This window comes from Oryzias melastigma, linkage group LG3 (genome assembly GCF_002922805.2).
Source record: "Oryzias melastigma strain HK-1 linkage group LG3, ASM292280v2, whole genome shotgun sequence".
Taxonomy (NCBI): domain Eukaryota; kingdom Metazoa; phylum Chordata; class Actinopteri; order Beloniformes; family Adrianichthyidae; genus Oryzias; species Oryzias melastigma.
In genome coordinates, this window is record NC_050514.1 from 27606189 (window position 1) to 27660844 (window position 54656).

At 37.9% G+C, this 54656-nt stretch overlaps 2 protein-coding genes across 3 annotated transcripts; both read right to left on the reverse strand.

Annotated features, from left to right (window-relative positions):
* Positions 1–9326: 9326 nt before the first annotated feature.
* On the reverse strand, positions 9327–31360 carry cylda (cylindromatosis (turban tumor syndrome), a). 2 transcript variants are annotated; one of them, XM_024296250.2, is made up of 17 exons: positions 31007–31360; positions 28514–29057; positions 26250–26561; positions 24249–24354; positions 23548–23649; positions 21538–21654; positions 16562–16953; positions 14736–14901; positions 14518–14659; positions 14317–14439; positions 14093–14184; positions 13953–14019; positions 12280–12412; positions 12048–12156; positions 11826–11944; positions 11316–11532; positions 9327–11198 (listed from the first exon to the last, which is right to left on the reverse strand). In XM_024296250.2, exons 2-17 carry the CDS (start codon positions 29003–29005, stop codon positions 11014–11016), a joined length of 2874 nt encoding a protein of 957 aa, XP_024152018.1. In that variant the 5' UTR covers positions 29006–29057; positions 31007–31360; the 3' UTR covers positions 9327–11013. The 2 variants fall into 2 exon arrangements, with proteins under 2 accessions (XP_024152018.1, XP_024152019.1); XM_024296251.2 differs by lacking the exon at positions 21538–21654.
* A 2636-nt stretch (positions 31361–33996) lies between these two features.
* Positions 33997–43277, reverse strand: nod2 (nucleotide-binding oligomerization domain containing 2). The gene is made up of 11 exons (XM_036211309.1): positions 43002–43277; positions 42258–42812; positions 39488–39614; positions 36856–38617; positions 35410–35493; positions 35249–35332; positions 35096–35179; positions 34927–35010; positions 34735–34818; positions 34587–34670; positions 33997–34455 (listed from the first exon to the last, which is right to left on the reverse strand). Exons 2-11 carry the CDS (start codon positions 42732–42734, stop codon positions 34383–34385), a joined length of 2943 nt encoding a protein of 980 aa, XP_036067202.1. The 5' UTR covers positions 42735–42812; positions 43002–43277; the 3' UTR covers positions 33997–34382.
* Positions 43278–54656: the final 11379 nt, after the last annotated feature.

Consider the following 54656-nt stretch of genomic DNA (forward strand, 5'->3'; position numbering starts at 1 on the left):
CAAATCAATACACACACTCAACGGGAGCTGACAGAGGCAGACACAACATATAATAAATGACAATTCACCATCACAATGGCAAGAGCATATCTGACAACTGCTGCTCATGGCAGTCATTTTCATGTGATGCCAAGCTGTTATGTTCAAAGTGGGATTCATTTGCCAGGACTGTCGCGCACAGATGCTGATATTACAAGGCTGACTTGTAAGCACCTCATCCCCCAGTCATGCGTTCCTGTCCCAGACAAGTGCTGACAGAGGCAGCGGTATTACAGTTGTACCTTTTTATTGTTGTTGTCTTTCAAAGGGAGCTTATATTGAAAGCAATTTTCCTCTTAAGGGAGCAAATTGTTCACAGAAAATTGTAACTGCCATTGCTTGAAGATGATTGGCTGCATATCTTTTGTTTTGCTGGCCGGGAATGGAAGGATTTCATATGCAGGTGGTGGGGGTGTGGAGGGAGGGGGGTTTAAAAAAAAGGAGCAGCGCATATTATAAAGGGTGTGTTGTGAAAAATGAGTGTGAAAATTCACACGCTCCAGATGATGAAAAGACGGCTGTTTTTTGGCAGGTGGAGGGGAAATAGAAATCTGATGTGTGTGTTTGTTGTGCAGGGGGGGGGCAGCTTCTGTGTCTGCAATGCCGTTTTTTTGGAAAGTATAGTTTATATTACCCACTAAAAATTTATTTCGTAAATAGATGCTTAAAGTGAATCTCTACTAAATGACAGGAATGAGTCATATTTTTAACTTTAACATAACACTCCTTTTCCTACATCCGTCAGTTTTCTCACCGCTTTTATCTTATGAACGAAGTGCAAAAAACTATCAACAAATGATAAAAGGTTGTAGAGTTAAAGGGGAGTCAGAACAAAGCATTTTTTCTATCTTCTAAACTATTTTCTTTTTTTTCCACCTTATATTTTACATTTTAAGCATATTTACAGAGATGGAAAATTTGACATCAAAACTACAAATCATACATTTAAACATAAAATCATCAGGATTTTAACTTAGTACCTTAAAGGGAATTCTTTAAGTTAAAAAAAAGTGTTTTGGGTGTTTTTAACGTGTTATTGTGGCATATTTCTGAAAATTTATTAGAAAATTTGAGCCCCAAAAATGGAATTTCTCTGGATTTGCTTTGTCAAATTTTTAAGAAATGCTGTTTCAAAAAGATTGTATTTGTGATCTTCTCTGCTCTGCAATGGGGAGGGGAAAAGGGGCGGGGTTGCTCCGTACCAAAAGCCACACCCACAAGTCAAATGAATTTCTAATAAACTACTCCAGAAATAGTTGAAACAGTTTTTTTAATATTATTATTATTTTGGCTAGAAACTGCATAATTGTAACTAAAAAAATGATCAGAGTAGGGCTGTAAAACACTTAAAAATTCAAATTTTTAAGGCTTAAATACTTACTTTAGGAAACGTTTTTTCTGGATTTTGGGGGTTTTGTAGATTGATTTAGATATTTAAGCCCTGGACTAGTTTGTTGTAAATCTCAGAGCACTAAAATATCATGGGGTGAGTTCAGATTGGACACATTTGGTTCACTTAAAGTAAACCAGAATGAATTTCCCCTGATGAGCGGGAACAAATTTTAAGTCCGAATACACCCGGGACCAGCAACCACCCTCTGACTCGTTTTTTGAGGTGGTCTCGGTTCATTTCCAATTGGACTGAGTTCTAGTTCGATCATGGTTTTTCTCAGTCTGAATACATCCCGTACTTCGATCGGAACAGTTTCCTATTTTTCTTAACCCAAATAAAAGTTGGATCTCCAGTTTTCTCATTTTTCTTCCTTTCTCACAGTAAGTATAAGGTGTTGAGGTGAATCTTATCTTCTTCTTTTGTCAGTCCATCTGGTTTAACCCCCCAGGTTTCTTTAAGATTTTCCATTTTCTCGTTTTCTGTGTACTTGTATTTTACTCCCCGTCTGTTAAACCCCTCTGATTTCTTCCTTCAACAGAACTCCTGACGCTCTTTTTGATCTCAACTTGAACATGCAAACACTTCAGCCAAATTAAACAGCGTTTGATGGATGTTTTCACATCTGAAACCATCAAAAATGTCTTTTTCTCGACCTATAAAACCAGAAAACTTTGGAAATCGTAGGATTTACTGGTACTTTCATCATGTTTCTGTAGCTGTGGTGTAAGCAGGCTTTGTAGTCGAGGAGTGAGGAAAAGTCATTTAAATGAATATTTTTGCTTTTAATCTATTTTCTTTAGAAATCTGTTAAGTTGGGTTCTGATAGCAGAAGAGAAATCAGTTCCCCGTCATCTGCTCATCAGTCAGCCGTTCCTGCAGCGAGATCAACAGGTCCTCACAGCTGTGGCTAATTGCCCAGAATACTGACATTTCTGCAGCTATGGACATAATGAATTATGAAAGGGGCAGACGCACACACACATGCATGCACACCTTCCAATAATCCTGTTTGTTTTGTACCAGCTTGCCTCATCCATTAGGGGTTATTGTTTTCTCTAACATGACATTGATTCAATTTACCACCAATCAATTTCAAAGGGTTCTGACATTCAGATATGACCTTAAAGCCGGGCAGACCAAGAACTATGATTAGGATTAAACTTTTGTTAATGAGGTGATTTCTCTTCACGCGGGTCTGTGTGACACGGCGGAACAGGAGTGGTCAGTAAAAATTAGATCAATGATTGCGAAGCAAACCGCTTTAACGTGATTACCCTTGCTCTGGCTAATTTGTGTAATTAATAACCTGCTCTCAGCTGCAGAGCAGTTTATTCATAACAATCTATATCTGTACTTCTTAATGAAATGCAGGTAATGTCATAATCAATGGAGCCCAAAACACGTGTTAATTAGGCTAGTTATTAATTGTTACAGTTGGATTTGAATGCTACATGCTGTCAACTCCTTTGTCCTACTATGTATGGCAATCAGTGGATTGAAAATGGCAAATCTAATTAGCCATTCAGCGAGCAGGCTGGGAATCCAAATGAGACGGTATCAGCCCTGACAGCTGGCAGCCGAGGCGCCGTTCACAGTGGGCCCCGAACAAAACCTGCATTATCCACTGCCCCGGGAACAACAGGAAAAGACATGTATCGCAAACTAATAAATACATTCACAGCAGCCGCCTGCCATATCGCACAATGGTCTAATGAAATGCCTGCTTGATGCCTTTGTTTGGGTACAAGGAGTGTTTATGCATATCCATCTTTACAGGGAGCACCGCGTCCATCCAGCAGCCAGCAAGAAGTCATTTGTAGGCGACACGCATATTCTGTGACGAAAACAATAAAATGATGAAATGCAAATTTTGGGAGATTTTTGTGATGAATGATGGCAAAAAAATCATCTTTTTAAAAATAGAAATGTGACTAATAACTGAATGCCCTATGAACATATTTATCTGTGTTTAGTTAGTTAGCGGAAACAAAGGTTTTCTTTTTTTTAAAGGTCATTGATAAGGACAGGACGATACTTTGTCTAGCATAACCTTTTATCATTATTTTTAATGAGATAAGAGTACATAGTTCACAAAAGACTGTAGTGCTTGACATCTGTGCAGGAATCAACTATTTATGTTTGTTGTAATGGTAAAAAAGGACATTTTTGGAGTGAAAGAAGCTGAGAAAGTCCTGCTTGAATATTTCCGCACGCTGAGAACTTATCCTAACAGATAGCACGGAAACACTTTAACTGTGCAAAGCACTTCACCTGTTCTTTGCTTCTGATAAACAGCAGATAAAGTCACAGCATGCAGCTGTGGGGATGACACAAGAATTCCAGCAATTTTTTAACAAAAACACAGTTTAATGTGAATTTCTCGTGCAATAACATCCTCAGAAAACACAAATTTGCACCTAAGTCAAATTTGATTTGATGGCCACCTGCTCGCGATCAATCCTGCTGGATAGGGAAGCCACAGGCTAACCCAGGGGTTGGAAACCTTCAACAGTAAAAGAGCCATTTAGGTTCGTTTTCTATTGATCAAAATCTTAAAGGAGCCGCATGGTCTTACTCTAGCCTTTAAGAAAATTGGCATTCATGACATTCTCAGTGTTTTTTTTATTTTTCAGTAAATGTGAATTATGTGAAGTATTATGCGAACAAGAGCAAAATTATAAAAGAAACTATCACATCTATGAATGGGATTTTTTGTTTTTACCTTTTAGAGGCCAAATTAGCTAAAAAAAAAATAGCTTTTTGCTTAATTACTAGCTGAACTTCAAGTTAGCAAAAAAAATCCTCAGTAAATAAAATCAGCCAAAAATGTTAGCATGTTGCTAAGATAAAAGCTAAACTCTAAATTAGTGTAAAAACACCAGTAAATAACAAATTAGTAAAAAGTGTTAGCCTATTGCCAAAATATTGGCTAAACTCCAAATTCGCATAAAAAAACTCAGAGGCCAAATTAGCCAAAAGAAATGCTAGCTTGTTGCTCAATTACCAGCTTAACTCCAAAATAGCCACATTTAGTTTACTAAGGAATTTTAGGCTATTTTGGAGTAAAGCTAGTAATTGAGCAACGAGCTAGCATCTTTTTGGGGGGCTAATTTGGCCTCTGAGTTTTTTTATGCGAATTTGAAGTTTAGCAAATATTTTAGCAAAATGCTAACATTTTTGAGTAATTTAGTTTACTGAGGAATTTTAGTCAAAAATGTTAGCATGTTGCTAAAATAGAAGCTACATTTTAAATTATGACCAAAACACTTGAGTAGATAAAAAATTAGCTGAAAACATCAGCATTTTGCTAAACTCCAAATTAGCATAATCACTAAACTAAATTAGTCAAAAACATTAGCATGTTGCTAAAACAGAAGCTAAACTCTAAATTAGCCTAAAACCCCCAGTAGAGAACAAGATAGCAAAAAACGCTACCATGTTGCAAAAACAGAAGCTAAACTCTACATTTTTTGAAAAATACTATTTTATTTTTCTTTAGCCGGAGAGCCACCATGAAGAGGTAAAAGAGTCACATGTGGCTCTGGAGCCGCACGTTGCAGACCCCTGGGCTAACCAAACTTAGCTAACCATTAGCATTGTGTTGCTCCTTTACAAGCTACACTATTAACACGCAGACAGCAGCTCGTCTTCATCCGGAGAGTCCTTGTAAATAATGCAGTGTTAAAGGTGGCAGACAAAAAAAAAAAAAAAAAAAGGAAGGTGAACAGGTGGAAAGAAAGCCCCACCCTTTCACCCATCCAACCGCACAATGCCAAGTCTCACGATCTGTATTCCTAACACCACAGGTGCTGAGCTCCAGATTTGCAGGCCTGCGGGGGGCTGCCGGCCTCTCCTCCCACCACACTCAAAGCAGTGATGGGCAATAAAAACACTTCACACCTTAAGTGAAAGATACGACTTTAAATATTTTACACACATTCTGCATTTGCAATTTATCCACACCTGGCTCTTAGGAGCAACAACATCTGGTGGCTGTTGCTTTAGGGGCAATTAATTCTTCATCCAGGTCTTGGCGGAGAATGTGGGAGAGTGACTTATGTCGCACTTAGATGGGCAGAAACAGAAGTATGAAGGGTTTTTTTATTATTTGTTACAGAAAGTGAACTCTACATGAATTTTCTCCACATTTTAAGATGTTAAGGGAAATATTTTTAACAGTAGCCAAAGTTTGTACACTTTTTGTACAAAATGTTACCAAATATTTCCCAGTTGCAAATAAAAATAACACCAAATGTGGGAAAAAATTGAAAGTAATGTTCAAAACGTACATTTTTCTGTTACGAATGACAAAATAAAAAAAAACAATTCTATACCAGTAGAGTAGAACTTAAAATGATGTAATCATACATTTTTTGCCTTTTTTTTTACTTAAAAGTTGCTTTTATCAAAATAAAAGTTTTGTTTTTTTAAATGAACAGATACAACTGTCCACTTTCTCTTTCTTTTAAGAATGTCAAAGAGTTAAACTTTGGAAATTCAATTTATTTTTTTTTCTCCAACATTTTCTGGATTAAGACAAATTTGTTTAGTTAATCTTTGCAGGTCAAGGATTACAGTGGTGCTGAATTTCCTGCAGTTACACACAATCTGCCCGAGCGTGGATCGGTGAAGTCTAAACACTTTGATTTATTTGTAAGTCCTTCCAGCTGAACGTCCAGCTGAAGTTCTTTGGGACGCTTCCACAAACATGACCAGAAAATCAAAATCAAACCTGTTTTTATCCTATAATCCAAAAAATTATGTACAAAAATACTGAATTCCAACTATATATTTTTTATTTTAAAGATTACTTGATAATCTGAGGAGCATTTTTCAAAAGAATAAATCACAGATGAGATATTTGGATAAATAAATGAGTATAATATTTTTTCTTTTGAAAATAAAAAAATCTAATGACTGGAAAAAAAAAATCAATGCTTGAAGTGACTGCAGAGTTAATACTTTCGGCAATAAACATTTCGGTTGATTACACTACTTTGACTTAATCAGAAGGTGACCTTTGAAGACACTAAATAAAACCGCTTACCATGATGGAGTTTAAACAACACTGAAGTAGTATATTGAGTTTGAGCTGATTGGTTTAGAGCCGTTCACGCGGCGCTCTTTTTTCCTTGTCGGCGCCGGAAATCACTGCTTTCCTGTTGTCTGAGTGGCCTTAAACATTTACCTTCCTCGCGCGCTGATAGAATTCCTTTGTTTATCGCTGTCTTTTCCCATGGGAATGAAAGCAGATTTGGAGTTCAATGCTAAGTGTGAACCGGCCTGCATTCCCATGTACCATATAACAACAGGGGGACAGCAGATTGCCGCGGGACGTGGTGTTTGCTGTGACCATACTGCCACCAAGGCCTGCGTCCGATGGCAGGGAAGTGAGAACCCCAGCCGCGAAATCTCGGCAAGGTTAAAAAAGAACAAAACAGTCCTTCGCCAGTGAGAAAGCAAAGCCAATCCAGACATTTTTACCAGTTTCTGTTTTGAGAGAATTTTACATCTTAAGGTCAAGAATGATTTGTTGTGGATAAAAGGCATAACTGCATGGATTCGCAGAACGTACTTCCTTCCTCCATTTGTTTGGGTTTGCCTCTTGTTTGGGTGAACAGGTGAGGTCAAACTGCAGTTAGGCGGGTGAGGTTAAGGTGTTGGGTGGACACTGGTTGTACAGGCTGTTTATCATAAACACAGCCTAGCCCAGAGAGCTCCATCTGCTTTGATTTTATTTAGTGACTCCCCCCAGGGACCCTAAGCTGGAGTGAGAATAACAATACTCCAGCCCATCTGTTCTCGCAGAAACCAGCTCCGGCTAAATTACCGCACACTACGAGCGGCTGGCATATGCTGTGGCATAAAGCTACAAGAGGGCATTGTGTGCCAGCTGTTCTGTTGACAAATACTTATCTGGCACTTCTGAAGTCAGCTTGCTGAGCTGGTTTGAAGTTTGACTACAAACTAAACAGGGAAAGGTGTGAAACGGGGGTTCCTGTGAGGGAGGAGGGTGAGCAATACTCCAGATTTGACTCTGGCAGAGCAAAAACTCAATTGCTGGATCTAAATTTGAACGACTAAAGCTGGCCGAATGATTAAAACCAGGAGTTTGCAACCTGAAGTTCTGGAGCGACACGCAGCTCTTTCATCCCTCCATTGTGGCTCTTTAGCTTTATGCTAAAATGCTAAGGAAGTAAATAAATAATAGCTTTATTAGTTCGGTTTTGTTATTTGCATTTATATTTCTTAACTTTCTAAACTTGCATTAGTTAATCCTTTAACACCGGAGCTCTAATGTTTTTGTTCTTTGATTTAATGCAATTTTTTAATTGTCAAGGCAGTCAACAAATTCTAGTAGATTCTGAAGGAGAAAAGCGGCATTCATGTAGAGTTGGGAGATTTTTTGTTTTTCTAACTCAAGAACTTAACTTTTTCCTTGAGGAACATCAACCCATCAGGCAGTAAAACGAGATCAAAAGCCACCGTTTTAAAATGAAAACTGCAAAATGTTCTTTTAATTGCAGCGTGTTTTCATCCCATATTATAGATTTTTCTGATGAGGTGGATTGGCAAAAATACTAACCATATTTGCACCTGATCTGGAACTTCTATCAAATTTCAAACATTTGTGGCCCACAAGTGAAAAGGTTTGCCATCCCCAGTCTAGTTACTTCCTTGGAGGATCTCATTTGGCATGGAATGTATTTTATTTTGAAAGGAACTCTTGTGTTTTTCTATCTAAAGTCATATTTTTAGAAAAAGATGATTTACTTTTTGATAATTCTAAACTTTTATAAGCAATAATTTATAAATAAAATTAAATATTTCTAACGGTGAGTTGAGACTTTAAGGTTCTGTCTGGGTTTTGGTCTGTAAGAAGCCAGACTAAATGGCTCTTTTAGCGTTAAAGGTTGCAGACCTCTGGCTTAAACATATCATCCTGTCGGTGTATCAACCTGTAATCATGGTGTTTTATTTCAACCTCATCAGAAGGCCTACATTGGGTTTAAAAAAAATAAAAATAAAGAACAAATTCTCGGTATAAATAGAAAGATATGACAAAAAATAAAGATTTTATTAAGATTGTAGCCTAACAGGGTGACCCCATGACCCCGTGAGGAATGGTTAGGAAAATGGATGGATGGGTTTAATCATCTGGATGAGAAAACAAGCGGATGAAATGCTTAGACTACAACCTGGATGAGGGGAAGATGGATGGAGAATCCCATAACAATGAAATGAATGCTTCTTCTTTTGTGCACAAACGTAACTTATTCAAGCATTTGAAACTTTGAGAACAGAAATCTGCAGAAGTGAATCGTTTCTTTCAGAGACATCTGCCTTAACAAGGATGGCAAGATGGCGCCAATGTTCATGGCGTACCGTCAGTCGCCAAACTCTTCATTGGTTTTATGCTTTTTATATTTTACTATTGCACGCTGTTCTATGTTTATTTTTCTTGCGTACACCACTTTGGCCTCCTTGACTGGTCGTGGAAGGTGCTTTAATGAATTCATTACAAATGAAAAGTAAAAAAAAAAAAAATTATTAAATCTGTGATTTTAAGCACACTACAAACTCAATTTAGGAAGCATCTTAAGAAAAGAAAAACCTTTTTATTTATTATGTAACAAAAGGTTTCTTGTTCGTCTTTTACGGCTAGAATACCGCCAAAAATAGAAATCTGTAAGTTATCGAACGCTTTATTTAGTGGTTATGATGCTTACTAGAATCAAAAATGTGTTTTTGCTGTTTCTGCGGCACAATTCTCTTCAGAATCACTCATTTTTTTATACCATTACTGCTGTCTTTCTATGATATTTCCATGTTTTCCAGATAAGTCATCGACAACTCCTCACATGAAAGGACTCATAAACGTCCATGCAAAACATAAAGTGCACCCTTCAAAACAAACTTTATTTTGTTAACATTTACAAGAACATCACTGACATTAATGTTCCATTCGTTACATATACATCTACACTGTACAGATGCAACAGAAAAAACATAAACCAAGTCTCTTCTGCGTTGGGGGACTCGTGCTCCGGTCAGCGGCACTGGAAAAGTTCTGCAGCTGTGGAGCCGAGCGGCCCAAACCCTTCAGTCGTTTAGAAATCGCCTTCACCGCTCTGCTCAAGTCTTCAAGTGTTTGCGTATATAAATACAATTTCGTCCGATCAATTTCTTACTGTGGCAAACTGGAATCAAAATTTCCGTTTTTTTCTATAAAACCTCTTTAAATACACATGTATTTGTAAATATATATTTGATGCCCAAAGGTCTCCCCCCTTGTGCCTCTTCATTGTGTCTCCAGGAACATTCAGTAGTTGTTGTAGGACAACATAAAGTTTAATACTCACTTAAATATACAGTGAAGGACAAGATATACCCAAACGTAGCAGTATCACTGACCCTGTTTTTGTCACTATTATTGAACTGGTATAATCGGTGACATGATGAGAGCGTAATAAATAATATTTGATCTGTTTTGCTGTCGGACGCCAAGCTGTAAAAACTGTCACGCTTTGATAAAAGGCAGCGGAGGGTCGATACTTGCTTCTGTTGGAAATCAGTCCTGCCAGGACAGGCAGAAAGAAAAAAAAAAGAAAAAAAAAACGGCTTTGTAAACAGAAAAACATAATTTAGATTTTCTCATTAACAGAATGAGCACGACACTGCATTTCCTCACACTCTTTAAAGAAACACGGCTTTTGCAGTTTTTCACCTCATTGACCCTATGAATGCACGGAGCGCTCCAGCGTTGACTGCAGAAGCCATTGTACAAGTCTCTCGTCATGCTTTTTTATCTAGCCGTCCAGGAGGGGAGGGGCAGACATGACTGAGATGGACACTTACAGGTGAGGGAGTAAAAACGCTGATGTGAGACTTTTACAATGGCCACACCTCGTTCTGCAAAACACACACTGTAAGGACGTTTACGCAGCGTGATGAAGACGTAGAAGAAATGCGACTGCACAGCTAGTTGACATCTACATTGTTGATGTTACGGTCCGGAGATATCTATGCTACTTAAAGAGAATTTTACAGATTAACAGCACAAACACGTGGAGGTTTGCACACGATGTCGCTTCCTTAATGTGAAACTCCCGTCGATGAAGAGTGATTAAGAATAACAGGTCTCCCTTTTTCTCTTAAGGTAAATGAGGTGAGCGAGGTCCTCCCATGATGCACGTCTCCTGCCTCCCCACACAGGGAGTGAATCCTCATAATGCCGATCCCCCTTTTGTTTTGTTAACACCCGGCGATGCTCAGCTTCCACCAGAAAGCTACATAGGACTACATGAAGAGAAACAACACTTCAACTAATGCACAGTGCAAATAGGCGTCTCCCGCTCTTTTCCATCTTCCCAGCCTTCAAAAACGAGAAGGCATGGAGGAGAGGTGAGGTTAGGAGGGTTTTTTTTCGTGGACCGTGGCCCCCACCCCGATAGCAGGCGGCTCTTCTTCTATTAGTTTTCGCTCTTTTTTTGGTCTCTCTGAATCTCCTGGCCTGGGGGAGGAGATGGAGGCTGAGTGGCGAGGGGGATGATGGGTAAAAAGGTGGAGGGAGCAGAGTGTTACTTGTACAGGCTCATGGTTGGACTCTGGTACATGCACATGTAGGCGTCGCAGAGCAGGCGGCGCGCCTGCCCCTGGATGCTCTTGGGGTCGAGAGTGTGCAGTTCTTCCGGAGTCATTTTCAGGTACGTCTCCACCTCGGGGCAGGGAGACACCTGCGGGATGTTGAAACCATTCTGCCCCCCTGGAAAGACACAGGAAATAGAGTTGACTATAAATGCATTTAAAGTGACTTTAAAAGCAGTGAAACTACATAAAATAAATTCAAAAGTGGAAGAAACTTCATTTCTTTGAAACCCACCGTCACGGTCGGCCATACTGTCGAAGAAGAGCCAGGCGGAGTCTGCGTTGCCGTACTTGACGAAGGCCACGTAGTGACTGGTCTCGATGCATAGCACAGCGAACAGCTCCATCCTCTGGCGGGGAAAGCCGCCCTGACGCCCCATGCCCTCTTGCAGCTCCTTGGGGACGGACAGTTTGCCGTGTCGATGGGCTTTCCTCTTTGGGTGGAGGTGAACCTAGACCAGCAGGATCAGATAAACGTGTGATTACACGTGTAATGTGCTGCTGTGGTCAGGTAAGGGGGAAACGACGAAAGCATCTCGACGGGTTTTTATGGAACACGCTGTTGGGAAATCACAACTCTAATGCAATCACTGACTGTGAGACGTGTGTAACAGTGCAGGGAAAAGCCATTTCCCTAAAACTACTCATCACTGAGGCTGCTATTTCTTTGGATTTGGCACCACCACATGGAGGAACGTTGACTTGACCACTTCTGCTGCTGTAAGAGCGCCCTCTTACTGTTTACCTGTGTATTACACTTTTCACAGAACTGCTTAATCTTGCCAGCAGTGATGTCCCCATCTTCATAACAGTCTCTGCACTCGTAGAACGCCAGGCCTCCACAGATACGACATTCCCTGGGAGCTGTACAACAAAACAAACCATCGTTGATCGCCTTCAAAACCCAGAAGGAGCAGAAATGACCTCATCCGTCAGCCCTTGTACATCAAACCGTAAAAGAACTCACTGTCTTCAAGGAGATCCGTGATGTCCAACTCTAAGGAAGGAAAAATCTTGTTGAACATTTTGAAGTCCTTGCCAAAGCGGGGCATCTGGATGATAAGGCAGGAGGGAGCCTTGGCGAGATGGAAAAAGACAAAAGCATCAGTTCATGAAGTCCTTACCACAACAGCACTCACATGTTCACAAAGGAGACGAGGATGTGACAGAATAAACGGGTTCTCTTTAAGGCTCATCACCTCTGCAAACTTGAGATCGCTGTTGATGAAGGACCATTCTAGAAGCTGCTGGATGGTTGGAACTCCAACCTTGTCCTTCTTGTCCATGAAGATCTGGTAAAAGTAACAGTCCTGGACCTTCTGGCCTGCTGATCTAGAAATATCATCAGACCAATCCATTATTATCATACTGTCTCCCACACTTTCACAACTGTGACCCCAGATCAGATATTTAAATTCAAAAATGACAGTTACAAAATCAAAATAATTTCATTCAACTACTTCAAGTTTTCTCCTTTCCTTTTAATGTTCCCTGGTAAAACATTTTTCCCTCTCCTCATTTTAGAATTAGACCCACACCAGCAAAAATTGTGTTTTAACATGTTCTTGCAGCATTTTTGGAGAACATATACAAAAGAATAAAAGATTAAAACTGTCTAAGTATATATTTATTTAAAATGTGATAAAGCCTGGGTTTGTGATGCAGCAACTGCCATGGACGGGTCAAAGTCTCCCTTCTCCTCTAAAAATCGATGTATCCTCTTGCAGTCAAATAGATCCATTAACATCTTCATTTTCCTCATCTGTGTCCATTTTAGCTCAAACCTGTACAGCTGGATAGCTGATATTGCTCACCTAATGAGCTCCTGCTGCTCTACAGAAAATATGACTTAAAAAAAAGGACGAAGGCTTTTTGGTTTTAGCTAAAAACTGCGTAATCGTAATTAAAAGACCACTTGGTATGATTTTTAAATAGAAAAAAATGTAGTAGGACTGGAACTTTTTACTACAGCTCCTTTGAAACATTGAATAGTATTTCTAAAAGGGTTTGAAATTGTCATGTTTTTCCACAATTAATTATTTACAAACTAATTAGCATGTTATACTTTCTTAGTCACCTTCATTTCATTTTTTTTTTGTATTTTTATTGAGCCTTTAAAACAGATACAGAATACTCCTTGGTAATGTAAAAGAAAAAGTGTGGAGGTCTTTTATAATAAAAGTCATTTTCTAATTGTATTTTGATTTATTGCTGCGCAACAATGTCACAAATTTAAATGAAAATAGCAATTAAGGTAGATTAAATAGATTAATTAATTACAGGTCATGATTAATTAATTGCACAAAATAAATAATCAAATGACAACATTAATTTCTATGTTTTTCTTTCTTCATTTTAGTTACATTTGTAGTTGTGGTTATTGAAAGAACTGATAAAATAAGAATAAAGTACTAAAAATGGATTGACTATTTATTTCTTTTGTAAGGTAAAGTGGGATAATGCCAGACGAAGCGTGCATTATCAGAAATTAAAGCACACTGTGGAAGCCTGAATCGGCAGAAGACGGCTGTTTCATCAAATGTGATTAATTAGCTTTAATAAATATGAACATGTTAATTTTTTTTAAATGAATCGCATGCGTTAAAGTGTTAACATAGACAACCCTAGTAAAAACACAAATGTTTGAGTCTACTTAAATATCCTTTTTAAATACAGACATTAATGAACTAAACATATTTAGTATGACTAAACAGCTAAAGGGAAGTTCAAAAAGTCTAAATTAAAAATAACTGAAGTCTCTTCTCAAGGTTTTACCACAAGCAGACATCTGCTTCTTTAGCAGCAGAGTTCTTCGGTGTGAAAAGTGTCCAACACTTCCTTGTGTTTTTTTGTTAAACACACTCATCTTTACCTTAGCTTAAGCAGTGGATCCACTCTTAATATGTGGTGGAAAAGAATGTTAAGGAACTCTTCAGGATCTGTAAGACATAATAAGGTTAAATTACATTTATGTTCATTTGCAATGCAGAAACTGGGGTTCAAAGCGAGCACCTTTTTCTTCAGAGGTAAATCCAGAAGCTGCCTCCACTTTTTCTAGAATCCTCCTCAGCTTCATCACTTTTGTGGCACAAACATAACCGTGTCTGGGAACGAGAAAAGAACAAGTTCTGAAAAATGATTTAGGAAAGCTTTTATAAAAACACTTTTTCCTTTGTCCTATCAAAGTAGTGGTTTAGCCTGAGCTGCTTCAGAGAGCAGAATGTACCATGTCTTACATGCGTAGGGGGTTCACTATCTCAGTGCGTAGCAGCTCCTGGGTCTCCCTGTAATACTCCACATCAGTCTTTGATTGTGGCCTCAGTAGAACCGTGTCCAAAACCGAACTGAAGGAGAAGAGACTGCAGACGCAAAAGCACCGCCGTCAAAATCCCAACACTGACAAACGAGGATCTTTCCAACAAATCCACCGCACTGACCAGAAGAGGGTCGAATCTAGGTAGCAGGAGTTGTAATGACCCTGGATGCCCTTCTTTTTCCCCACCATTACATCCAGGCCATCGTTTTCTGTGCGTGGAGGCGTGTTCTCGTGAACGACCTCGCTCAGGTAACCTCCAAATGCTGCGAAGACGCACAGTGAAAATATAAACACAAAGACGAGTCATTCCTTGTGCCCACGGAGGCTGGTCCCACTCACCGATTGAGTTGCATCGCTCTATGGGGTTGGGGGAGTGGTGCAGGGACGGGAAGCGGGAGTCGGGCCGACAGCACTTGAGCTTGACAAACAGAGCTTTCTTAGGGGGGCAGGTGAAATACCGGGTACCTTTGAAGGTGCCGTCAGTGCAGCCGGGGCACTCTTCTTCCTGAAAGAAAGTTTCAGATCGTGTGACAGCATGACTGCAGGGTTCCTCTAGCTAAACCTGCTTTAAAACCACAAACAGAAAGATGTGATTTGAGTGCAGCAAAAACAGGAAAAGTCGAGCTTTATGGGGAAATTCGTCTAAGCACCTATGTCCTACTTATGCTATCTGCATAGCGTTGCCAGGCAACCAGCAGGGTATGAAGGAAGCCTCTGAACTAAAACAAAAGCCCCTGCAAACCACAGGTTCCATTTTTTCTCTATACAAAGATAAAAAAAACATGAGTTTGGGGTTTTTACAAAACCACAGACTTTGAAACAGCAACACTAACTTCCCCTAAAGCTCAAAAGCTACAAATATTCATTCTACAACAGGAATTTCATAAATGTGAGACTTTTTTTTAAAATAAAGTCAATTATATTGGCAATGCTTAGAGGGTAACCAAACACTAAATCAACTTTTTTTGGCTGCTGACCTCTATAATGGGGCTTTAAAAGTGCTGTCTGTTGGTCCTTGCCAGATTTTTGACCATTTAAAATTAACTGAAATTATAATCTAAAACCGTATATGAATAAAAACAGACAGGAAAAAGTTACACTTGTAAACAACTCAAAAGATTTTGATCTACATTAAATATAACCTGTTAAAATTATTCAAATGTGAACAGGCCGGAGCACAAAACAAACAAGACCTGGAAATAAAAATAACATGTATGCTTTTTAGCAAAAACAAATCAAATCATACTGTTTTCTTTGCTAAGTGTTTTGTTGCCTGGCTGTTTTACTCTGTTTCTCCTTCAGTTATTTAAATTATTGATTTTTGAGATACTGCAACTTCTCTTTCTGTTTTTTTTTTCCTACCGTCTTTAATGTGCATGTGATGCAAACAAAAAAATAATGCCATGCTTTAAATGCCATATGAATAGGAAATATCTAGATTTTAGCGCTTTTGGTTAAAAAAATCTGACTGTATCTTATCACCAAAAAGCTAGTTGAATCCTTTATCGATTTGTCGACAGCGTATCGAGATGTGTATCAAATTGTGAGAGGAAAAGATACACAATCCTAATTAAAAATGATCTGGCGGGTAGATCACCTGCCATCTATGATTCTGTAACCGTCAGTCATTATCGTGTTAGCTTTAGCAGGCAGTTATCAAAAATCTACTGGCTTATACAACTTTCAAGCGGACTTGGATGTTAGGCAACAATGGTTGAGTGCAATTGGCATTGAATTCACTCTGGATTCTTTGCTTAATATGTTAGCCTTTATTAGCTTAAGATGCTATCAATGAGACACGGGTCCCTTTGAGCGCCTGTTTCGGTAGAAGGTGGAGGACAAAAATCCTCAACTTCCACAGAAAGTTATATGGAGATACTAACATCCCTTTGCTCGGTCCATATTGAAGATACAGAGTGTCTATGCTTATTATCTCAAGCTAAACTCACTTTACATACTATAACTTGTGAACAGTTAACGCGATGGGTGTGGTTCCAGCAGATTCTAAAGGAGAAAAGCGGCGGAGTCCGCCACTTTTCTCCTTTAGAATCTGCTGGAACCACACCCATCGCATTAATGGTTCACAAGTTACTGTAAATCAAAGAACATCAACATAAAACATATCAAAGTGTAATTTCTTAGTTTAAAGCTCTGAGATATTTTACCAGTTCCAGCCCCGCCAAGGGCTCCAGCAGACCAGGGGGCAGACCCACCCAGCGGATCACGCCACACAGAGGGGGGTTCTCCTTCACCTCCACCAGAGAGCCCACCTCCAGACCGGGCTGTCCTCGAGGAGGCGTTGAAGGCCGTGGAGAAGGCGGGGCGGCCGGAGCTGTCGGGGGTTCGGGCTGCTCTCCCATCACTGACTGGACAGAGAGGGAGAGCGGACCGGGGCTTATGCTGTCGGCGGGCCCCGGCTTGCGGTTCAGGCTGAAGGGCAGCGAGTGGAACTTGTTATCGGTGGAGAGTGAAGAGGAAAGTGGGGCTCTGGGGGGCGGGGAGGACTGGTTGAAGTCAGGGGGGGTCTCGGTGAGTGACTTGGCAGGGTCCTCTCCAACTGCAAGAGTGTCATGACAAATACAGATAGTTTGAGGCTGTCTATACCAAACCGGTCCTGTATTGAGCTGTTTTGGGGCCATAAATATTTGAAACCCAAATAAAACAAATTGAAGAAAATATTGGTGTTTGGCCAAAAAAATGTAAAATTTACCAAACTTTGTATTATTTTAAAATAAATTAAATTATTTTCAACTTCAAATGTTCAATTTTTAAGATTTTAAAACTCAAAATTTCAATTACAATTTTTTTTTTTCTTTTTCAACCCTTTTTAATTTTTTGAATCGTAAAATTTCAGTTTTAAAACTTTTGGCCCCATTGTGGCGCGTTTGGGCGGGGCTAACATGAAGAACCAATCAAAATCGATGAGGATGGTAACTTTAGTCCCGATGCATTCACTGACTCTGAGAACAGTGGTAATTACGGTCAGAAAATGGCTGTATTGTCTGTACTGTCATAGTCTGAAGTTGTCCTAAGACGGGTGTAAAAAGCAGAGTTTTAACAGGTACAAACCGTGTGTCCAAAATTCTGTTTGCTTTGAAACTGAAATTTTTAGATTTGAAGAGTTGAAAGTGGAAAAAAAAGATCTGAAACTGAAAAACGTTTTGAACTTCAAAGTTTGAGTTTTGAAACCTAAAAAAACAGAACATTTGAAGCTGAAAACAATTATGTTTATTGTAGGATTGCAAAAAGTTTTCAACATTTTACATTTTTTTTGTCCAAACACAAATATCTTTCTCATTTTTTCATTTGGGTTTCAAATATTTAATATGCCCCAGATTTGGCTCCATAGTTCTGCTACAGGCTGGCGACCTGTCCAGGGTGAACCCCACCTTCAACCAGCAACAACTAGGACAGGCTCCAGCAACCCAGTGACCCCAAAAGGGATTCAGCGGGTTCAGAGGACGGATGGATGGATGGATGGATGGATGGACCAACCTGAATGTTTATGATGTGAACTGAAAATGTTGAGATGGCAAATGCAATATGAGAACGTGCATCCACGCCGTCAGCTGAACTTCAGGTCTAAAACCCTTTAGTCAACCCCCCCCAATCGACGGGTCAAACTCAAGATCATGCAGACAATCCTTTTAAACCTCTCTCCTCATTTAGTTAATGTTTTGTAAGGGTAGTATTTTCTGAGAAGTCTTCACGATCCAGCAACAACATCTTTATAAATCTTACATTTTTCCAATAGAGAAAGTCATTTTTCATTTGCCACAATATGGCTGAAAGTATAAAAGCAGTATTTTTTTTTTCATTGCAGAACAAAATTTTTAACCGAAACTGTTCAGACTTAAACAATGCATCTATACATTTCTGTTCCTTCCTAAATAGACTATTTTTACTCAAAGTGAGAGCTCTGAGTCTTTTAGTTTCCTTCCTCAAACTTAAAAACGTCTTCATTCAGTTCCTTAAAAGTCTGAAGACATGCCACTAAGAACAAACATGAAAAAAAATTCAAAATAATTCAGTAGAAAGATAAGAGAATCTGTTTTTGTTGATTTATTTTGTATTTAGTATTTTTTAATGCAGTTTTCAGTATTTTCTGAAGTATAAGTTTGCAGGAGACAAAAAATATATTTAAAAAAGAAGAAAAAAACATATATAAGTTGTTCTAAAGTATAAGTGACACCCCTGGAAAACTATGCAAAAAACTGTGACTTATTCTTCGAAAAATACTGTATTTTTAATGTGCGTAATAAATCAAATGATCCAGCACATCTTCTTGTGCCAAAATATGTTTCTTTTTGGTATTGCATGCTTCTAACTAGATAAAATTAAAGGGAAATCTTACCTTTGTTTTTTCCTTGAAGACTCAGTTTCAAATCATGACATTTAATAGTTTCAGAATTACAGTTTGGATGAAGAGTTTAATCTATGTTTAGATCACAGTAGGATGATTGAGAAGCATGCAACTATTTTAAGGTCCAGCCACAATATTTCACTTTGATTTCATGTCTGGATTTGAAAAGGACAATTGTAACACCTGTATTTTTAAGCCATGCAGACTTTAATTATTGGGTTGATTGTTGTCATTTGTCCCCAATGTCAACCAGACTTTCACTGCTAAAGTCATAGTTTTTACAGCTTCCACAGTCCCTTACTAGACAAGAAAAAACAATGACCCATCATTTTCAGCTGACTTCATAACAGAACTAAAAATAGCCCCAAATGTGAAAAGAGACTGTGAAAATGATGAAAATGAGAGCACATTCACAGGATGAGTAAGCAGTTGGTAAAACACCCCGTCAGCAATTATGGCTGACCCTGTAATGTCTCCAATCCACAGAGAAAAAGAACAAAATGATGCTTTCAGTGTTTTGTTCTGGAAAAATGGAAACCCATAACCCAGCAGTCATTAAGTCCATGTATGTCTGCAGCTATTGCAGGTCAAATCTGTTGATTTTGAAGCAACATCATCACAAAAAATACAAAGACTGACAACGACACAAACACATTATACTGAAAAAAGAATAAATCCACCATGTGCTCACCCCAGTGTTAACACAGAGTGAATGAAACTTAATTGTGACACCAAAATCTGAAGCTTTTACCAATGCTCTGCTCAGATTCAAACTGAAGTCCACATCTGCTGATCCTGCTGAAGGCAGTTTAGGAAACACAAAGCTGGTTTTTGAAGAGTTGAGCATTTTTAAAAGCTTATACCCGTTATACCATGCCTTAGGAAAAAAAAACAACAAAAAAATACTACAATGGTGATGAAGGGTGGAAAGTTGTTTTTTTTAGCAAGCTACTGTAACAAACTACAACCAGGGAATCCTGTAACCATGTCTAAGGCCCACACGGGATGATGCTACTGAAACCTGTCAATAACCAAAGGGCTCTATAAGGACCAAGTATGAGTTTCTACGGTCTCTTGAAATATTAAACCTTTTCCTGCTTTGCTTTTCCAAATTCTCTGCAGCTCTTCTATAATTCTAAACATTTTTTGTTCAACGTTTTAGGTCGGTTGTATTCCTAAATTATCCATTATGGTTTAAATAAATAAATTAATAAAATCACAACAAACACTATATTGCCAAAAGTAATCCATGATCCATTCCAAATAACTAAATTCATGTGTTTATATCACTTCCATGGTCACAGATGTTTTTTAAAATAATCACCTCAACCTACAGAACTACTAAAAAACTATATAGAGCACACAAAAAAATGTCGAAACACAATGAAATGTGGTCTATATTTGCCAATCTAGTGATCATCGACGCACACTTCTTTTTTGCAGAGACTTGTGGGAAATTTCTACGGCATTGGATATTGGAATTGTAGATTCAGACATCCTACATATAACACATGAAAAGCACTATATTGTGCACAAAGTAGTGAAGGAATCCAGACACAACCTACTTCTACCTCATTTGTAAAAGAATTCTAGACTATGTCCAAATTCCTTCACTACTCACTATATCGACCATTTGCCATTTGTAGTCCTGTCTCAATCTACTTATTCTAAAATCGAGAGCCCTAGAAGTCTCCCAGAAGTCTTTGCGAAAAACTAGCATGTATTGATGCTCACTACATTAGTGAATATAGACCACAATGTATTGCGGTCCAACATTTTTTGCGAAATAAAAATGTGTTTAAATATCTTTTTTTTAATAAACCAGTCACATTTTCATCATCAGAACACAGTGGAGTCACAAACAGACGTCGTAAAATGTTCTTATTGATTCGATTTTCACTTTGTGAAATCGGTGACATCATATCCAGGGTTCAGAAAAAATGAAAGAAAATAGAGAGCATGGTGTCCGAATTGCTTTTAAATTCCAGGGCATTTTATAGTCCAGCACTATATAGTTTTTTTTTAGTAGTTAGGGATTAGGGTGGGAATTCAGACGAAGATGTTTTACTGTGCAAAGACAGATCTAAACCATGGTAAATATTCCACTGCCAATAACTGGTGGCAACATAACAAAGTGGGACTAATTTGGATTTTCATCCAATTCCTGCAGAATCAAACACTGCGGAGCATAAAACTTCCTGTGGCCTTCACATTATCTCAAGAACGAACTCCAGAGAAGTGGAGACACGTTCTCTAAAGTGATGAAGCCCTTTTCTAGATCCGGGTTATCTGATGCATGAGTCTGGGTTTAACGGCTGCCAAAGAAAAAAGCAGTTCTCTGTGGAAATTGGTGGAAGGAGGATGATGGTGTGGGATTGATTTTGGATAACTCCCTGCCCCAAAACCACCAGTAGACATAGATGAGCCAGTCTGGTGTGGGAAAACTTGACCAGCTTCTATGGTCACTTAAGCTCATCAGCATATATGAACCCAGATAAGTAATACTTTTGGCAATATAGTGTATAATAGTCTTTTTTTAAGGTTATAATTTTCTTTGAAGTCATTTGTTGTCTGTAAACATGATCAAATAAATCAAATTGCTTCTTAAACGTTCCTCAATGTTCACTAACTACACTAGGTTACACTATATTTCTTTTTGTTAATGAAGGACAAAAGGACCACACCTAACACAGCGTGCCTTAATGGAAGAGTTTGATCTGTAGCTTGTTGTGAACAGGAGCTTGCCTTTAAGATGGTTGACATCCCATGAGGTTTTACCTTCATCAATGTACCATGTGCTTTTGGATTTGGACTGGGATGGCGGGTCAAGAGAGCTGCCATTTAAAGTATAGTAAAATTCAGACTTGCTTCTACTTCCAGTTTGATGACTTAATCCTGCAAGTAACAAACGTAAACAAGAAACATACAACAAAACATGATTTGAGTGTTTAGTGCAGGCGCACAAGTTACTGGAAGTTTGAAATGGATGATTGTGTCAGCATAAAATATTTTGTGATCAGTACCACTAAATGCTAAAACAAATGGGATTTAATAGGGAAAAAACAGTAGTTTGTTCCATTTTAAATATTAAAAAAATAATAAAAAAATGTAGAAAAACTAAAATGCTTTAAGGTGACTGATGCTGACTAAAGTATTAAAGACCCACTCCGATTAAAATTGTGTTTTTGAGATGTTCTTGTAGCATTTTTCTGATGATGGAGGACATATAAGAAGAAAATAAAACTTAAAACTGCATTATTTCTTTAATCAAATAACTGAATAAGGAATAGATGAAAAAGTACCCTTTGAAAAAGAGCATATTTTTGACAGAAAATAGTCTCCTACATACTACATATAGTCTACTTATTCCAATGCATCTACTTGCAGACAAATAGATCCAGGTACGTCTTTGTTTTCCTTGTTTGAGCTGGCTCAAAAATGTTGGGTCGCACAGCTCCGATATTGCTCGCCATTTTTGCTGCACCACTAATGGTTTGTTAAGGTTGTGAGGGGCTGTAAGCTAGCGGGAGGACAGGTAGCTCTCAGTTATGGGTAACTGGGCAGGCGGGTTTGCTTTGTTCAACGGTCCTGCCCACAATTCAGAGGTGAATTTCTAAGGACCTCCTGCTGCTGTGCAGAAACTATGTCCTATAAAACGACTAGTGGTGTAACGGATCACGGATAATCCGTACGGACCAGTAGCCCCGGTTCGGCCCACACGTGTACTGCGGATCACCCCCCTCCTCCTGCAGCTCCATGCCTCGCGCATTATTGAAATGAATTGTCTGTCCACACCGAATGCAATTTGCGTCAAATTCATGTACGGTACACCGGCTATGTTTTAACATCATCAAAAGTCGAAAAGTCTGTTAAATTGAAGGGGGAGGAGCTTCCATCAAAAACTTTTCTTAAACTCGTCGTGAAGGACACAGATACTGAAATATCAGGTTTATTTACTTTGAAGAACTGAATAAATCATCCTCACACGTACCATGGATAATGATAATTATTTGAAATATTTAAATGTTTCCACAGTTAGTTTCAATACTGCAATTAATACCAAAAAATAAAAAAGTTTAATTTTAACTTTTTCATTAAAGTTTTAATTTGGACATTGAGGGGTGGCGGTTAGGGGCAAAGGAAAAATTGCATATTAAGCATTCTTTTCTCTCAGTTTTTGTAGATTTGGTCTCCAGACATGTAAATGTAATCAGAAACAACATGTTTTTACATTTTGTTTGTCAAAGTTCAAGCATGTGAGTGTGTATTTAAGCTTTGAAGTACTTTAAAGCTTTTCAAAGAAGCAATTTTATGCTTTTATCTTGTTTTTTTCCTGTATTTTTATTTTTCTTTACTTTTTACTGGTCAAAAAATTGATTCGAACCGTGACACGATTTGAACCGTAAGTTTTGTGATCCATTACACCCCTAAAAATGACACAGGTTTTTACTTTGGCTAAAAATGAAAATCATCATTAATTATCATCAAAATAGCTAAAAACATTATTGGAGTGGGTCTTTACATCACTGTAACATACTGAAGTTTTCATATAAATTTCACATAAAGTCAAGCTGTAGTACAACTACTGGAGTCTTTGATTATCTTGTGCCTTTATAGTCCATGTAGCATCTGAAGTCTTTGTTAGCTGAAGAGCGGAGAGGTTGTGTTTGATAAATTGCATGTCAAGTTATGTTCACAATAAACCGGATGCAGCTCCATCATCATTAATGTGAATTAACCCACGGATGAGGCAATAACCTTTAGATGCTTTACACTGCAGTGCAGTACCTTTTTTATTTGGTTTGTTGGGGCCAGAGGATGACTTGTCACTGTTGGTGCCTCCGAGGGCAAAACTGTGCCTCGGCAGCCTTTGGTCCTGCATGGAATATTCTGCACACAAACACAACCACATTCCAGCAGGTTAAGCTTCAGCATTATTCATATGAAGCCATGTTCATTTCAATGTTTTATTCTGAGAAGATTGTAAACACATGTCTTCTTTTCCCAATTATTATCATAAAAAAAAAATCACACAAAACAAAATAAAAAGATGATTTTACTTGATTTAAAGCAAATTAATAGCCTCTCCCTAAAAAAAACTAAATGTAATTTAAGTAAATCAAATAGCAGCAATACTGAATAGCTAAGAAAGACTTGAAAGAGGCTTATGTCCACAAGTGTGTTCTTTTTAGAAGCAGGCCTTGTGCAAATCCTCTAACAAACAATATATTTACAAAATAATTGTATGCATATCTTAGAGGTCAGCAGAACACAAACACACCAGTGTCACAGTGGGAAAACAAAGGGCCAGAGTATCTCACTTGACTTTCAAAACAAGTGAGCCATCACTACAAAAGGCTCTCTGTCCCGGCTGCAAGCAAAACACAAACTCGGACTGCTCCAAAAGAGCTCCGAGCTGCTTCCAAACAGGAAGGTTTTTACAAAATTAAATTTAAAAAAAAAAGTAGCAGAGATTTCTGGTGACTCACCTGGCATTACGTCACAGATGGGGACAAGTCGAGTGTGTTCCAAACTGGCAAAGTTACACAACAGCTTCCCGTGAAACATACCATCCCAGTCCCCGATAGGATTATCCTGGAAGTGTTGGGGACATAACAAACTTACTGAAGAAGAGCCACAGGTGTCACTTTCCCTTGCATTTTCAGATGCTTACTCCTATTATTATGATCCAATGCTATGATAATCTCCAACCTAAAGAAACGATGCTTCCTCCAAAGCTCCACCTTTTCCTTAAGAACTCTTCCTCCTCAGCTTGGATTCCAGTACTTTTCTCCAGAAGAACCATTCAAGATGAGCTTGAGACGAGCACCACAAGGGCGAGACTGGGAGGCGAGTGCGGAAGAGCAGTGGGCTCTCCTCAGCTGCTGCCGCTGGCCTTTTGCCATGCAGTTGGGTCATACAGCACTAAGTCTTTACCTCACTCCCCGCGTGACTGACTTGCTTTTGTGTGGGAGGCTCAGATGCACTGAGTGGGCTCCTGCAGCTGCTGCTGGTGCTGCTAACAATCAGCAGTCAAATGCCTCAGTTATGTGTTTCAATCTCACTATGACTAGAATACCCACTGCCTCCTGACAACAGTAGCCATAGATACCAGCTACTGCCAGAGCAAGATGCTTTTCATCAACCTCCCAAAAGTCCTCCTTAAAAAGACAAACGGCAGAAACGCCAAACAATTTCATCCTTTTTTCTCTGATGACCAGATACATTTTAACATCTCAAAATACACAAATAATAGTTTAAAGCTAATATACAACCAGAACTGAAGAAACCATTTAGAAATCCAAAGGCTTTAGCAGGACTTTCTATAAATCTGAGAAATGTGATGATGCAAATATCAGGAAATAAAGTTAAAAATAAAAGAGTATTCAAGTGCAAATATGTGAGTTCATTGTATTTTTGGTATTCATAAACCTTTATAGTTTTTGAAATACTGAGCAAAATATACCCCATAAGAAATGAATGAAAAAGTCTTCAAATTTCTAAATTTTAAGTATATTAGCATCAAGCCTTTAAATATGTTTATTTCCTGTTTTCATCTTTTATAGTAATTTTCCAAAAAAGTGAAGTTTACCTGATATTTTAGCAATATGCTAAGATTTGTGGCTATTTGTTATCTACTGGGGTTTTTAAAGAGTAATTTAGAGTTTAGCTTCTATTTTAGCAACAGGCTAACATTTTTGACTAATTTAGTTTACTGAGGAATTTTAAGCTATTTTGGAGTTTAGCTAGTATTTAAGCAACGAGCTAGATTTTTTGGCTTATTTGGTATCTACTGAGGTTTTCTGGGCAAATTTGGACTTGAGCTTATGCTTAAACAACACACTAAATATTTTTCAAAATTGACATGTATTAGGGATTTTTAAGCAATTTTACTAAAAATCTTTCAGAAATTTAGCTCAAGTTAAGCAGTTTTTCATAGTTTTTTTCACAAAATTTCCAGTCTTTTAGCAAATTTAACATTTTGTAAATAGCTTTTGCATTTTCAGCAAATCCATTCAGCAATTAATGCGAATACTTTCAGCAAAAAGCATTCACATTAGTATTATCGCAGGTGATGCAACTTTTCTAGTTATATTTGAAACAGTGAGATCAAAACTTTATCTTTTATGACAAATGTTCTCCTTTTTTCAGATGCCAACCTCATTCGATTCAATCTTGTTTTAATACCAGAAACTAATAAAGGACAGAGGCTGCACGTTTCAATGAAAATGTATTAAACTATCATCTTAATTGTCTTTATTTTTAGTTAGTTTAAAGCTAATGGTGGTTAACATGCATGCTTTACATTCACTTTGCGCATGACCGGATTAGACTACAAATCGGAATAAATAATGGGTGACTAGTTGATAAAATAATTGTTTGTCTCAGTCCTAATTGAAAGTATAATTTAACTTGTTTCCTACACCTGTTTAGTTATGTAGTAGTGGATAAAATATCATTTTAGAATATATTTTAAAGAATGTACTTACCATGTCAACTCCTACATAGTATCCTAAGCTCTCATTGCTGGGTAGCAGGCCACAAAAAATGATGGTGCCCCTCTCTGGTCCCTCTCTGGTCTGCACCACAACCCTGGAGTTAATCTCCAGAGGAGGAAAGTCCTGATCGTCTTCCACCAGGCTGAGGTGATCCACCTCCAGCTCCCCCACTGTTTCATCGTCATCGTCCTCCCAGAGTTCAAGCTTGTCCAGAGCCACAAACACGCCGCACTCTTCCTCGCAGCGAAAAAGCTGGCGACCCTGGTAGGAGCCCTCCGTGAAGCCCTGGCCTCGACCCTCCTCCTAAGACGGGAGGAGTCGTGAAGAGAAGATCAACACTGATGGTTCCAGAATGGGAGGAAGACCATGAGGAGGAGAGATGGGCAACTTCTGTCATAGTTAAGAGGGCAGGTAGGTTTGCTGCTTGCTCAGCATCCTTTAACAGGAGGAAGTCAACATCCTGCAGCTGTGTGATCGATCACAGCGACCTAATCAATGAATCGATTTATATTCCTGCAATCCAACTAGATTAATCTGTCTGAGGCAACTTGGTAATCGAATTGCCCTCTACCATTGAAAAGAAATCGATTCAAAATTGATAATTAATATTGGAAAATACAATTTGAATTGAGGCACAGTTTTTTTATTTAACTTTCCCAGTGCCATCACAGCAGACAATACACACGTGATGCAGCAAAAAAATGATCAAGCAATCATTACAGTCCAATGTGTGGAAAACACTTTGAATTTAGCAAAGACAAACATGTGACCACAGTGTGTGCACTATTTTGATGTGGAAAAACAACAGTGAGCTGACCTTTGTGAAACTAAAACATTTATGAATTTGCCATTGATTCTAGTTTACTTGTTTGTTTGTACGTACACATATTTAATTTACACTTGATCATCTGGCAAGAAATACAAGGAATCTGGAAAGCTTCATCTGCACAGTTCAGTGTCCAGGTATTTATCTCTGAGTCACACTGGTTGGATCCATTTTTGGTCAATGAATCGAATCAGATCATTCAAAATTAACCAAGTTTGGATGTTTTTGCTACATTAATCCACTCTGGAGGATGGGAGCTGAGAACCACTTCAAGTCATACTGACATGAATTAAAAAGTGACAAAATTAAAAGAAAATCTGAGCAAAAGCAACGCAAACTTGAAGCTTCATAGAAAAAACATCCTAAAAGCTGTAAACAAATTAAACTTTTACAGCCCAGTGTTGTCCATTTCAGTTCCTTTTTAAGTGTTTCCTTGCTCCAGGGTATTTTAAAATGACAATGGATCACAATCAGATGAACCGAGTTTGGTGTGTCGGAGCACAAAATCATGCGAAGTATGTGGGACAGGAAGTCCTGAGATCGGGACGGAGAAAACCTGCCTCTGAATGAAGGAAAGAGGAAGTCTTCTTTTTGAGCGATAGCGAATGTGATACATGTATTATAATTCAAAAGCTGTCACTTTCTGATTCATTCAAATTGGTTTTTTTTCACAGAGAATTTACTTGTTTTTTGTTTCCTTTCACAATAACTGTCAGTTTCTTTCAAAGGCCATTTTGTGATTTATTAAACTTGATTTCCTGCAAAAACATTGAATTATAAATCGGCTTTTCTCCTTTTTTTAGATCTCAATACTCTGTGAATAAGTCAGAAGTCTGAAATTACATTATTTCAAAACAAATACATAGAGAAGACAAAGTAAACAATAAACTCTTTATGGCAATGTTTATGTATGAGGATTTGTTCCCACTTGTTACAGCGATTTCTCCAACCCGACCCACTCCTGCATGTGTTCCATTCTACTCTGTTCAAACACACCTGATCCAATCGGACTCCTTTGAATTTTGTAGAGATTCGACAATGATTGCAGTCATTAAAGCCAGATCGGATAGAAACCATGCCGGACAGTTGGTGCCCGGACAACCAGGCTTAGGGAAACACTGACTTAAAGCTCATGCAAATCAATTTATATGTTGTCTTTTGTCATGTACTGTACATCCCACATTTCAATTTAGGTTTAAATCAGTTTGCATGGAAAGCACTAATTTACAACCAAATCCACGCAAAAAAAGATGCAAACAAAATGCTGTAAATCTTTAAAGCTCAGACTTTGAAGAATTAAAAAAAAAAAAAAAGCTTCACAAGGTTATTAATCCAGTAGCAGTGCATCAGTTGTTCAAAACAGAATAAAAGTGCAAAGCAAGCAATTACAAAATACAAAACTTTTGACAGATAATAGAAAATATCTTACCAGTAGTTCCACTCCAAACCAGATTCCCGACAGGGCTCTGTCTGGCAGCAGTGAGCCTTTGAAGCGAACCACCCCTGGCAGAGGCTCATCCCCTGACCGCAGCTGGACACGCACCTTGGAACCACAATCGATGTCACGTACCCGCTGCAGGCGCGACTCGTCGCACAGCAGGGCGTACCGCTCCTCGCAGTTGGTAATGGGGAACAGCAGCTCAGCCAGCTTCTCCTCCAGCTCCAACACATCCCGCTCATCCAGGCTGAGGACCACGTTGGTCTGGTCCAGGATGCGGAGGCTTTTCTTGCCCTTGCATGGAGGGAGAGTTCGTCCCAGGCTGTTACGCTCCTGACAGGCCTGGCCCAGGCTACCACGGGGGATCCTCAGGGTCTTCTGTGCAGGCTTCTCCACAGTACATTCTTTTATGACCATGTAGAAGCGCCAGTCTTCCCTGAAGCCCCCACCAGACCTATCCTGGTTCCACAGGGCAGAGCTCATGGCTGCATGGTAAGCAGCAGGACCAGTGCCAAGGCGAGCTTGACCGGGGGGCCTTAAATAAATAAAGAAAAAAGACATGTTCAGGATTTGATCATTTGATGGGCATGTGAAGAGAAAGCACTGAGACTAACAACTCTGATAGAGCTATTGATAAGATTATTTTATTTTAAAAAGTTAAAAATATTAGTCTATATATTATTTTAAAGGAAGCTAAGCAAAAAACAATGAAAGACAGAAAGTAGAATGAATGCTTTTAAACAACTGCAGGAATTTCTTGTAAAGACCCACTCCAAAGAAAATCATGTTTTTGGTGTGTTTTTAACATGTTCTTGTAGCATTTTTCTAATAATGGAGGACATAAATTAAGTTTAAAACTGCATTTATGCATATTTAACATGATGGATCATGGGGAGACAAAAACCTGTGGTTATAATGATGGAATATTTACTAGGGCTGCCACAAACGATTATTTTAATAGTCAATTATCAATCGATTTTATATATAAAGGGTATATAGGGTCTAAGGCCACCTGTCAAAATGAGTTTGATGGAAATTAAATTCCTTATCTCTCTAATGAGGTTGGCATCTGAAACAAGACACTGTTTTTCAAAAAGATAAAGTTGTGGTGTCACTGACTCAAATAATGAATAAAGTGCATTTTTTGGTGCTGAACGCTCGTAACTTTAACTTTTCTAGATTCTGACTCAATATAATATACAGTACAGTACTATTAAATTAGTCGTCGACTATTTTAATAGTCGATTAGTCATCGATTAGTCGACTGATCGTGGCAGCCCTAATATCTAAGAAGGGTTGCTTATGCGCCAACATTCCTGCACACAACCCAGAGGCAAAAAGGACAAAAGCTATTTGATTTTGTCTTGATAACTGTATAATATTGCTTGCGAGGTGCTGTAATCTAGAGGGAAAACATGTAAACAAAGAACTGATGGTAAAATTAGAGCAGCTAACTTCTGCTCCAACAGTCCCACCTTCAAATCAGAGGTGAATTTCCAATGAGCTCCTGCTGCTCTGCAGAAAATGTCTTACAACACAACACAAGATTTTTGATTTTGGCATAAAAAAACTACATAGTCATCAATTAAAAGACCACTGGGATTCATTTCACAATAGAAAACAAAAGAGTTGGAGAGGTATTTAAAAGGGAAAATAAGACTAGACTAATTACCGTGCAGCTCTAGGCATGCTTTACTTAACAAAAACCATTCAGTCTGCTACATGATAGCCTGTGGCACATTTTTGTCCTGTTTCACTTTCAGAAATCAGACTAAAGTATGAAGGTATGCAACTTGGTTAGAGTCAAGTTTCCTCTGCTGTGACAGGAGCCAATAATTACAGCAAATACATTACAAGTAGTAAATTAGTAGTTAAAAATGAACACATTCTGTAGTCTCATTATAGCATGTCAGTAAAACATATTACCACACATATGACATTTAGTATGAAGCTTCTTTAAAGCATCACCTGCGTGGAATCCATCTGTTTTAAGTCAGATCTACTGATTTGAATGAACTATAAATAGTGTTATACGCAGCCTGCAGGTGACAGACAGGACAAACGCCGGTCTGCTGGGTTTCCCCGAACACACCTTATCGTTTGGTCACCCGGTACGCTCAACAGAGATCGCACTGCTTTCACATCCGTCGTTTGTCTTACAGTCCCTGATGTTGATACCTCGTCTTGTTGATGAGAACACAAACGACACCTGTCCCAAAACAATCACCCAATTTGAACTGGGCTACCACTGCTAAATCTCTGCAAGGTGGTGTGTTATTACACAAACGAGCATTGCCTTAATTCGTTGACTTTTTTGTGAAATTGTAAATATAAACACTTAAAAGCTGTGATATTAGTAGATATGCATATTTTTTTAGTGGCTAAAACAGCTGTATTTTAACAGACAAACTGCAACGGCCCCCTTTGAGAGGGAAAACACAACAGTCGTTTTTCCTTGACTACCACAGCAAATTTATATCTTACCTTTTATGTGTGTCGAGTCACCTATTGGCCAAAAAAGGCTGTCATTTCATACTTCCATCCTTAGTACACAGGGACGCCAATAGACGATGTATATTCCTGTAATAACCTCTGATTAGCTCAATAGCTAGGTAATGGTAGCGTCCGGACTAGCTAAATATCAGGCTAAAGTCGCCTAGCCAACTGTTTAGGAGCCAGCTGGCAGGCAGGCCACTGCTCCTCACTAAAGTGCACAAATAACATTTAAAGAAATAGTTTTGGCGTTTCAAAAACACGTAAGAATAAGGCGGTGTACGGCTGCATATGTGAGATTTATTATTTACAGGAGCCGACCTCGCTACAGTTAACGGGTGACGTAGTTTGCGCTCCCTTTCAGACATTGGTTCTGCATTCCAAACTCGTGCGTTGATTGGTTAGTTTTCCTGTCCATTCTCGAGTTCCAGAAGGAGGGGGTTTCCCACTGCTCGCAGAACACCATGTTAGGTTGAGGTGTACAGCAGTTCCATAGAGCTAGAAATCTAGATTGGACGCAGGAAACCTCTGGTTTTGTGAGCGTTCGCCATTTTACAAAGGTAATGATTGTGTCGCTATCCCATTATGAATATGAAAACTTTAATGATTTTAAGTATATATTGAATCATTTGTGTAAATCATGGTAGATAATAAATAGTTGGTCATAGCAAAAGTTCAACTCAATACTTTGTTGTCCATAGACAGCTCTTTGGCCTTGGCTGTTGTGGAGTTTGGAGTGTGACTGTTTTGAGGTTGTGGACAGGTGTTTTCTATGTAGATAACAAGTTTGAAGAGGTGCCATCAATACAGGTAATGAGCGGAGGACAGAGGGTCCTCTTACAGGAGAAGTTACAGGTCTGTGAGAGCCAGAAATCTTGCTTTTTTTTAGGTGACTAAATACCAGTGGCGGGCCGTCAGGGCCTGCAAGGCCTTGTCTGCTGGCCTAAAAAATATCTGAATCACAGACTGATATTAATTATTATTTATTTCCGTGAATACGTATTCTATAATTCCAAATGCTCTGTCTTCGTCCTTTCATTGCTGTCTCCCTGGTTGCGCTGCTTCCAGACGTGTATTTTCCTATTTAAGCATTAACCAATCACATTGCAGCACCATTTGTTGCCAGGGTCAAAGAAATCTGCCTGAAGGCCTTCACAATCAGTTTTGCGGGCCCTGTAGCATAAAATAATTGTCGACCAAACTGTTGCGTCAACCAATCAGATCTGGAGTAGACCATTGCAAGGCCAGCTAGCTGGCACACGGAAACGTCATCATTTTCACGAGCCTTGATTGGATAGCTCGCAGCTCGCTCTGGTTCTGCGTTATGTGACGGACACAGGTGCCGAGGAGCGGCGTGTCAGGTTTGAAGATTTTGCCAGTGGAAAGCGTCTCATCGTCTGATTTTTGGTGGAAAATGAATGTCTGGGTAAAGTTGTGGCACAGTTTTGTCTGGCACGGGTAAAGGAGTTCCGTGACTCCGTTGAGCCGGAGAGAAGCTGATACGAGGAAATCTACGAGGCCCCTGAACCCACCACGGGCGCGTGCAGCGCAAAATCCTCGCGCGCACTACCGACAATATTATTTTCCAGACACAGATCAGATTTCAAGATCACAAAAACTGATGTTTGTCTCCCTCCTCGACCACAAGAGGCTTCAGGAATACCAGAACATTTTCCAGCTTATCACAACCACGGAACACTTTCCATCTGCGAAACGCACGGATTCTGCACGACAGAGTGATTGAAATCTTCTTGAGGAGAAAGGATGTATTTTGTGTTTAAATAATCTGGATTTTTGGTGAGTAAAATGTTGCTATCTCCCTACATAATATTGAAATTTTCTCAGGTTATTTTTTATGCTTTTGGTGTGTGTGTGGCAGCTGTACCTGCAGTAGAAGTTTTATTGCCATAAAATAGTTAATGAGGGTTGGATTGATTCAGATGGAGCACTACTGAAGGCCTAGGTGTGAAATGCACGGCCCGCCACTGCTAAATACTTATTTTCCACCATAATTTGCAAAGAAAGTCTTTAAGAATCAGACAATTTTATATTCTGGATTCTTTTTCTCATTTTGTCTCTAATAGTTGACGTATATCAATAATGAAAATTACAAGCCTCTCTTTTCTTTTCAAGTGGGAACATTTGCACAATTGGTGGGTGAATAAATACATTTTGCCCCACTGTGTGTGTATACACTGGAACTGCATTTAACTCACACACCATACCATTTTTACTAGTCACGTGCATCTCCATTAACTCCTAAAAACGTGTTTAAATTTGCAAGATGGCAGCTTGATATTGACTTTCTGAAATGTGTTCATCAGAGAATCCACATAATCATACTGTAGTTGGCTCTGTGTTTTGCTGTTTTCCTCTTTGATAAAGTGTCAGCTCTCTTTTTATTCTTTAAAGAACTGAACTTGTAGATTATATATAACTAAAAAAAAAAAAAAAAAAAAAACATCTGTCCTCCAGTAAATTTAAGTGCATGCATTGCCTAATGCCCCAAGCTGTTGCTTTAATATTGATTTGCAAAGATCATAGAGACTTTTTTTCATTTAATTTTAATATAACCAGATAAAACATCCACACGAGGATCTCGTTCACATGTCAGCAGTTTATGTCATTAGGAAAATAACAAAGAAGCAACAAAATTCAGTGTAACAGCACTTTCAGTAAAATGAACCATCCTACAGCAACAAACAATAAATTATAATAAAAAAAGAAACACTATAATACAGCAATTGCCAAAGGGTCTCTCACTATTAGTCCCTAATCCAGGAAACAAAGAACAAAATGACTTCTGAAAGTTTGAGTTCATACACAAGTACAATAAGAATGTGGGGTCCAGCAGCTGTTCAGTTTTTGAGGTGCAAAAATGAGGATTTGTGTCTTACAGGACTTTTGTTGCTATAATATTTGGAAGCACATTTGCCTGAGAAACCATTAATTTGTTTTATCTACATTTAAAACCAATTAAAAGTCAAGTAAACAAGACTGAGAAACAAATAAAAAACAGTAAAAAAATAAAAAAGTCTAACTAAACGAGGCTGTAAAACAAACAAAACAAATATGTGTTGTTTGAAATGCATTTGGATCCTTAAGTTCTTCATTTTTGTATTGAAACGTTTTCCTTTCCTTTCAGGTATTTTCAGATTTAAACCACTTAATTAACCACGATGTAAACAAGTACAAAAATCATTAAAATGTGAAGTTTTTAAAGCCGAAAAAGGAAGAAAGTGAATATTTGCAGAAGTCACTCACTGTTTTATGTAATCCTGTTCTACAGCAGTTGCACTTCAATGAAGAGTAGTAGCTACATTGCAAAATATACATTTGTTTGTTCAGTAACAGACACATTACAATATCAAAAAAGAAGCCTTGGTTCTCGCTGATTTAATTTTGTAACTTCGTCAGAGCTGAGGTCATTACCTCTCAACCTGCAGGAAGAAGGACACAGAGGTCATTAAAGGTCATTAAAATAGACATTTCTGAAAATAAAAAGACAACGTATGCAATGTAACTCTTTCAAATCAACAGAATTGTATGCAGTTGTGTTGCTGTAACATACCATACTGACTTCACTCGCTGATTTTTTTCCAAGGCTTCAATGAGAGATTCCGCCCCCGTCCTGGTTATGCAGTTGTCTGTCAGCCTTTCACAGCAAATACATTGTTAAAACACTGTAAACAGAACTGGATTTGTTGTCTGACATTTACCAGAGCTCCTCCAGTGACGGGCTGTTCCTGATGATCTTGGAGAGAGCACAGGCCCCTGCACTACCTACGCCGTTACCCACCAGGCTGCCAATACATCCATTATTTTTGTAAACTATCAAGCGTACATTAAAAAAAAATAATGCACATATTGTACAACTTTCGGCTATGTAATATCTTTAAGACAAATATTACCTGAGCCACACCAGAGATGGGCTGCTCTCTAAAGCGTTGGCGATGACCTCTGCTCCTTCATCGCCAATATGATTTCCCCAAAGCCTTTCGATGCAAAAAACAAACAAACATTAGTATGAAAAAGAAAATACACAAGTAAAACAGTATATATGTTCCTGTAAAAGTTTACCCTAAATGCGTGAGAGAACGGTTCTGTTTCAGTCCCTCTGCCAGCAACTTTGCTCCATCGGCTGTTATGTTATTGTTTCCCAGCCTGAAAATAAAAGTTTGGATATGTCAACTCCTGCTGTGCACTTCACAGCTTCTCCAAACAGCAATTCACCTTAAAGAAAGGAAATTCTGCTTGGTCTTCAGAAGGTAAGAAAAGTGCTGAGTGCAAGCATCAGTTAGTCTGTTGTTGAAGAGCCTGAAAAATACAAAGTAACAATAAAGGACTGATAACACGTTTGATACCTCCCAACAGACCTAGAGATCAGTACGTACGCTATTTTCTGGAAGTTGTCCCACTGCACACCTTTGTCAGTCAGTTTGCGAATACCCTCATCCGTAATGTTATTATTTCTGAGGCTGACAACAGAAAAAAAGCAGAGGTAAACATCACACCTTTATGTAGGATGACATCAAAATGTATCAGAGGTCTGCAACCTTTAACCCACTTCATCATTTACAAAATTATACTTTGTGTTTTTGTGGATGCTATGCAATATTTACAAAAACTGAAATATAAATGGGAATTTTTTTCAATACAATTTAAACTTGTTTTATCTTTTATACCCTAGTTCCTTTCAAAATAAAACATATCTTGTGTCAAATAAAATCCAGCAGATTTATTTGAATCAAAAACGAAAAAAAACATTACATTTTATATCATAATTTTAGTGCACCTTTACCTTTTTACTATCATATTTATTCATGACAATGTTTGTGAAGAATACAATAACAAGTAATTAAAATCTATACAAGTAAATGCAATTGTATATTTAAAGAAGTTTGTCTCTGAACAGCGACTAGACACTGAGCGGCAGAAGATAAAAAAAACATTTAATAACATAAACAACATAACATAAACATAATTTCCCTTGGGATTAATAAAGTATTTATCTATCTATCTATCTATCTAAAGTTTATTCTACTTGGAAATTACCCTTTTACCATCAGTTTTTCTCAATTAATCTAAATCATAAATAACAAAACTAACTTAGAAATAACGTAAAAGTACTAAAGCTACAAAGCCATTATTTATTATTTTTTTTTAATGTTAGCTTCTACCAGCAGATGCTTAAATTGACACATTGGGGAGAAGAAGGAAGGGAGTAAGCACATCCACATCTGCTACTTTTTTAAAAATGTGTTTTTAATGTCACTATTATTATTTATTATTGTTATTTTTTATTTATTGACATTTTAAAATACATATTACTATTATTTCTGTTACTATAAAAATGACCTTAGCTAGGGGTGATTTTCCCATCATTGAGTATGTCAATGATGGGAATTTGTATTCCCTGGAAAACTCCGCCCATCCCCTCCACCTGCTCCTGGACCAATTCAGGAGCTTACGGACAGTGAGACTTAGGCCCAATCCGAATTCTTCCCTTCTCCCTTCCCCTTCATTTGGCCCTCAAAACGGAGAGTTATGAAAAAATGGTGTCTCATATTTCTAACGTCACTTTCGTCAATGACGTCACCAATAATCGCCGGTCCGCTAGCTTTAGCACAGAGCTTCCAACGCTTGAATATACATAACAACAGTGGCTTTATAACTTTATAAAGGTCATGCTACACCGAAAAGTCATTACTTACATTTAAATGTAAACATCTGTGGTTTAGAGCGCACCCACATGAAGAAAAGCGGTTTTAAAAAAATATAGCTTTTTTCCAAAACCACAAACGTGTTCAAAAAATAAAGGATTTACACGTTTTACTTACTACAAGGAGTTACAAATGTGCATGCAGGGAAGAAGCTGCTCCACTCCAACATCACCCACGGAGTTGTTGTCCAGATTTATACCAATGGGGTTCTTTAAATGCTGGAGCACAAAGGCAAGAGCAGTGCATTCTACTGGGCCAATATCGCAGTAGGTTAGCTTTAGGTGATCCACCTCCAGCTTACTCATCGCATCTTTAGCAATCTTGCTGTCCTGCATCTCATAGATGCACTTGATGAGCCAGACAAATTGAGGTAATGCATGCATGCTCTTCTTCTCTCCCGGCACGGGTCTGGGGATCAGCCGGAAGTGCCTGTGCATGCCCTTGGAAAGGCTTTTTGCCGCCTGTCTGGCTTTCTCCTCCAGCGCAGCGCTAGAACAGTAGTGGAGCCACAAGCTTTTATGGCGCTGGGACAGCAGTCCAGACACAAAGGTGGATACGATCTGCAAATTAGGTGTTTCTGCTGCATTCCTGTCATTCTTTAAAGCCCGACCTCGTTTGTCCAGCAGGCAGACGCCGAAGCACGTGCTGTTTTGTCCTTTTTCTGTTGCGTCCCACAGATCAAATAGTTTCTTCACAGCTGAACGCTCAACATTAGGTGACAAAACAAAATGGAGAGCAGCGAAGAAGCATTGTATTGTCAAATGTAGGAATTCGTAACATTTGCCGTTGATTTGGGAAACATTTCTGCTTTGTATTAGAAAACCTGTCCAGATTTCCCTTTCAGCTACGTTACACATCTCTAGATCAATGCCAGAAAAGACGTAACATGAGGTAGATATTCCATCAAAAGCAAGCTTTCCGAGGTTCAAGACCGTCTCCACGTGCTCCTGCAGCCAGCCTGCTCCTGTGGGGTTCTCCAGAACATGCTTGTGCTGAAAGAAGTGCTGCAGGATCATCAGATAAACATCTGTGAGGGTTTGAGGTTTCCCCTCCCCACAGCCAAGCAACTCTTTATGACACTGGGAGACTATCCAGCAGAGAACTGGACTATGACACAATCCCAGCAAAGCTGTGTTCGCCTGCAGAGATTCCATCACTTTAGCAGCTACAGTGGGATCTCTGTGATGTTGTCTCACAAAGGACTCAATGCCTACCGGAGAAAAGCCTTTCAGGAGGATTTCTCTGCGAAGGTGCTGTTTCAAGCCGGGACCCACTGCGTCTGGACGACTGGTGACCACTTTCCACACCCCTTTCATCAGGGATCCCTGGATCAGGTTGAACAAGAGCACATGTACAGGCGCACGCTGTGTGGGACAGCATAGCCTCTGGTCGTCTGAAAAGCTCTGCTTGAGCTCATCTAGACCATCAAAGGTGAAAAGGATGAGTCGCGGGTGGTCCAGGATGAACTGGAAGATTTCCTCCTGCCCTCTGTCCGGCCAGCAGCAGTGCTGAAACAGAAGCTCCTGCAGAGATAGTTCTCTGAGCTCTGAGTTCAGCCTGCGGCAGCTGAACGGGAACACAAGGAGAAAGTCCTGAAGGGCGACCCCCTGAGACCAGAGAAGGTGTAGCCTCTGCAGCAGGATGCTCTTCCCACTTCCTGCCACCCCGGACACCAGAACCGTGTCCGCCTCCTCGTTCACTGCATCCTCAGGACTGACTATGTCCTCCAGCCTCACGGGTTTGTTGTCAGGTAACTCCAGCTGGACTTCAGTAAAAATATCCTCAAGAGACATGTGACTGGTCCTTCCATAAGTACTGAGAAAACAGGACTGCGCTGACACGAAGCTTCTCAGCTTCTTCTTAAACTTCTTTAGGAACTCTGAAGAAGGGAACATAAAGAAGTGCAGGAGATTAAAAGCAGTCTAAAAAAATCTAAGCATTTGAAAAAATTTAATTAGAAATGGAACAATTAAACAAACTTGAGAAAGCTCTACTAAATATTTTTGTTCTTAGGTATCCATCCTTGGCGGTTGAAAATTTTTCAACAGACAGTATTTCTCAAAAAATGAAATTCTATCTGCATCAACATTGTTAAAAACTTTCAACAATGAGTCATTCAAAAGTCTGCATTTAAACTTTTGTCACTTCTCTCTGGTTTTATTTAAATGTGGAACTTTTGATTAGATTAGCCTCAGTTCAAACCACAAAGTCAAAGATGTTAATCCACCTGCTGTAAATTCAAAGTTTTCCCTTCAGCTCATATTTACGGCATGATTGTGATGACAGTCATTGATAAAAGCAATTACTGTAAGTCTAATCGGCTTAGAGCAAATTTAGATCTATTGTACAAAACATTTAAAGAAATGTTCGTGTTTTATGATTTTAATTAATTTTTCGAGGTATATAAATATAGACAGGTTTTTTTAAATATATACTTTTGCACTGAAAAGTGTTTTTATTATAATTTTATTTATCATAATTTTATTTATTAAATGGTTGCACCTCTAACTTGTTCTTCATCTTTTTTCTTTATTAAAATAATATTTCTAATCTGACTATATTAAGTATTGCAGCAACTGGATGGATGAGAAGAGATTAGAGATTAAAAATAAAATAAGAAGAAAGTTTCATGGTGGACACATTAAAAGAATAGTCCTTATTCACATTTTCATGTAGATAATCAGTGACATTTTAATAAGTAATCATGCCTTCATGAAGAAAAGAGCATCTATCTCAGACAAGGAAATACCTCTAGAATTGAGGAGCTCGTCCTGGTTCTGGGAAGATTGGGGTTCTTCACTTTGCTGAACGAACTGTAGCAGCGTTTTTGATGCTGACTCGCCTTTGAACCTGACATGATCCAGAAGACGCCTCGCCTGAACAAAAATAAACACACACAATCAATGCACATATTTGTATAGAAACTTGAACAAATCAAAGTTGTCAAGAACTTAAAAAAAGCAAAAACAATTAAATAGACATAGAAAATTAAAGTATTTTGTTAAAATGACAATAAAAGAAATGAGAATTTAATAAAAACAAAAGGAAAAGAAAGGAGAATGTGAAAATGTAAGTACTTCTAGTGGTTTTGTTGTAAGCATAAAATCTAAAATGGGGCTGCATGAATGATCCTGTTTGCAAACAAGACAGCACATGTGGAAAAGTCCCTCATTGCTAAACAAGTCTTTTCGTAGCTATACCTGCAGTCATCACCATGTACAGAACAGGGTGTCTGCTCTCACATTGTAGTTTATTTTTGGTCATTTTGTGGATGTTTGTATGCAAATCGACTTACAAAGGAGGAACATAAGAACAAAACTGACAGTCATTCATTGCAAGTTAAGAGAAGCGCTAAAAGAAACATGTTTGACACATTGACTCAATAATCCACTCACTTATTTGGGCAGGGAAACCCCCTCGTATACCCAACGCTCATCTTCATAGACATACTTCTGTTGGTGGCCTGGGCCTTCCTTTATTTAGACACTACTACTGGGCAGCTAATTCAAGAGCCCGTTCGCTTTGGCAGCAGGGTTGCCAAGGAAACCACCTATAGAGGACCTCCCTCTCTGGCTACAAGAAGAATCAGCATCGATTTCTGAAACTTCCCTCCAGGCCTTATTGTTTTCTAACATAAAATCCTCCAACAAAGTGACAGGCTATCAAAATATTAGGTCAAATTAGAAACTCACTTAAATTACCAAACCTCCTAATAAAGTCCCCAATAACACATAATTGTTTTAAACCAGGAAGGATGGATAAGGTGTTCTTGGATTGGCGAGAAAAGGGGTTAAAACTAATCGAGAACTTGTACATAGATAATAGATTTGCCTCCTTTGTTTAGCAAAGTTTGGCAACCATTAGAATTATTACAAGATAGTTTATATAAATTGTACCTTAATTTATATATTCCCCACCATTTGCATGTCTGATTTTATTTTTTATTTATTTACTCTATTTCTCTTTTCTTTACTTTTGTTTGCACTTTCTTCCTTTTTATGCCAATTGTCAATGTTGTTCACATATGCTGACTAAAATTCTGTTTTGGCACAAGACTCTTTTGAAAATTAAAATAAAATTAAAAAAAAAATGTCTCAGGCACAAGAAACGCCAAGGAGTTTGTAGTTTTGTAAATCTGTCAGAGGAGGTCAGTCTTTGGCATTTCCTTTAATACTATGCAATGGATATAAAATTTACACATTTCATTCCACCATTATGGGATTAAAGAGCTGTAGAGTTATGATCTGTTGTTGGGTGGGATCACCAGTGCAGTGACTGAGATAGGTTGTGGTCAAGTGATAGGGTTTAAAATACAACTTAAGCCAAAACAGAGATCTGTACCCGTGTCCTTTTGATTCCAGGAAATCCAACTGCCAATGGTACATGTTCTCACAAGTTTGAGTCATAACGATGTATTCAATCACAGTCTTCTAGAATTCCAATTTTATTTGTAATTTGGATTTTATCAAACAGCTCTAAAGGTATTTGAGGAATCAGGAAGCTATAATTGAGTGTTCCACTTTCATTAAAATATTACAGCCTAATTCATTTTATTTCTTAGAATATTCATTTTATCAAACATTTTCCAATTCATGACAACCTTTGTTACTGTCATTCATTTTTCTTCTTGTCAGTCTTGGGTTTAGATTGAAGCTATAACTGGCCTTTAAGAAATTTGGATTTGCATTCATGACCTTCTTTTTTTTAATAATAAACAAGAATTATGTCTATTTTTGGCACAAACAAAAGCAAAACTATAAAATGAACCTAGCATCCCTCGAAATGTGATTTTCTTTTTTCTATTTACGTTTGAAAACAGCTCAAATAACTTATTTTCAAAATAAAAGATGCTCTGTTCCAAACAGGATCATGTCAGTGCAGCTCTGGGCAGCAAGTAATGAATGTTGTGCAGTATAAGACCATATGTGCTTTTAACTCATAAAAGATCAAACTTTTTACTAAAGTTTTGCTTTGCATATAAAATCTGTTCATTCTGTTGGTACCGTTGAGCAACAAGACGTCTTCAGGTCAACAGGGATGTAAAAAACTGCAAAGTTTATCATCTATGTGCACCTCAGCCATCAATTTATAAATTTAACTCATCCAAATTAAATAAATGCTAATTATTATTTAAAAAAAAGCCATTTCATTTTTCTTTAATTTATTTATGTTTTGTCCTTTTTCCCTCTCTTTGTCCTCAGCAGTCTTATACTGCTGGATTTAGTTATTTTAGTTTGGGGTTGGACATTGGTAGTCTTATTTTGTGGGGCTTTGTTTATTTGTTTTCTTTAGGTAGTTTTGGTTAGGCAGTCATTAGCAGGGAGCTGCTGACTCCGACGGTCGACATGACTGAATCAGTAGTCTCCATGACTTGTTTTATGTTTGGCCAAGGAGCCACCATGGAGAGATAAAGAGCCACATGTAGCTCTGGATTTGCAGACCCCTGATCTAAACCCTCCCAAACCTTTGAACCCAATCAATTCTCATTCATTTTAGTGTTAAACCTGAAAAATGCTCACCTGTTGAGATGGGGTGTAAACAGGCAGCTGCACTTCATTAGCATCTGCAGAGGAGAAGTGTCCGGACTCAACGAGAGCATCCACCGCATCATGAACGCATCCCTGCAGCTTCCAGACCAGACTGGGTCTTTGTCTTAGGACCATCTCCGTCCATGTTCCCTGAGTGTCTTCAAGTTCGTCCAAAGTGGATGAGCGTTCTAAGAAGTGCAGAGCTGCCCCCTGCTCTTTGGGTAGAATCTGTTTGAGAGCAGCGAGGAAGAGCTCACAGGTGTCTGCACCCTTTGTGTAAACCAGGTCGAGCAGTTGTCTGGCGTTGCTGTTCAGTGGTCTTCCTGTAACCTGTATGTTCTGGTAGTCCTCCCATGTGATCTCCTCCTTAGACAGCAGAACGTCCAGAATGCTTTCCAGTTGTTCAGCAGAGCCACCGCTGCAGAGAGCACGCAGAATCTCCGTACGCTGCTTCAGCAAACGTTCCATGGCAGAAGGGCTTCTTTCACATCGGCTTCCATGCTCCAGGATTCCAGTTCAGACCCGAGCTGCTTGTAACGCCCAAACCTGTCAAACATAGATCTAATCATTCCTGGCAAGAATCCACCCGTATGACAATTCTTACATTACATGTTTGCATTGAGAGACAGCCAAACTCCATAGTGATCTTTGTGTGACGTACATCCATGTAACCCAAATTCTGTCAAAACCTGGAGAAATACTTAAAAAACCAGTTGTTGAAACACAAACACTTACTACGAATACCAGCAATCGAGGCTCCTTCTCTCATTTGGTCTTCCTGAAACATTTGTCGGTGAGCCTCAGTCTGTCCTCTTCCTCATTCCACATCTGAAAGTGAAACTGGTTCTGTACAGTCCGAAATGGAAAGTAAATGCAAGTTTAAAAAAGAGAGAACAAACTGAGGTACCTCTCTGTTGGGGCAGATGTGTTTCCTGCTCAGTTTTGTCATATGTACGCATGTTTCCACATCCTCCTTTACAAGAAATGTGAATTAGGTCACTTATAATCTAAAAATACTTTAATTTCAACGCTTCTTTTGTGTTAAAGCAATGCTGTGTGGAACATTCCTGAGTATGGGGAAAACCCTTCAGGTTCTCACACACGAGGGTTGTAGTGTGATGCTGAAACCACTTGGTGGAACTGTTGTGTAATGAAAAAATCTACCCATTTGTAGAGAAACCTGGGAATTTTTTTAAACGTTTTGACATATTTTCTGCAGCAATGTAGTTTCTTCTTTAACTTAAAGTGCATGTATGAGAAAATGGTGAAAAGATGAGGTACATCAAGTATTTTCTGTATTATACAGCATATCTATTGTAAGTTCTCATTTTTTAATTATTTTGCTCCCTCCTGAGTGTTGTAATTGGTTCATTATCAGGCCTCTCTGTTCTGCGGGGAAACATACATGAGCAGAAGAAATCAAAGATTGCTTCTTTTTGTCTCCTCATCTCAGTAACAGGCAGCTCCACCTTGGGGAGTGTAATGCAGAGTACTACCTGTTAGGCATCCTGTGTGAAACTCAAAGGAGCAGTGCTGTCATCCACATCCAGAGCAGTTTGAGAAACTCAAAATCAGGAATAAAAATACCAATAAAAGTAATTTATTCAAGTATGAAAGAGTCATAGACAAATGTGTATGAGTTACAATAGCCCAGCCTTCTTTTTTTTAACTTCTTAAGATGTTAAGAAGCTTCTTAAATGGGGCGTACCATGATTTTTGTGTCTTTCAGAGTAAACTATATCCATATAATCATATATGACATTTGGAATACTAAAAAACATTATTTATGAAATATGAGTTATCTTTGTGAACTCTTTTCATAACCTGAAGTTGATGCAGCAGTGAAGCTAGCTGATAAAAGCTAGCTCGGGCTGCTAGCTTTGCAGAGAAAGTGTTCTTCCCTTCTCGCTTCACCTTAATTTGAAGTGGCAGTTGAAGTCGTGTCCGGGGTTTTTATTTTTTCAAATTTCACCCTCTAAACAGAGGGGTTTAAAGTCCACCGTCGCAAGGGTAAACCGCGTCGCTCTTAGAAACGCTTTTCTTCACGTGGATGAGCTGTGAAGCACATACGTTTACATTTAAATGTAAATAATGACTTTATGTTGTATCATGACCTTTTCAAAGTTATAAAACCACTGTTGTTATGTATATTCAAGCGCTGGAAGCTCCGCTCCAATGCTAGCGGACCGGCGATTAATGATGACTTCATCGAACGAAAGTCGCGTCCGAAATATTAGGCACAATTCTTTCATAACCCTCCGTTTGGAGGGCCAAATGAAGGGGAAGGGAGAAGGGAAGAATTCGGATTGGGCCTTTGTGCTAGCCTGGGGGCGGAGCAGACTCTTCCTGGAGGGGGCGCTTCACACTTTGTGACATCAGATTGTGAGGATCCACTCGTTTTTGTGGGTATGGGAGGGGCTGCTGTTGAGAGCGCAGGTTTTTAGAGGATTGTGAACGGATCAAAATACCGCTTTGGGGTTTTTTATAGAGAAGAATGAACTAACAGTTAAAAAAGTAGATTTTTTCATGGTATGGCCCCTTTAAGACATTTTTATTCAGATGGGCTTTTAGTTAACTTTTGTTTCGAACTGCCTTTTATTTGTTTTGTTTATTGTATCTTACCTAATATTTTTGTCAATTTTATTAAATTTGTATAGCTTTTTTATCATGCTTTGTTAAGCACTTTTTCAGCTACTTTACCTGAAAAGGTGCTTTTTAAATAATGTTCTTCATCTTTTTTGTTTTGTTAAAAAATAGTAATAAGTAGAAACTGATGTGATTAGGTTATAATTCTGTTTTTTATTGTAATTATTCTGCAGTTTGTCTGGTATTTATATGGAGAGAATATAGTCACATATGATTTGATTTGTGAGTGCAGAAATCTTGATTTGTAACTTGTCTGCCTATTTGTATGTAACTTTGGATTTGTGTGCATAATTCTTGATTTGTAACTCATACAATACATTTTGTACGTAACTTGTTTGTACTTGCAATTGTGTGTTCATGTGTACAAAAATTGCAAAATACGGAAAAAGTACAATTTACACACCACAACTTAAATTTACAATAGCTTCAAGCCAGCTTGGCAGGGGAAGTGTAACCTAAGGAGCAATGAGAATGGAAAACTTTAGTGTTGAGTGTTTTAAAAACACATATTTAGATATTTTCATATTAATTGTCGGGCACATCTGTTTGAGAAAGTGGGAAAATGTCAGGTTTTCACCAGATATTATTACCAATCTAAGTTCAAAGCTGCTGATAAGAAGCTAACAGGATTTAAATGCATCAATTACACACAAATCTTGGAGACATGAAAAGAAACTCACATCAGATTTGCTCGTAAATGCTGTTTTGTGTGTGTATATCAGGCGATTTGTGCGTACTTTTTAGAGATTTGGATGTGTTGTTAGTTTTAAGGTGCAGTAATTTTAAGTTGTGAGTGTTTACCATGTAGTCTGTAAGTTTTGTACATAAGTACACAATTGCAAGTACATACAGTTACGTAAAAAATGAACTGTATGAATTACAAATAAAAAAATAACGCACACACAAATCTAAAGTAACTCACACAAGTAGGCAGACACAAGTTACAAATCAAGAATAACATACAAATCAAATAGGACTATATTTTCTATATATATTTAAGATACAATTTAATCATACGTGAGTAATTTTTTCAGTACACTAAATTATGTGACTTTGAAGCTTTGGGGGGTCAATGGATCCCTTTTGTACAGTTCAAGGAACCTTCTCTGGCTTTTGATGAAAACAACAATCTAAGTAATTTTACTGTACGCACTTTATATCGATGCTGCTTTAAAAAATTATGTCAAAAACAATCATGAATCTTCCTTTTCTTGGTCGTTAATACAGCTTTTCAAATTTCACACTGAAAAGAAGAACTCTCCATCTGTGCTGCCACGAGAAAAGCTGAAGGTCACCAAGAAAGTACCCTGAAATTCAATAAGAGGTGCCAAATTAAACGATTAGTTGACATTTATTGAAGACATTAAAAGCGAGTTTAGCCTTGCAGGAATGAGAAAACTGACTCATGGGTTGGAGGGGTTTGTGTGTAATGAGAAAAGGCCTATTCATGCAGAAGTGGAGGACATCTATTTTAGTGCAGGGAAGCATCAGTGGGTGTGTCAATCAGGGGCTAATTGACATGAGGATTAAAGCTCACATCTAAGAGTCTGTGTTTTTGCACAAGCAGCAAATGTGAACAAGTCTGGTCTCCAGTGTCTCCCCAAGGTTTGGGGTGCTGCGCTCAAGGTTAGCGCACGGCGCCCCTCTGAGCGTGCATCGTCTGAGATGGGTCCTACTTGTTGGACATTCATTATCAAACTCTGTTTGCTCCTTTCATCTGCAGCTCTCTGCAGCACTCAGCGTAAACTACTGAGGCACCTTGCAGCTTGACATCTCTCCATTCAGTCTGTACCTTAAACAGCATGCTGCCACATCAAAGAGCCACGGCTGCCTTTGATGTTGCGAAAAAGAAAGAGCTCCAATGATCTACTAAAAACCAATGCAACTTTCTGAAGCCTTGTTTTATTCATTTGCTATGTCTAGAAGTCTGAAGTCAGGCTCTAAAAGTCCAGACAGCAGATTTGGATTTTGCAAGCTGGATTGTCCTCTTTGGTGTTTGAAGCCAATACGAGCCGGCTAAGACTCTTCATAAGGCTGTGCTGTACGTGGAGTTTTTCCGTGTTCGTGTCCTTTACTGACCCTTAAAAGTGTGCGGTGAAATGTACTTGAACTTAAGGAAAAAGCTGCAAATGCAGCGGCAGAGCTAAGGCAGTGAACCCAGTGGATATGCACTGTAAGGATGTAAACAAATACAGATTTGGGGGATTTATCAAGGAATTTCAAAATCACTCCAATGAAAAGCATTTTTCTCATGATGATGGGCATATATTTAATAATTTAGGATTAAAACTGAGTAATCTGAGTATTTCTCAATTCAAATTGTGATGATTCAGGAGCAGATGAAAACCTGCAGTTTTTTTTTTTTTTTGCTAAAAACTGCATAAACATAGTTAAAAGACTTTAACGAAGATGGTCTTTTCGGTCCTTTCTACATATTTATAAATCTGTAAGTTTAAAGAGTCAAATATATCTATATAATTTAACTGTCACCAAAAAAAAAGATACTTGCAAACCAGATAAATTAATAACATTTTTGCTGTGAATAATGTTGGTACACACACATTCCATGCACTACATCAATGTTAAGTTCAGAAAACATCAGTTGATTCATAAAAAATCATTTTCTTACATTAGCTCTTTCAAGGTTTTTTCCAGTTTCACTGTTTGGAGGTTCTGCGTTGAATCCTGTTTATGCCTCCATATGTGTGCATGTTCTCCCTTGTGCTCGGATTCGTCCTAAACGGCAGTTCAAAAAACGGAAGCTGCAATGCAAAAACTAAATCTAAATCTTAGGAAAGTACAAAAAAACGATTTTTTTCTGTCTTGCAAGGACAAATTTTTGGTGAGTTTTCGAACATTTTTGCTAATTTTTGCTTGAAGCCAATGAAATGTTGCCGTCTCCTAAAACAATATGGTCCTTGCAGTCAGTGACTGTTGTGAGTCAAAATAAAGATCTGTGTTAGCTATGCTGTAACCACTTTGAAATATACAGACAGAATGATTCTATCCTTTAATTTTAGCCTCATTTTTATTAGGTTTCAATGATTTAAGGATCTTTTATTGTCATTTCACCACAAGAATAAAATGAAATGTGTGTCTCTGGACCCAGACCAGCTGTTTAAAGTGCGAGTTCTTCTTTTTCTTTTGACTTTTCCCTTCAGGGGTCACCACAGCATATCATCTTCCTCCATCCAACCCCCGTCTTCTGCATCCCAAGCTACCCGGGCCTCGAGTGATCCAGTATGAATATCATAGATCTGATTTGCATATCTGGTTGGACAAAGATTTACGTCGGATGCCCTTTCTGACTCAACCCTCAGTATTAATCTGGGCTTGGGACCAGCACAGTGAGACCCTGGCTTGGGTCCCCCCCATGGATAAAATAACATTTACTGTATATGACTTAAGTGTCTCAATTAAACACATTTAATTTGTAAGGCAAAAGTCTCAAAGCTTCAACAACATTTATCCATTTACAAACATAATTGTGTTTATTTGAGTAATTTATACTCCCATATGAATGTGGTAGTTTTTTTATTATTATGGCTTCAGATCCATACTCTTAAAAGTCTACTTCTCAAACAAAAACATGAAAAAAGTGAACTTTTTGGAGATTTTTTTTTTTTACAAAAATCACCCAAATTACCCCAAATGACTATTTACTTTTTATTTATCAGCCAATTAAACTCACAACTCCACAGCCTCAGGGAGCAAATACTGAAGGAAAATAACTGTTTTTTTTAAGTTTTTATTCCAATGAGCGCTTGATAATTTGGATGCTAAGTGAGATGCAATTGTCCAGTTCTAACAAGAAAAATGGAAGCTGTTTTCTTAAAAATTATTCTCTTATTTTACAGAAAGAAAAAAAAATAACATGAATCCAATCATATTGATAACATTTACACTATTTATGTGACTCTGATTAAACCATGATTTGAATTTCTGTTCCTTTTGATTATTATTTGCCATATTTTCTATCATATTCATATATAATAATCATAATTATCAGTACATTGGTGCATGAAAACACATTTTTTAAATTGCTTTTTGTCTCTTTTTAAGAGACATTTTGTAGACAATTTATTCTGACCCTTTACTTTTTTGAATTTATACAAGCTAAAGTATCAGACTTTCAGAAAATCACACATTATTGAGTAAGTTTTTAATATTTTACAAATATGAATGTCTTGAAAAAAGAATGGAAATTCTGAAAACGTTTTTTTCTGTCTTTTAACTCCAACATCATGAAAAACGTTTGCTATAAAAGCAACAAAATAGAGAGTTTATGAAATATTATCAGTATTTCCAACTAAGAGCAATTATTTTATTGAGTATCATTTAATAATGAAGATGATTTGAGCGTCTGTTGATAAATGGCTGAAGTGTTTTATTTAAATGGGAAAATGCTGAAGCAGAGGAAAATAAAAGTTCCGTGCGCAGCGGAGCTGAACAAAGTGACCTCTCTTCAGAGCCAGCTTGGTGATTATGGCCCGAATTTAATCCAACTAATTAGAATTTCATCAGATACAACCCAGGAATAATCAGCAGTTAAAAGTGACGTTCAATGCAAATGGCCACCGGATCAAACGCTGAACTTTAGCACTTTGTCAGCTTGTTTCTTAATCGAATGAACTTGACAATAATTGAAGTGTTTTATTTTTGCCCTTCTTTCCCCACATAAAAGACTGCTATGGCAATTAGCTTTATTTCTCCCTCTTCCCTCTTTCTTTTTATGTTCTTGAGTAGGCAGGAACCAGCATATTCTGATCATTTGCATTATCCAAAGCAAATCTGCTTTGAAGTTCTGAGATTCTGTAAGAAAAAGGATCCATTTATCCCACATGAAAAAATGTTCAAAGCTTATAAATTCACTGGAACAGATGTATATTATCATTGGATTTGCCTTTTTTTTCTAAAGCGCTCTTCAGTCCCGTATTGGTAATAGGCAGGCTCATGTCCCTCTCATCCCTTAGCGTTTAGCATCTTGCCTTTGCAGACTCGAGCACCCCGCTGTGCCCGTCTGCACTTCAAAGCTTTCTGCATATCTGCTGGAAACAAAGCGTACAGGACATTTTGTGGCCGCCTCTCATTGCTCCATATGCAAGTCAATATCACAGCTTTTTTTTAAGCTGTTGCAAAGCTCAGACTGGGTTCATTTCCATATGAAAAGAGTTTTGTCTGTGACCCCTGTCTCCCATCAGCACAAACACTGAATCCATACATACAGCAGAAATGCAAAGCATGGATTTACTGCTATCTGAGTGAATACAGTTCTAATCATTTTGTTTTTGATTAACAAACTTCTATTTTGGGGTAATATTGTTGAAATAGATCAAACTCACTGATCTTCAATCAGGTTTGCTCCAAGCGTTTGATGTGACACACTCCAAACATTTGGGAGATGCAAAGGAGGACAAGAACCGTCCCGGGTTATATAAATCATGCGGTGTCTTATATAATCTGCTAATGAAACTATAATGGAGACCTGTGCTGCCATCAAGGTAGTGCACTTCACTGAGTCATAGATAAACTCGTATTGGGAGTTTTAGGTCCACCTTCAACCGCACAATCAACTTAAATCACTCGTTTAGGATGAATAGTTGCGCATTGTTCTTTCAAAACTGCAGCAATTAATCTCGAGTTCCCAAAGGATTGTGGGAGACAGTTCCTACATTTACTGTGAGTTACTGGAAATAACTTCTCAGTTTTCTGGTTTCGTTAAAGTTTTATAAAAAAGTTACCAGGTCGCAAAGCAGTTCAGGATGATTAGATTAAAGTAGTTTATAATAGTTATAGTGGATCTTAAGACTTTCATGTTTTTTACACCATTAATGGCTGATTTTGACCACATACACTTAAGTCTGAACAACTTTTCGTTGTGTCCTCTCCTTCCTGATGTAAAAAAGTGAATCGTCTGACATTAAATCATTCCCACATCAATGAAATAAAAGATCTACAACTTTTCTTGGCAGCGTGGAGATTCTGCATTTGGTTTTTTATGATCTTTCTTCGTTTTTTGGTTTTCCTTAAAGGCCTATCAGGTTCCAGTTGATCACCTGCAGCGTATTAATTTAGTTAATGACCCTCAGTGTATTTAAGGCCATGTCTGAATTCCCATCCTAATACTTGACTGCTAAAAACCAATATAGTACAGGACTTTCAAGTGCCCTGGAATATAAAAGCAAAACAGACACCATACTCACTATTTTTTTTTTTCTCCCTTAACAGTGGATATGACGTCACCCGTTTCATGAAGTATAAATCAATGCAAACATTTTTCAACTACTATTTATGACTCCACTGTATTCTGATGATGAAAATATGAAAAGTTTGTTAAAAAGATATTTAAATGCAAAAATTGTTTAAGCTCTTAATGCCAGTATGTGATCAGGACATGGTGCACTCATTAACTTCTCTGACTTTACACTCCTGTACTACATTAAAACTGTCGTTGATGCTGCTTTGTGTAGTATCTTCTATAGCAATGTGCTTCTCACCTCTCCTGTTTTTTTAACCTTTTGTCTCCATAAATACGTAATATTTTTCTCCTATGTAAAATGTTCTTGAAAAGTTAACAGATTTAGATCTTAATTCAGACATGTACTTCAAAGTTGAGTGAAGTGTAGGCTGCAGCTGCTGCATTCTGGTTGAGTCAAAAGTGCACAAAGAATCAAAGAGCAGAAGTGGAGGCGGTAATCTAATTGCATATTCATAAATCCGCCCAAACACAATAAGCAGTAAAGGTGGAGCCAGATTTCAGCAGTCTTGTACGTCTGACATGAAATTAAGACTGATGGATAGTTTCAAAAAGTTTGCTTTAAAGAAAGACTCAAATTAAAATCTGAGAAATGTGGTGTCAAATGGCCTTTAACACTGTTCTGCCACTCTTCCGCTCCTGACTACATTACCCATAATGCCCCAGCAATCCATCAAACAGTGCAGCTTTGTAGTTTACCAAAGACATTCTAAACCATTTTGACAGTTTTTGGACCACCATTTACAACAAATAAATTAATTTTAAATTAGTAAGATAGAATTTATACATACAGTAGATTATAAGACAGATTTCCTTTGTTGAAAGTTTTTAAAGATTTTAATTAGCATTATAGTTCAAACCAGCACAAAAACTGATGGAAATTCACGTTGTGAAATGGACATTACTGCATTGTCTGCATGTATTTTAAGTGCATCCAGGACTAAGTGTTGTTGTTCGCACACATTTAAAATTAAAGTTAAAGTTCCATTTGCTGTCATGCACCCTTACCATAATCCTAACCTTAACTCTTTGTCCGGGTCCAAGCAGCCAAGAAAAAACCTCAGAAATGGCCGTATGTACTTAGAAAATTACATCACTCTCTTTTTCTCTTTTATTTTGTAATATTTTTTGTATTGCTATCTACTGTTAAAACTAATCTACTTGTTAAAACCTAAAAAAAAGAAATTAACTTTTTAAACATAAATATGAATTAAAAACAGACAGGAATACTTGCCCGAATAAATCAACCTAAACCGTAAATAACTCAGTATTTTGCTCTCCATAAAATATATATTCTGTCAAAATTGGGATGCTATAAGATAACACAGGGCCATTAACAATAATAATATAAAATGATCTGGGGGGGCCGGATATAATTACCCGGGCCTTGATTTTGACATGTGTCCTATATAGTACAGGGGGGCTTTTATTTTGAAAGGAAGTGGAAAAAAAGTAAAAAATTTGATCAATTAATAAAAGTTCTGTAATTTCTTAAATTAAAATTTTTTTTATCAAATTAAGATTTACTCAATTCAAAAATGTAATTTGATAAAAAGTAATATTTTTAATTGTAACAAATGTCAGACCTTTTTGTGAAGTGATCCGATGTTTCACTTTTTACAGTATAAACTTCAGTCAAAATTTAAAAAGATAAGGAAAGAAATGCTATTATCTCTTCATCCGTTTATGTTTTCTTTAGAAAAAAACTAAAGTTTAGCCTAGTAGCAATAATGTCAATACTAATCAGTGTCTTATTTTTGTGAATAGGGAAGTAAGACTAATTGTTTATAGCCACCAATAAGATTTCACTGAGCTGGCGTCCCACTTGGCTGGTATTGGTATGGATCTATTTTGTGCAAAAAGTATTCATGCATTGTTAAAGAGCAGGTGACTCAACCCTTCTTTGATAGTTCAACAGTTACATCATAAAATGGTGGTAATTCTTCTCAGATGTCAGGTGCTGATTTGTGCATTGATGCAATTTTTGCCCTTCCAGGCTCTGTGTGATCAAAGAAGCATTGAAACATAAGGACTCCACCACTGTGAATCGGAAACTTTAGGATTAAATGACTGCTTTCCTATGTGCATAAATGTATTCTCAGAAAGAGACAAGACTGTAGTGGCGAGATTTTATTTTTGGCTTCAAAGTGTCTTCCTGAATGGTAATGAAAGTTAATTAAACTAAATTTGTGTTCACATAATGAGAATTCTAATGAAATAAATGTGAAAAGTTTGGCTGTCATTTGAAGCCACTATAGAGACGGCAACAAACAGGGGTCAAAATTAAACAAAATTAAACAAAAATGCTAATTATTCAAATTGGGTGAATTTGGTCAAAATAAAATGTCAGAATATCTCCTTTTCTTTAAGTGTCATATAATGGAACAGGTACATTTGACTCCTTTCTCTCTTCTAAGACGTCCTTTATGGCCTTAAAGTAAAATAGAAGTTATCGAAAGCTCAATTTTACTGTGTTTGCCTCTCCCAGACGGCCACCTTCATTTAAAAAAAAATCACTAATATGGTTTTAATAAAAAAATCATTCAGGGTAAAACCCATTAAACCTGAACAATGATCAATATAAGGTGACATTTTTAACACTTTGCTAAAAAAACCCTCAAAACTACCTTTAGACATACAAATTTACATCAGGAAATGAAAAAATACTGTATTTCACTAATGTTGTCTTCACTCTCTGTGCATTTCAATATTATTTTAATCTATTTTAATAATCCCACGCTGCATACTTTCTGAGTTTGTCGCTGCAGCTCAGTTACTCATGGAGGTACTGAGATCGTTCTCATTCCGTGAAGATTAAACATGTTTTATCAGTGCAGCAAAGCGGTCCAACTTTTAGCGCTATAAGATCAACACGTGTCTGGATTGTGCCCTTTCATTTGTTTTTTGTTTGATTTTGTTGAGTTGTTGTGTTTTCAGGTTTTGTTAGTTTCTCCGGTCAGTCTCACCTGAGTTCATTTAATAATCATCCACACCTGTCTTCACTAAAGTCACTCCTGCTCAGCATATTTAACTCTCTGGTTTCTAGAGATGTCACCTTTTATTTATTTATTTTTTGCTTTATTCTGATTTTGTCATGTTGCTAAAAAGATGTTCTGGTTGTGATTGTGCCTTTAAAATACATTTTTGGTATCTGCCACAAGCAGCACATACTTCCATGTGATTGTGTTGAGGTTCTTTGTAAAGTGGAGATTAAATATCAAAAAATAAAACGTCACTTTTATGAATTTGACTAATAGGATGACTTAAGCAATATTTCTTTAATTTTGATTCACTTCTATGGAAGATGAGCTGGAATGAACTGTAGATATTTTGAGTGATTCTTTAATTAACGGTTTAAGTCATGTCGATGGGCGGAATTTAAACATTTTAGCAACAATTAACTTCAGTCAATGACTGTTTTCATACTGGGGCACATTTACACACTTCTCTTTTATTTGGTATAAAGATTTAATAGATTATGTTTTATT

Excerpts from the sequence above, each read along its gene's own strand:
- cylda (XM_024296250.2), bottom strand. The coding sequence starts at position 29,005 with ATGAGCTCTGCCCTGTGGAACCAGGATAGGTCTGGTGGGGGCTTCAGG. Across the intron at positions 23,650-24,248 it reads CATCTGTGACGTAATGCCAG|AATATTCCATGCAGGACCAA; the intron begins GTGAGTCACCAG and ends GTTTGTGTGCAG. Across the intron at positions 14,020-14,092 it reads ATTTACCTCTGAAGAAAAAG|ATCCTGAAGAGTTCCTTAAC; the intron begins GTGCTCGCTTTG and ends TATGTCTTACAG.
- nod2 (XM_036211309.1), bottom strand. The coding sequence starts at position 42,734 with ATGGAACGTTTGCTGAAGCAGCGTACGGAGATTCTGCGTGCTCTCTGC. Across the intron at positions 38,618-39,487 it reads CGAGCTCCTCAATTCTAGAG|AGTTCCTAAAGAAGTTTAAG; the intron begins GTATTTCCTTGT and ends TCCCTTCTTCAG. Across the intron at positions 35,011-35,095 it reads CGTTCTCTCACGCATTTAGG|GCTTTGGGGAAATCATATTG; the intron begins GTAAACTTTTAC and ends TTGCATCGAAAG.